Source organism: Lissotriton vulgaris, unplaced genomic scaffold (assembly GCF_964263255.1).
Source record: "Lissotriton vulgaris unplaced genomic scaffold, aLisVul1.2 SCAFFOLD_510, whole genome shotgun sequence".
Lineage (NCBI taxonomy): Eukaryota > Metazoa > Chordata > Amphibia > Caudata > Salamandridae > Lissotriton > Lissotriton vulgaris.
Genome location: NW_028246922.1, coordinates 902,250 through 974,338, shown reverse-complemented (window position 1 = coordinate 974,338; position 72,089 = coordinate 902,250).

Sequence of the window (72,089 nt, the reverse complement as noted above, 5' to 3'; positions counted from 1 at the left end):
ATATGCTGGTACACTGCTTGTATGCGCAGGGCCACTAATGGAAGATAGATGTCTATGCTGGTACACTGCTAGTATGCACAGGGCCACTAATGGAAGATAGATGTCTATGCTGGAACACTGCTTGTATGCACAGGACCACTAATGGAAGATAGATGTCTATGCTGGTACACTGCTTGTATGCACAGGGCCACCAATGGAAGATAGATGTCTATGCTGGTACACTGCTTGTATGCACAGGGCCGCCAATGCTAGATAGATGTCTATGCTGGTACACTGCTTGTATGCACAGGGCCACCAATGCTAGATAGATGTCTATGCTGGTACACTGCTTGTATGCACAGGGCCACTAATGGAAGATAGATGTCTATGCTGGAACACTGCTTGTATGCACAGGGCCACCAATGCTAGATAGATGTCTATGATGGTACACTGCTTGTATGCACAGGGCCACTAATGGAAGATAGATGTCTATGCTGGAACACTGCTTGTATGCACAGGGCCACCAATGCTAGATAGATGTCTATGCTGGTACACTGCTTGTATGCACAGGGCCACTAATGGAAGATACATGTCTATGCTGGTACACTGCTTGTATGCACAGGGCCACCAATGCTAGATAGATGTCTATGCTGGTACACTGCTTGTATGCACAGGGCCACTAATGGAAGATAGATGTCTATGCTGGTACACTGCTTGTATGCACAGGGCCACCAATGCTATATAGATGTCAATGCCGGTACACTGCTTGTATGCACAGGGCCACTAATGGAAGGTAGATGTCTATGCTGGTACACTGCTTGTATGCACAGGGCCACTAATGGAAGATAGATGTCTATGCTGGAACACTGCTTGTATGCACAGGGCCACCAATGCTAGATAAATGTCTATGCTGGTACACTGCTTGTATGCACAGGGCCACTAATTGAAGATAGATGTCTATGCTGGAACACTGCTTGTATGCAAAGGGCCACCAATGCTAGATAGATGTCTATGCTGGTACACTGCTTGTATGCACAGGGCCACTAATGGAAGATAGATGTCTATGCTGGAACACTGCTTGTATGCACAGGGCCACCAATGCTAGATAGATGTCTATGCTGGTACACTGCTTGTATGCACAGGGCCACTAATGGAAGATAGATGTCTATGCTGGTACACTGCTTGTATGCACAGGGCCACCAATGCTAGATAGATGTCTATGCTGGTACACTGCTTGTATGCACAGGGCCACTAATGGAAGATAGATGTCTATGCTGGTACACTGCTTTTATGCACAGGGCCACCAATGCTAGATAGATTTCTATGCTGGTACACTGCTTGTATGCACTGGGCCACTAATGGAAGATAGATGTCTATGCTGGTACACTGCTTGTATGCACAGGGCCACTAATGGAAGATAGATGTCTGTGCTGGAACACTGCTTGTATGCACATGGCCACCAATGCTAGATAGATGTCTATGCTGGTACACTGCTTGTATGCACAGGGCCACTAATGGAAGATAGATGTCTATGCTGGAACACTGCTTGTATGCACAGGGCCACCAATGCTAGATAGATGTCTATGCTGGTACACTGCTTGTATGCACAGGGCCACTAATGGAAGATAGATGTCTAGGCTGGTACACTGCTTGTATGCACAGGGCCACCAATACTAGATAGATGTCTATGCTGGTACACTGCTTGTATGCACAGGGCCACTAATGGACAATATATGTCTATGCTGGTACACTGCTTGTATGCACAGGGCCACCAATGCTAGATAGATGTCTGTGCTGGTACACTTCTTGTATGCACAGGGCCACCAATGCTAGATAGATGTCTATGCTGGTACACTGCTTGTATGCACAGGGCCACTAGTGGAAGATAGATGTCTATGCTGGTACACTGCTTGTATGCACAGGGCCACCAATGGAAGATAGATGTCTATGCTGGTACACTGCTTGTATGCACAGGGCCACCAATGCTAGATAGATGTCTATGCTGGTACACTGCTTGTATTCACAGGGCCACCAATGCTAGATAGATGTCCATGCTGGTACACTGCTTGTATGCACAGGGCTACTAATGGAAGATAGATGTCTATGCTGGTACACTGCTTGTATGCACAGGGCCACCAATGCTAGATAGATGTCTATGCTGGTACACTGCTTGTATGCAAAGGGCCACCAATGCTAGATAGATGTCTATGCTGGTACACTGCTTGTATGCACAGGGCCACCAATGGAAGATAGATGTCTATGCTGGAACACTGCTTGTATGCACAGGGCCACCAATGCTAGATAGATGCCTATGCTGGTACACTGCTTGCTTGTATGCAAAGGGCCACTAATGGAAGATAGATGTCTATGCTGGTACACTGCTTGTATGCACAGGGCCACTAATGGAAGATAGATGTCTATGCTGGTACACTGCTTGTATGCACAGGGCCACCAATGCTAGATAGATGTCTATGCTGGTACACTTCTTGTATGCACAGGGCCACCAATGCTAGATAGATGTCTACGCTGGTACACTTCTTGTATGCACAGGGCCACCAATGCTAGATAGTTGTCTATGCTGGTACACTGCTTGTATGCACAGGGCCACTAATGGAAGATAGATGTCTATGCTGGTACACTGCTTGTATGCACAGGGCCACTAATGGGAGATGGATGTCTATGCTGGAACACTGCTTGTATGCACAGGGCCACCAATGGAAGATAGATGTCTATGCTGGTACACTGCTTGTATGCACAGGGCCACCAATGCTAGATAGATGACTATGCTGGTACACTTCTTGTATGCACAGGGCCACCAATGCTAGATAGATGTATATGCTGGTACACTGCTTGTATGCGCAGGGCCACTAATGGAAGATAGATGTCTATGCTGGTACACTGCTAGTATGCACAGGGCCACTAATGGAAGATAGATGTCTATGCTGGAACACTGCTTGTATGCACAGGACCACTAATGGAAGATAGATGTCTATGCTGGTACACTGCTTGTATGCACAGGGCCACCAATGGAAGATAGATGTCTATGCTGGTACACTGCTTGTATGCACAGGGCCGCAAATGCTAGATAGATGTCTATGCTGGTACACTGCTTGTATGCACAGGGCCACCAATGCTAGATAGATGTCTATGCTGGTACACTGCTTGTATGCACAGGGCCACTAATGGAAGATAGATGTCTATGCTGGAACACTGCTTGTATGCACAGGGCCACCAATGCTAGATAGATGTCTATGATGGTACACTGCTTGTATGCACAGGGCCACTAATGGAAGATAGATGTCTATGCTGGAACACTGCTTGTATGCACAGGGCCACCAATGCTAGATAGATGTCTATGCTGGTACACTGCTTGTATGCACAGGGCCACTAACGGAAGATAGATGTCTATGCTGGTACACTGCTTGTATGCACAGGGCCACCAATGCTAGATAGATGTCTATGCTGGTACACTGCTTGTATGCACAGGGCCACTAATGGAAGATAGATGTCTATGCTGGTACACTGCTTGTATGCACAGGGCCACCAATGCTATATAGATGTCAATGCCGGTACACTGCTTGTATGCACAGGGCCACTAATGGAAGGTAGATGTCTATGCTGGTACACTGCTTGTATGCACAGGGCCACTAATGGAAGATAGATGTCTATGCTGGAACACTGCTTGTATGCACAGGGCCACCAATGCTAGATAAATGTCTATGCTGGTACACTGCTTGTATGCACAGGGCCACTAATTGAAGATAGATGTCTATGCTGGAACACTGCTTGTATGCAAAGGGCCACCAATGCTAGATAGATGTCTATGCTGGTACACTGCTTGTATGCATAGGGCCACTAATGGAAGATAGATGTCTATGCTGGAACTCTGCTTGTATGCACAGGGCCACCAATGCTAGATAGATGTCTATGCTGGTACACTGCTTGTATGCACAGGGCCACTAATGGAAGATAGATGTCTATGCTGGTACACTGCTTGTATGCACAGGGCCACCAATGCTAGATAGATGTCTATGCTGGTACACTGCTTGTATGCACAGGGCCACTAATGGAAGATAGATGTCTATGCTGGAACACTGCTTGTATGCACAGGGCCACCAATGCTAGATAGATGTCTATGCTGGTACACTGCTTGTATGCACAGGGCCACTAATGGAAGATAGATGTCTATGCTGGTACACTGCTTGTATGCACAGGGCCACCAATGCTAGATAGATGTCTATGCTGGTACACTGCTTGTATGCACAGGGCCACTAATGGAAGATAGATGTCTATGCTGGTACACTGCTTTTATGCACAGGGCCACCAATGCTAGATAGATTTCTATGCTGGTACACTGCTTGTATGCACTGGGCCACTAATGGAAGATAGATGTCTATGCTGGTACACTGCTTGTATGCACAGGGCCACTAATGGAAGATAGATGTCTGTGCTGGAACACTGCTTGTATGCACATGGCCACCAATGCTAGATAGATGTCTATGCTGGTACACTGCTTGTATGCACAGGGCCACCAATGCTAGATAGATGTCTATGCTGGTACACTGCTTGTATGCACAGGGCCACTAATGGAAGATAGATGTCTATGCTGGTACACTGCTTGTATGCACAGGGCCACCAATGCTAGATAGATGTCTATGCTGGTACACTGCTTGTATGCACAGGGCCACTAATGGAAGATAGATGTCTATGCTGGTACACTGCTTTTATGCACAGGGCCACCAATGCTAGATAGATTTCTATGCTGGTACACTGCTTGTATGCACTGGGCCACTAATGGAAGATAGATGTCTATGCTGGTACACTGCTTGTATGCACAGGGCCACTAATGGAAGATAGATGTCTGTGCTGGAACACTGCTTGTATGCACATGGCCACCAATGCTAGATAGATGTCTATGCTGGTACACTGCTTGTATGCACAGGGCCACTAATGGAAGATAGATGTCTATGCTGGAACACTGCTTGTATGCACAGGGCCACCAATGCTAGATAGATGTCTATGCTGGTACACTGCTTGTATGCACAGGGCCACTAATGGAAGATAGATGTCTAGGCTGGTACACTGCTTGTATGCACAGGGCCACCAATACTAGATAGATGTCTATGCTGGTACACTGCTTGTATGCACAGGGCCACTAATGGACAATATATGTCTATGCTGGTACACTGCTTGTATGCACAGGGCCACCAATGCTAGATAGATGTCTGTGCTGGTACACTTCTTGTATGCACAGGGCCACCAATGCTAGATAGATGTCTATGCTGGTACACTGCTTGTATGCACAGGGCCACTAGTGGAAGATAGATGTCTATGCTGGTACACTGCTTGTATGCACAGGGCCACCAATGGAAGATAGATGTCTATGCTGGTACACTGCTTGTATGCACAGGGCCACCAATGCTAGATAGATGTCTATGCTGGTACACTGCTTGTATGCACAGGGCCACCAATGCTAGATAGATGTCTATGCTGGTACACTGCTTGTATGCACAGGGCTACTAATGGAAGATAGATGTCTATGCTGGTACACTGCTTGTATGCACAGGGCCACCAATGCTAGATAGATGTCTATGCTGGTACACTGCTTGTATGCAAAGGGCCACCAATGCTAGATAGATGTCTATGCTGGTACACTGCTTGTATGCACAGGGCCACCAATGGAAGATAGATGTCTATGCTGGAACACTGCTTGTATGCACAGGGCCACCAATGCTAGATAGATGTCTATGCTGGTACACTGCTTGCTTGTATGCAAAGGGCCACTAATGGAAGATAGATGTCTATGCTGGTATACTGCTTGTATGCACAGGGCCACCAATGCTAGATAGATGTCTATGCTGGTACACTGCTTGTATGCACAGGGCTACTAATGGAAGATAGATGTCTATGCTGGTACACTGCTTGTATGCACAGGGCCACTAATGGAAGATGGATGTCTATGCTGGAACACTGCTTGTATGCACAGGGCCACCAATGCTAGATAGATGTCTATGCTGGTACATTGCTTGTATGCACAGGGCCACTAATGGAAGATAGATGTCTATGCTGGTACACTGCTTGTATGCACAGGGCCACCAATGCTAGATAGATGTCTATGCTGGTACACTGCTTGTATGCACAGGGCCACCAATGCTAGATAGATGTCTATGCTGGTACACTGCTTGTATGCACAGGGCCACTAATGGAAGATAGATGTCTATGCTGGAACACTGCTTGTATGCACAGGGCCACTAATGCTAGATAGATGTCTATGCTGGTACACTGCTTGTATGCACAGGGCCACTAATGGAAGATAGATGTCTATGCTGGTACACTGCTTGTATGCACAGGGCCACCAATGCTAGACAGATGTCTATGCTGGTACACTGCTTGTATGCACAGGGCCACTAATGGAAGATAGATGTCTATGCTGGTACACTGCTTGTATGCACAGGGCCACCAATGCTAGATAGATGTCTATGCTGGTACACTTCTTGTATGCACAGGGCCACCAATGCTAGATAGATGTCTACACTGGTACACTTCTTGTATGCACAGGGCCACCAATGCTAGATAGTTGTCTATGCTGGTACACTGCTTGTATGCACAGGGCCACTAATGGAAGATAAATGTCTATGCTGGTACACTGCTTGTATGCACAGGGCCACTAATGGGAGATGGATGTCTATGCTGGAACACTGCTTGTATGCACAGGGCCACCAATGGAAGATAGATGTCTATGCTGGTACACTGCTTGTATGCACAGGGCCACCAATGCTAGATAGATGACTATGCTGGTACACTTCTTGTATGCACAGGGCCACCAATGCTAGATAGATGTATATGCTGGTACACTGCTTGTATGCGCAGGGCCACTAATGGAAGATAGATGTCTATGCTGGTACACTGCTAGTATGCACAGGGCCACTAATGGAAGATAGATGTCTATGCTGGAACACTGCTTGTATGCACAGGACCACTAATGGAAGATAGATGTCTATGCTGGTACACTGCTTGTATGCACAGGGCCACCAATGGAAGATAGATGTCTATGCTGGTACACTGCTTGTATGCACAGGGCCGCCAATGCTAGATAGATGTCTATGCTGGTACACTGCTTGTATGCACAGGGCCACCAATGCTAGATAGATGTCTATGCTGGTACACTGCTTGTATGCACAGGGCCACTAATGGAAGATAGATGTCTATGCTGGAACACTGCTTGTATGCACAGGGCCACCAATGCTAGATAGATGTCTATGATGGTACACTGCTTGTATGCACAGGGCCACTAATGGAAGATAGATGTCTATGCTGGAACACTGCTTGTATGCACAGGGCCACCAATGCTAGATAGATGTCTATGCTGGTACACTGCTTGTATGCACAGGGCTACTAATGGAAGATAGATGTCTATGCTGGTACACTGCTTGTATGCACAGGGCCACTAATGGAAGATGGATGTCTATGCTGGAACACTGCTTGTATGCACAGGGCCACCAATGCTAGATAGATGTCTATGCTGGTACATTGCTTGTATGCACAGGGCCACTAATGGAAGATAGATGTCTATGCTGGTACACTGCTTGTATGCACAGGGCCACCAATGCTAGATAGATGTCTATGCTGGTACACTGCTTGTATGCACAGGGCCACCAATGCTAGATAGATGTCTATGCTGGTACACTGCTTGTATGCACAGGGCCACTAATGGAAGATAGATGTCTATGCTGGAACACTGCTTGTATGCACAGGGCCACTAATGCTAGATAGATGTCTATGCTGGTACACTGCTTGTATGCACAGGGCCACTAATGGAAGATAGATGTCTATGCTGGTACACTGCTTGTATGCACAGGGCCACCAATGCTAGACAGATGTCTATGCTGGTACACTGCTTGTATGCACAGGGCCACTAATGGAAGATAGATGTCTATGCTGGTACACTGCTTGTATGCACAGGGCCACCAATGCTAGATAGATGTCTATGCTGGTACACTTCTTGTATGCACAGGGCCACCAATGCTAGATAGATGTCTACACTGGTACACTTCTTGTATGCACAGGGCCACCAATGCTAGATAGTTGTCTATGCTGGTACACTGCTTGTATGCACAGGGCCACTAATGGAAGATAAATGTCTATGCTGGTACACTGCTTGTATGCACAGGGCCACTAATGGGAGATGGATGTCTATGCTGGAACACTGCTTGTATGCACAGGGCCACCAATGGAAGATAGATGTCTATGCTGGTACACTGCTTGTATGCACAGGGCCACCAATGCTAGATAGATGACTATGCTGGTACACTTCTTGTATGCACAGGGCCACCAATGCTAGATAGATGTATATGCTGGTACACTGCTTGTATGCGCAGGGCCACTAATGGAAGATAGATGTCTATGCTGGTACACTGCTAGTATGCACAGGGCCACTAATGGAAGATAGATGTCTATGCTGGAACACTGCTTGTATGCACAGGACCACTAATGGAAGATAGATGTCTATGCTGGTACACTGCTTGTATGCACAGGGCCACCAATGGAAGATAGATGTCTATGCTGGTACACTGCTTGTATGCACAGGGCCGCCAATGCTAGATAGATGTCTATGCTGGTACACTGCTTGTATGCACAGGGCCACCAATGCTAGATAGATGTCTATGCTGGTACACTGCTTGTATGCACAGGGCCACTAATGGAAGATAGATGTCTATGCTGGAACACTGCTTGTATGCACAGGGCCACCAATGCTAGATAGATGTCTATGATGGTACACTGCTTGTATGCACAGGGCCACTAATGGAAGATAGATGTCTATGCTGGAACACTGCTTGTATGCACAGGGCCACCAATGCTAGATAGATGTCTATGCTGGTACACTGCTTGTATGCACAGGGCCACTAATGGAAGATAGATGTCTATGCTGGTACACTGCTTGTATGCACAGGGCCACTAATGAAAGATAGATGTCTATGCTGGTACACTGCTTGTATGCACAGGGCCACCAATGCTATATAGATGTCAATGCCGGTACACTGCTTGTATGCACAGGGCCACTAATGGAAGGTAGATGTCTATGCTGATACACTGCTTGTATGCACAGGGCCACTAATGGAAGATAGATGTCTATGCTGGAACACTGCTTGTATGCACAGGGCCACCAATGCTAGATAAATGTCTATGCTGGTACACTGCTTGTATGCACAGGGCCACTAATTGAAGATAGATGTCTATGCTGGAACACTGCTTGTATGCAAAGGGCCACCAATGCTAGATAGATGTCTATGCTGGTACACTGCTTGTATGCATAGGGCCACTAATGGAAGATAGATGTCTATGCTGGAACTCTGCTTGTATGCACAGGGCCACCAATGCTAGATAGATGTCTATGCTGGTACACTGCTTGTATGCACAGGGCCACTAATGGAAGATAGATGTCTATGCTGGTACACTGCTTGTATGCACAGGGCCACCAATGCTAGATAGATGTCTATGCTGGTACACTGCTTGTATGCACAGGGCCACTAATGGAAGATAGATGTCTATGCTGGAACACTGCTTGTATGCACAGGGCCACCAATGCTAGATAGATGTCTATGCTGGTACACTGCTTGTATGCACAGGGCCACTAATGGAAGATAGATGTCTATGCTGGTACACTGCTTGTATGCACAGGGCCACCAATGCTAGATAGATGTCTATGCTGGTACACTGCTTGTATGCACAGGGCCACTAATGGAAGATAGATGTCTATGCTGGTACACTGCTTTTATGCACAGGGCCACCAATGCTAGATAGATTTCTATGCTGGTACACTGCTTGTATGCACTGGGCCACTAATGGAAGATAGATGTCTATGCTGGTACACTGCTTGTATGCACAGGGCCTCTAATGGAAGATAGATGTCTGTGCTGGAACACTGCTTGTATGCACATGGCCACCAATGCTAGATAGATGTCTATGCTGGTACACTGCTTGTATGCACAGGGCCACTAATGGAAGATAGATGTCTATGCTGGAACACTGCTTGTATGCACAGGGCCACCAATGCTAGATAGATGTCTATGCTGGTACACTGCTTGTATGCACAGGGCCACTAATGGAAGATAGATGTCTATGCTGGAACTCTGCTTGTATGCACAGGGCCACCAATGCTAGATAGATGTCTATGCTGGTACACTGCTTGTATGCACAGGGCCACTAATGGAAGATATATGTCTATGCTGGTACACTGCTTGTATGCACAGGGCCACCAATGCTAGATAGATGTCTATGCTGGTACACTGCTTGTATGCACAGGGCCACTAATGGAAGATAGATGTCTATGCTGGTACACTGCTGGTATGCACAGGGCCACCAATGCTATATAGATGTCAATGCTGGTACACTGCTTGTATGCACAGGGCCACTAATGGAAGATAGATGTCTATGCTGGTACACTGCTTGTATGCACAGGGCCACTAATGGAAGATAGATGTCTATGCTGGAACACTGCTTGTATGCACAGGGCCACCAATGCTAGATAAATGTCTATGCTGGTACACTGCTTGTATGCACAGGGCCACTAATTGAAGATAGATGTCTATGCTGGAACACTGCTTGTATGCAAAGGGCCACCAATGCTAGATAGATGTCTATGCTGGTACACTGCTTGTATGCATAGGGCCACTAATGGAAGATAGATGTCTATGCTGGAACTCTGCTTGTATGCACAGGGCCACCAATGCTAGATAGATGTCTATGCTGGTACACTGCTTGTATGCACAGGGCCACTAATGGAAGATAGATGTCTATGCTGGTACACTGCTTGTATGCACAGGGCCACCAATGCTAGATAGATGTCTATGCTGGTACACTGCTTGTATGCACAGGGCCACTAATGGAAGATAGATGTCTATGCTGGAACACTGCTTGTATGCACAGGGCCACCAATGCTAGATAGATGTCTATGCTGGTACACTGCTTGTATGCACAGGGCCACCAATGGAAGATAGATGTCTATGCTGGTACACTGCTTGTATGCACAGGGCCACCAATGCTAGATAGATGTCTATGCTGGTACACTGCTTGTATGCACAGGGCCACTAATGGAAGATAGATGTCTATGCTGGTACACTGCTTTTATGCACAGGGCCACCAATGCTAGATAGATTTCTATGCTGGTACACTGCTTGTATGCACTGGGCCACTAATGGAAGATAGATGTCTATGCTGGTACACTGCTTGTATGCACAGGGCCACTAATGGAAGATAGATGTCTATGCTGGAACACTGCTTGTATGCACATGGCCACCAATGCTAGATAGATGTCTATGCTGGTACACTGCTTGTATGCACAGGGCCACTAATGGAAGATAGATGTCTATGCTGGAACACTGCTTGTATGCACAGGGCCACCAATGCTAGATAGATGTCTATGCTGGTACACTGCTTGTATGCACAGGGCCACTAATGGAAGATAGATGTCTATGCTGGAACTCTGCTTGTATGCACAGGGCCACCAATGCTAGATAGATGTCTATGCTGGTACACTGCTTTTATGCACAGGGCCACCAATGCTAGATGGATTTCAATGCTGGTACACTGCTTGTATGCACTGGGCCACTAATGGAAGATAGATGTCTATGCTGGTACACTGCTTGTATGCACACGGTCACTAATGGAAGATGGATGTCTATGCTGGAACACTGCTTGTATGCACAGGGCCACCAATGCTAGATAGATGTCTATGCTGGTACACTGCTTGTATGCACAGGGCCACTAATGGAGGATAGATGTCTATGCTGGTACACTGCTTGTATGAGCAGGGCCACCAATGCTAGATAGATGTCTATGCTGGTACACTGCTTGTATGCACAGGGCCACTAATGGAAGATAGATGTCTATGCTGGTACACTGCTTGTATGCACAGGGCCACCAATGCTAGATAGATGTCTATGCTGGTACACTTCTTGTATGCACAGGGCCACCAATGCTAGATAGATGTCTACGCTGGTACACTTCTTGTATGCACAGGGCCACCAATGCTAGATAGTTGTCTATGCTGGTACACTTCTTGTATGCACAGGGCCACTAATGGAAGATAGATGTCTATGCTGGTACACTGCTTGTATGCACAGGGCCACTAATGGGAGATGGATGTCTATGCTGGAACACTGCTTGTATGCACAGGGCCACCAATGGAAGATAGATGTCTATGCTGGTACACTGCTTGTATGCACAGGGCCACTAATGGAAGATAGATGTCTATGCTGGTACACTGCTTGTATGCACAGGGCCACTAATGTAAGATAGATTTCTATGCTGGTACACTGCTTTTATGCACAGGGCCACCAATGCTAGATAGATTTCTATGCTGGTACACTGCTTGTATGCACTGGGCCACTAATGGAAGATAGATGTCTATGCTGGTACACTGCTTGTATGCACAGGGCCACTAATGGAAGATAGATGTCTATGCTGGAACACTGCTTGTATGCACAGGGCCACCAATGCTAGATAGATGTCTATGCTGGAACACTGCTTGTATGCACAGGGCCACCAATGCTAGATAGATGTCTATGCTGGTACACTGCTTGTATGCACAGGGCCACTAATGGAAGATAGATGTCTATGCTGGTACACTGCTTGTATGCACAGGGCCACCAATGCAAGATAGATGTCTATGCTGGTACACTGCTTGTATGCACAGGGCCACTAATGGAAGATAGATGTCTATGCTGGTACACTGCTTTTATGCACAGGGCCACCAATGCTAGATAGATTTCTATGCTGGTACACTGCTTTTATGCACAGGGCCACCAATGCTAGATAGCTTTCTATGCTGGTACACTGCTTGTATGCACTGGGCCACTAATGGAAGATAGATGTCTATGCTGGTACACTGCTTGTATGCACAGGGCCACCAATGGAAGATAGATGTCTATGCTGGAACACTGCTTGTATGCACAGGGCCACCAATGCTAGATAGATGTCTATGCTGGTACACTGCTTGTATGCACAGGGCCACTAATGGAAGATAGATGTCTATGCTGGTACACTGCTTGTATGCACAGGGCCACCAATGCTAGATAGATGTCTATGCTGGTACACTGCTTGTATGCACAGGGCCACTAATGGAAGATAGATGTCTATGCTGGTAAACTGCTTGTATGCACAGGGCCACCAATGCTAGATAGATGTCTATGCTAGTACACTTCTTGTATGCACAGGGCCACCAATGCTAGATAGATGTCTATGCTGGTACACTTCTTGTATGCACAGGGCCACCAATGCTAGATAGATGTCTATGCTGGTACACTGCTTGTATGCACAGGGCCACTAATGGAAGATAGATGTCTATGCTGGTACACTGCTTGTATGCACAGGGCCACTAATGGAAGATAGATGTCTATGCTGGTACACTGCTTGTATGCACAGGGTCACTAATGGAAGATAGATGTCTATGCTGGAACACTGCTTGTATGCACAGGGCCACCAATGCTAGATAGATGTCTATGCTGGTACACTGCTTGTATGCACAGGGCCACTAATGGAGGATAGATGTCTATGCTGGTACACTGCTTGTATGAGCAGGGCCACCAATGCTAGATAGATGTCTATGCTGGTACACTGCTTGTATGCACAGGGCCACTAATGGAAGATAGATGTCTATGCTGGTACACTGCTTGTATGCACAGGGCCACCAATGCTAGATAGATGTCTATGCTGGTACACTTCTTGTATGCACAGGGCCACCAATGCTAGATAGATGTCTACGCTGGTACACTTCTTGTATGCACAGGGCCACCAATGCTAGATAGTTGTCTATGCTGGTACACTTCTTGTATGCACAGGGCCACTAATGGAAGATAGATGTCTATGCTGGTACACTGCTTGTATGCACAGGGCCACTAATGGGAGATGGATGTCTATGCTGGAACACTGCTTGTATGCACAGGGCCACCAATGGAAGATAGATGTCTATGCTGGTACACTGCTTGTATGCACAGGGCCACTAATGGAAGATAGATGTATATGCTGGAACACTGCTTGTATGCACATGGCCACCAATGCTAGATAGATGTCTATGCTGGTACACTGCTTGTATGCACAGGGCCACTAATGGAAGATAGATGTCTATGCTGGAACACTGCTTGTATGCACAGGGCCACCAATGCTAGATAGATGTCTATGCTGGTACACTGCTTGTATGCACAGGGCCACTAATGGAAGATAGATGTCTATGCTGGAACTCTGCTTGTATGCACAGGGCCACCAATGCTAGATAGATGTCTATGCTGGTACACTGCTTTTATGCACAGGGCCACCAATGCTAGATGGATTTCAATGCTGGTACACTGCTTGTATGCACTGGGCCACTAATGGAAGATTGATGTCTATGCTGGTACACTGCTTGTATGCACAGGGTCACTAATGGAAGATAGATGTCTATGCTGGAACACTGCTTGTATGCACAGGGCCACCAATGCTAGATAGATGTCTATGCTGGTACACTGCTTGTATGCACAGGGCCACTAATGGAGGATAGATGTCTATGCTGGTACACTGCTTGTATGAGCAGGGCCACCAATGCTAGATAGATGTCTATGCTGGTACACTGCTTGTATGCACAGGGCCACTAATGGAAGATAGATGTCTATGCTGGTACACTGCTTGTATGCACAGGGCCACCAATGCTAGATAGATGTCTATGCTGGTACACTTCTTGTATGCACAGGGCCACCAATGCTAGATAGATGTCTACGCTGGTACACTTCTTGTATGCACAGGGCCACCAATGCTAGATAGTTGTGTATGCTGGTACACTTCTTGTATGCACAGGGCCACTAATGGAAGATAGATGTCTATGCTGGTTCACTGTTTGTATGCACAGGGCCACTAATGGGAGATGGATGTCTATGCTGGAACACTGCTTGTATGCACAGGGCCACCAATGGAAGATAGATGTCTATGCTGGTACACTGCTTGTATGCACAGGGCCACTAATGGAAGATAGATGTCTATGCTGGTACACTGCTTGTATGCACAGGGCCACTAATGTAAGATAGATTTCTATGCTGGTACACTGCTTTTATGCACAGGGCCACCAATGCTAGATAGATTTCTATGCTGGTATACTGCTTGTATACACTGGGCCACTAATGGAAGATAGATGTCTATGCTGGTACACTGCTTGTATGCACAGGGCCACTAATGGAAGATAGATGTCTATGCTGGAACACTGCTTGTATGCACAGGGCCACCAATGCTAGATAGATGTCTATGCTGGAACACTGCTTGTATGCACAGGGCCACCAATGCTAGATAGATGTCTATGCTGGTACTGCTTGTATGCACAGGGCTACTAATGGAAGATAGATGTCTATGCTGGTACACTGCTTGTATGCACAGGGCCACCAATGCTAGATAGATGTCTATGCTGGTACACTGCTTGTATGCACAGGGCCACTAATGGAAGATAGATGTCTATGCTGGTACACTGCTTTTATGCACAGGGCCACCAATGCTAGATAGATTTCTATGCTGGTACACTGCTTTTATGCACAGGGCCACCAATGCTAGATAGATTTCTATGCTGGTACACTGCTTGTATGCACTGGGCCACTAATGGAAGATAGATGTCTATGCTGGTACACTGCTTGTATGCACAGGGCCACCAATGGAAGATAGATGTCTATGCTGGAACACTGCTTGTATGCACAGGGCCACCAATGCTAGATAGATGTCTATGCTGGTACACTGCTTGTATGCACAGGGCCACTAATGGAAGATAGATGTCTATGCTGGTACACTGCTTGTATGCACAGGGCCACCAATGCTAGATAGATGTCTATGCTGGTACACTGCTTGTATGCACAGGGCCACTAATGGAAGATAGATGTCTATGCTGGTAAACTGCTTGTATGCACAGGGCCACCAATGCTAGATAGATGTCTATGCTGGTACACTTCTTGTATGCACAGGGCCACCAATGCTAGATAGATGTCTATGCTGGTACACTTCTTGTATGCACAGGGCCACCAATGCTAGATAGATGTCTATGCTGGTACACTGCTTGTATGCACAGGGCCACTAATGGAAGATAGATGTCTATGCTGGTACACTGCTTGTATGCACAGGGCCACTAATGGAAGATAGATGTCTATGCTGGAACACTGCTTGTATGCACAGGGCCACCAATGCTAGATAAATGTCTATGCTGGTAAACTGCTTGTATGCACAGGGCCACTAATTGAAGATAGATGTCTATGCTGGAACACTGCTTGTATGCAAAGGGCCACCAATGCTAGATAGATGTCTATGCTGGTACACTGCTTGTATGCATGGGGCCACTAATGTAAGATAGATGTCTATGCTGGAACTCTGCTTGTATGCACAGGGCCACCAATGCTAGATAGATGTCTATGCTGGTACACTGCTTGTATGCACAGGGCCACTAATGGAAGATAGATGTCTATGCTGGTACACTGCTTGTATGCACAGGGCCACCAATGCTAGATAGATGTCTATGCTGGTACACTGCTTGTATGCACAGGGCCACTAATGGAAGATAGATGTCTATGCTGGAACACTGCTTGTATGCACAGGGCCACCAATGCTAGATAGATGTCTATGCTGGTACACTGCTTGTATGCACAGGGCCACTAATGGAAGATAGATGTCTATGCTGGTACACTGCTTGTATGCACAGGGCCACCAATGCTAGATAGATGTCTATGCTGGTACACTGCTTGTATGCACAGGGCCACTAATGGAAGATAGATGTATATGCTGGTACACTGCTTTTATGCACAGGGCCACCAATGCTAGATAGATTTCTATGCTGGTACACTGCTTGTATGCACTGGGCCACTAATGGAAGATAGATGTCTATGCTGGTACACTGCTTGTATGCACAGGGCCACTAATGGAAGATAGATGTCTGTGCTGGAACACTGCTTGTATGCACATGGCCACCAATGCTAGATAGATGTCTATGCTGGTACACTGCTTGTATGCACAGGGCCACTAATGGAAGATAGATGTCTATGCTGGAACACTGCTTGTATGCACAGGGCCACCAATGCTAGATAGATGTCTATGCTGGTACACTGCTTGTATGCACAGGGCCACTAATGGAAGATAGATGTCTATGCTGGAACTCTGCTTGTATGCACAGGGCCACCAATGCTAGATAGATGTCTATGCTGGTACACTGCTTGTATGCACAGGGCCACCAATGGAAGATAGATGTCTATGCTGGTACACTGCTTGTATGCACAGGGCCACCAATGCTAGATAGATGTCTATGCTGGTACACTGCTTTTATGCACAGGGCCACTAATGGAAGATAGATGTCTATGCTGGTACACTGCTTGTATGCACAGGGCCACCAATGCTATATAGATGTCAATGCTGGTACACTGCTTGTATGCACAGGGCCACTAATGGAAGGTAGATGTCTATGCTGGTACACTGCTTGTATGCACAGGGCCACCAATGGAAGATAGATGTCTATGCTGGAACACTGCTTGTATGCACAGGGCCACCAATGCTAGATAAATGTCTATGCTGGTACACTGCTTGTATGCACAGGGCCACTAATTGAAGATAGATGTCTATGCTGGAACACTGCTTGTATGCAAAGGGCCACCAATGCTAGATAGATGTCTATGCTGGTACACTGCTTGTATGCATAGGGCCACTAATGGAAGATAGATGTCTATGCTGGAACTCTGCTTGTATGCACAGGGCCACCAATGCTAGATAGATGTCTATGCTGGTACACTGCTTGTATGCACAGGGCCACTAATGGAAGATAGATGTCTATGCTGGTACACTGCTTGTATGCACAGGGCCACCAATGCTAGATAGATGTCTATGCTGGTACACTGCTTGTATGCACAGGGCCACTAATGGAAGATAGATGTCTATGCTGGAACACTGCTTGTATGCACAGGGCCACCAATGCTAGATAGATGTCTATGCTGGTACACTGCTTGTATGCACAGGGCCACTAATGGAAGATAGATGTCTATGCTGGTACACTGCTTGTATGCACAGGGCCACCAATGCTAGATAGATGTCTATGCTGGTACACTGCTTGTATGCACAGGGCCACTAATGGAAGATAGATGTCTATGCTGGTACACTGCTTTTATGCACAGGGCCACCAATGCTAGATAGATTTCTATGCTGGTACACTGCTTGTATGCACTGGGCCACTAATGGAAGATAGATGTCTATGCTGGTACACTGCTTGTATGCACAGGGCCACTAATGGAAGATAGATGTCTATGCTGGAACACTGCTTGTATGCACATGGCCACCAATGCTAGATAGATGTCTATGCTGGTACACTGCTTGTATGCACAGGGCGACTAATGGAAGATAGATGTCTATGCTGGAACACTGCTTGTATGCACAGGGCCACCAATGCTAGATAGATGTCTATGCTGGTACACTGCTTGTATGCACAGGGCCACTAATGGAAGATAGATGTCTATGCTGGAACTCTGCTTGTATGCACAGGGCCACCAATGCTAGATAGATGTCTATGCTGGTACACTGCTTTTATGCACAGGGCCACCAATGCTAGATGGATTTCAATGCTGGTACACTGCTTGTATGCACTGGGCCACTAATGGAAGATAGATGTCTATGCTGGTACACTGCTTGTATGCACAGGGTCACTAATGGAAGATAGATGTCTATGCTGGAACACTGCTTGTATGCACAGGGCCACTAATGGAGGATAGATGTCTATGCTGGTACACTGCTTGTATGAGCAGGGCCACCAATGCTAGATAGATGTCTATGCTGGTACACTGCTTGTATGCACAGGGCCACTAATGGAAGATAGATGTCTATGCTGGTACACTGCTTGTATGCACAGGGCCACCAATGCTAGATAGATGTCTATGCTGGTACACTTCTTGTATGCACAGGGCCACCAATGCTAGATAGATGTCTACGCTGGTACACTTCTTGTATGCACAGGGCCACCAATGCTAGATAGTTGTCTATGCTGGTACACTTCTTGTATGCACAGGGCCACTAATGGAAGATAGATGTCTATGCTGGTACACTGCTTGTATGCACAGGGCCACTAATGGGAGATGGATGTCTATGCTGGAACACTGCTTGTATGCACAGGGCCACCAATGGAAGATAGATGTCTATGCTGGTACACTGCTTGTATGCACAGGGCCACTAATGGAAGATAGATGTCTATGCTGGTACACTGCTTGTATGCACAGGGCCACTAATGGAAGATAGATGTCTATGCTGGTACACTGCTTGTATGCACAGGGCCACTAATGGAAGATAGATGTCTATACTGGTACACTTCTTGTATGCACAGGGCCACCAATGCTAGATAGATGTCTATGCTGGTACACTGCTTGTATGCACAGGGCCACCAATGCTAGATAGATGTCTATGCTGGTACACTGCTTGTATGCACAGGGCCACTAATGGAAGATAGATGTCTATGCTGGTACACTGCTTGTATGCACAGGGCCACCAATGCTAGATAGATATCTATGCTGGTACACTGCTTGTATGCACAGGGCCACTAATGGAAGATAGATGTCTATGCTGGTACACTGCTTGTATGCACAGGGCCACCAATGCTAGATAGATGTCTATGCTGGTACCCTGCTTGTATGCACAGGGCCACTAATGTAAGATAGATTTCTATGCAGGTACACTGCTTTTATGCACAGGGCCACCAATGCTAGATAGATTTCTATGCTGGTACACTGCTTGTATGCCTTGGGCCACTAATGGAAGATAGATGTCTATGCTGGTACACTGCTTGTATGCACAGGGCCACTAATGGAAGATAGATGTCTATGCTGGAACACTGCTTGTATGCACAGGGCCACCAATGCTAGATAGATGTCTATGCTGGAACACTGCTTGTATGCACAGGGCCACCAATGCTAGATAGATGTCTATGCTGGTACACTGCTTGTATGCACAGGGCCACTAATGGAAGATAGATGTCTATGCTGGTACACTTCTTGTATGCACAGGGCCACCAATGCTAGATAGATGTCTATGCTGGTACACTGCTTGTATGCACAGTGCCACTAATGGAAGATAGATGTCTATGCTGGTACACTGCTTTTATGCACAGGGCCACCAATGCTAGATAGATTTCTATGCTGGTACACTGCTTTTATGCACAGGGCCATCAATGCTAGATAGATGTCTATGCTGGTACACTTCTTGTATGCACAGGGCCACCAATGCTAGATAGATGTCTATGCTGGTACACTTCTTGTATGCACAGGGCCACCAATGCTAGATAGATGTCTATGCTGGTACACTGCTTGTATGCACAGGGCCACTAATGGAAGATAGATGTCTATGCTGGTACACTGCTTGTATGCACAGGGCCACTAATGGAAGATAGATGTCTATGCTGGTACACTGCTTGTATGCACAGGGTCACTAATGGAAGATAGATGTCTATGCTGGAACACTGCTTGTATGCACAGGGCTACCAATGCTAGATAGATGTCTATGCTGGTACACTGCTTGTATGCACAGGGCCACTAATGGAGGATAGATGTCTATGCTGGTACACTGCTTGTATGAGCAGGGCCACCAATGCTAGATAGATGTCTATGCTGGTACACTGCTTGTATGCACAGGGCCACTAATGGAAGATAGATGTCTATGCTGGTACACTGCTTGTATGCACAGGGCCACCAATGCTAGATAGATGTCTATGCTGGTACACTTCTTGTATGCACAGGGCCACCAATGCTAGATAGATGTCTACGCTGGTACACTTCTTGTATGCACAGGGCCACCAATGCTAGATAGTTGTCTATGCTGGTACACTTCTTGTATGCACAGGGCCACTAATGGAAGATAGATGTCTATGCTGGTACACTGCTTGTATGCACAGGGCCACTAATGGGAGATGGATGTCTATGCTGGAACACTGCTTGTATGCACAGGGCCACCAATGGAAGATAGATGTCTATGCTGGTACACTGCTTGTATGCACAGGGCCACTAATGGAAGATAGATGTCTATGCTGGAACACTGCTTGTATGCACATGGCCACCAATGCTAGATAGATGTCTATGCTGGTACACTGCTTGTATGCACAGGGCCACTAATGGAAGATAGATGTCTATGCTGGAACACTGCTTGTATGCACAGGGCCACCAATGCTAGATAGATGTCTATGCTGGTACACTGCTTGTATGCACAGGGCCACTAATGGAAGATAGATGTCTATGCTGGAACTCTGCTTGTATGCACAGGGCCACCAATGCTAGATAGATGTCTATGCTGGTACACTGCTTGTATGCACTGGGCCAATAATGGAAGATAGATGTCTATGCTGGTACACTGCTTGTATGCACAGGGTCACTAATGGAAGATAGATGTCTATGCTGGAACACTGCTTGTATGCACAGGGCCACCAATGCTAGATAGATGTCTATGCTGGTACGCTGCTTGTATGCACAGGGCCACTAATGGAGGATAGATGTCTATGCTGGTACACTGCTTGTATGAGCAGGGCCACCAATGCTAGATAGATGTCTATGCTGGTACACTGCTTGTATGCACAGGGCCACTAATGGAAGATAGATGTCTATGCTGGTACACTGCTTGTATGCACAGGGCCACCAATGCTAGATAGATGTCTATGCTGGTACACTTCTTGTATGCACAGGGCCACCAATGCTAGATAGATGTCTACGCTGGTACACTTCTTGTATGCACAGGGCCACCAATGCTAGATAGTTGTCTATGCTGGTACACTTCTTGTATGCACAGGGCCACTAATGGAAGATAGATGTCTATGCTGGTACACTGCTTGTATGCACAGGGCCACTAATGGGAGATGGATGTCTATGCTGGAACACTGCTTGTATGCACAGGGCCACCAATGGAAGATAGATGTCTATGCTGGTACACTGCTTGTATGCACAGGGCCACTAATGGAAGATAGATGTCTATGCTGGTACACTGCTTGTATGCACAGGGCCACTAATGTAAGATAGATTTCTATGCTGGTACACTGCTTTTATGCACAGGGCCACCAATGCTAGATAGATTTCTATGCTGGTACACTGCTTGTATGCACTGGGCCACTAATGGAAGATAGATGTCTATGCTGGTACACTGCTTGTATGCACAGGGCCACTAATGGAAGATAGATGTCTATGCTGGAACACTGCTTGTATGCACAGGGCCACCAATGCTAGATAGATGTCTATGCTGGAACACTGCTTGTATGCACAGGGCCACCAATGCTAGATAGATGTCTATGCTGGTACACTGCCTGTATGCACAGGGCCACTAATGGAAGATAGATGTCTATGCTGGTACACTGCTTGTATGCACAGGGCCACCAATGCTAGATAGATGTCTATGCTGGTACACTGCTTGTATGCACAGGGCCACTAATGGAAGATAGATGTATATGCTGGTACACTTCTTGTATGCACAGGGCCACCAATGCTAGATAGATGTCTATGCTGGTACACTTCTTGTATGCACAGGGCCACCAATGCTAGATAGATGTCTATGCTGGTACACTGCTTGTATGCACAGGGCCACTAATGGAAGATAGATGTCTATGCTGGTACACTGCTAGTATGCACAGGGCCACTAATGGAAGATAGATGTCTATGCTGGAACACTGCTTGTATGCACAGGGCCACCAATGCTAGATAGATGTCTATGCTGGTACACTGCTTGTATGCACAGGGCCTCTAATGGAAGATAGATGTCTATGCTGGAACCTTGCTTGTATGCACAGGGCCACCAATGCTAGATAGATGACTATGCTGGTACACTGCTTGTATGCACAGGGCCACTAATGGAAGATAGATGTCTATGCTGGTACACTGCTTGTATGCACAGGGCCACCAATGGAAGATAGATGTATATGCTGGTACACTGCTTGTATGCACAGGGCCACCAATGCTAGATAGATGTCTATGCTGGTACACTGCTTGTATGCACACGGCCACTAATGGAAGATAGATGTCTATGCTGGTACACTGCTTGTATGCACAGGGCCACCAATGCTAGATAGATGTCTATGCTGGTACACTGCTTGTATGCACAGGGCCACTAATGGAAGATAGATGTCTATGCTGGTACACTGCTTGTATGCACACGGCCACCAATGCTGGATAGATGTCTATGCTGGTAAACTTCTTGTATGCACAGTGCCACCAATGCTAGATAGATGTCTATGCTGGTACACTTCTTGTATGCACAGGGCCACCAATGCTAGATAGATGTCTATGCTGGTACACTGCTTTTATGCACAGGGCCACCAATGCTAGATGGATTTCAATGCTGGTACACTGCTTGTATGCACTGGGCCACTAATGGAAGATAGATGTCTATGCTGGGACACACCTTGTATGCACAGGGTCACTAATGGAAGATAGATGTCTATGCTGGAACACTGCTTGTATGCACAGGGCCACCAATGCTAGATAGATGTCTATGCTGGTACACTGCTTGTATGCACACGGCCACTAATGGAAGATAGATGTCTATGCTGGTACACTGCTTGTATGCACAGGGCCACCAATGCTAGATAGATGTCTATGCTGGTACACTGCTTGTATGCACAGGGCCACTAATGGAAGATAGATGTCTATGCTGGTACACTGCTTGTATGCACACGGCCACCAATGCTGGATAGATGTCTATGCTGGTAAACTTCTTGTATGCACAGTGCCACCAATGCTAGATAGATGTCTATGCTGGTACACTTCTTGTATGCACAGGGCCACCAATGCTAGATAGATGTGCATGCTGGTACACTGCTTGTATGCACAGGGCCACTAATGGAAGATAGATGTCTATGCTGGTACACTGCTTGTATGCACAGGGCCACTAATGGAAGACGGATGTCTATGCTGGAACAAGGCTTGTATGTACAGGGCCACCAATGGAAGATAGATGTCTATGCTGGTACACTGCTTGTATGCACAGTGCCACCAATGCTAGATAGATGTCTATGCTGGAACACTGCTTGTATGCACAGGGCTACGAATGCTAGATAGATGTCTATGCTGGTACACTGCTTGTATGCACAGGGCCACTAATGGAAGATAGATATCTATGCTGGTACTCTGCTTGTATGCACAGGGCCACCAATGCTAGATAGATGTCTATGCTGGTACACTGCTTGTATGCACAGGGCCACTAATGTAAGATAGATTTCTATGCTGGTACACTGCTTTTATGCACAGGGCCACCAATGCTAGATAGATTTCTATGCTGGTGCACTGCTTGTATGCACTGGGCCACTAATGGAAGATAGATGTCTATGCTGGTACACTGCGTGTATGCACAGGGCCACTAATGGAAGATAGATGTCTATGCTGGAACACTGCTTGTATGCACAGGGCCACCAATGCTAGATAGATGTCTATGCTGGAACACTGCTTGTATGCACAGGGCCACTAATGCTAGATAGATGTCTATGCTGGTACACTGCTTGTATGCACAGGGCCACTAATGGAAGATAGATGTCTATGCTGGTACACTGCTTGTATGCACAGGCCACCAATGCTAGATAGATGTCTATGCTGGTACACTGCTTGTATGCACAGGGCCACTAATGTAAGATAGATTACTATGCTGGTACACTGCTTTTATGCACAGGGCCACCAATGCTAGATAGATTTCTATGCTGGTACACTGCTTGTATGCACTGGGCCACTAATGGAAGATAGATGTCTATGCTGGTACACTGCTTGTATGCACAGGGCCACCAATGGAAGATCGATGTGTATGCTGGAACACTGCTTCTATGCACAGGGCCACCAATGCTAGATAGATGTCTATGCTGGTACACTGCTTGTATGCACAGGGCCACTAATGGAAGATAGATGTCTATGCTGGTACACTGCTTGTCTGCACAGGGCCACCAATGCTAGATAGATGTCTATGCTGGTACACTGCTTGTATGCACAGGGCCGCTAATGGAAGATAGATGTCTATGCTGGTACACTGCTTGTATGCAGAGGGCCACCAATGCTAGATAGATGTCTATGCTGGTACACTTCTTGTATGCACAGTGCCACCAATGCTAGATAGATGTCTATGCTGGTACACTTCTTGTATGCACAGGGCCACCAATGCTAGATAGATGTCTATGCTGGTACACTGCTTGTATGCACAGGGCCACTAATGGAAGATAGATGTCTATGCTGGTACACTGCTAGTATGCACAGGGCCACTAATGGAAGATAGATGTCTATGCTGGAACACTGCTTGTATGCACAGGGCCACCAATGCTAGATAGATGTCTATGCTGGTACACTGCTAGTATGCACAGGGCCACTAATGGAAGATAGATGTCTATGCTGGAACACTGCTTGTATGCACAGGGCCACCAATGCTGGATAGATGTCTATGCTGGTACACTGCTTGTATGCACAGGGCCACTAATGGAAGATAGATGTCTATGCTGGTACACTGCTTGTATGCACAGGGCCACCAATGCTAGATAGATGTCTATGCTGCTAGACTGCTTGTATGCACAGGATCACCAATGCTAGATAGATGTCTATGCTGGTACACTGCTTGTATGCACAGGGCCACCAATGGAAGATAGATGTCTATGCTGGAATACTGCTTGTATGCACAGGGCCACCAATGCTAGATAGATGTCTATGCTGGTACACTGCTTGTACGCATAGGGCCACTAATGGAAGATAGATGTCTATGCTGGTATACTGCTTGTATGCACAGGGCCACCAATGCTAGATAGATGTCTATTCTGGTACACTGCTTGTATGCACAGGGCTACTAATGGAAGATAGATGTCTATGCTGGTACACTGCTTGTATGCACAGGGCCACTAATGGAAGATAGATGTCAATGCTGGAACACTTCTTGTATGCACAGGGCCACCAATGCTAGATAGATGTCTATGCTGGTACACTGCTTGTATGCACAGGGCCACTAATGGAAGATAGATGTCTATGCTGGTACACTGCTTGTATGCACAGGGCCACCAATGCTAGATAGATGTCTATGCTGGTACACTGCTTGTATGCACAGGGCCACTAATGGAAGATAGATGTCTATGCTGGAACACTGCTTGTATGCACAGGGCCACCAATGCTAGATAGATGTCTATGCTGGTACACTGCTTGTATGCACAGGGCCACTAATGGAAGATAGATGTCTATGCTGGTACACTGCTTGTATGCACAGGGCCACCAATGCTAGATAGATGTCTATGCTGGTACACTGCTTGTATGCACAGGGCCACTAATGGAAGATAGATGTCTAGGCTGGTACACTGCTTGTATGCACAGGGCCACCAATGCTAGATAGATGTCTATGCTGGTACACTGCTTGTATGCACAGGGCCACTAATGGACGATATATGTCTATGCTGGTATACTGCTTGTATGCACAGGGCCACCAATGCTAGATAGATGTCTATGCTGGTACACTTCTTGTATGCACAGGGCCACCAATGCTAGATAGATGTCTATGCTGGTACACTGCTTGTATGCACGGGGCCACTAATGGAAGATAGATGTCTATGCTGGTACACTGCTTGTATGCACAGGGCCACCAATGCTAGATAGATGTCTATGCTGCTACACTGCTTGTATGCACAGGACCACCAATGCTAGATAGATGTCTATGCTGGTACACTGCTTGTATGCACAGGGCCACCAATGGAAGATAGATGTCTATGCTGGAATACTGCTTGTATGCACAGGGCCGCCAATGCTAGATAGATGTCTATGCTGGTACACTGCTTGTACGCATAGGGCCACTAATGGAAGATAGATGTCTATGCTGGTATACTGCTTGTATGCACAGGGCCACCAATGCTAGATAGATGTCTATTCTGGTACACTGCTTGTATGCACAGGGCTACTAATGGAAGATAGATGTCTATGCTGGTACACTGCTTGTATGCACAGGGCCACTAATGGAAGATAGATGTCAATGCTGGAACACTTCTTGTATGCACAGGGCCACCAATGCTAGATAGATGTCTATGCTGGTACACTGCTTGTATGCACAGGGCCACTAATGGAAGATAGATGTCTATGCTGGTACACTGCTTGTATGCACAGGGCCACCAATGCTAGATAGATGTCTATGCTGGTACACTGCTTGTATGCACAGGGCCACCAATGCTAGATAGATGTCTATGCTGGTACACTGCTTGTATGCACAGGGCCACTAATGGAAGATAGATGTCTATGCTGGAACACTGCTTGTATGCACAGGGCCACCAATGCTAGATAGATGTCTATGCTGGTACACTGCTTGTATGCACAGGGCCACTAATGGAAGATAGATGTCTATGCTGGTACACTGCTTGTATGCACAGGGCCACCAATGCTAGATAGATGTCTATGCTGGTACACTGCTTGTATGCACAGGGCCACTAATGGAAGATAGATGTCTAGGCTGGTACACTGCTTGTATGCACAGGGCCACCAATGCTAGATAGATGTCTATGCTGGTACACTGCTTGTATGCACAGGGCCACTAATGGACGATATATGTCTATGCTGGTACACTGCTTGTATGCACAGGGCCACCAATGCTAGATAGATGTCTATGCTGGTACACTTCTTGTATGCACAGGGCCACCAATGCTAGATAGATGTCTATGCTGGTACACTGCTTGTATGCACGGGGCCACTAATGGAAGATAGATGTCTATGCTGGTACACTGCTTGTATGCACAGGGCCACCAATGCTAGATAGATGTCTATGCTGCTACACTGCTTGTATGCACAGGACCACCAATGCTAGATAGATGTCTATGCTGGTACACTGCTTGTATGCACAGGGCCACCAATGGAAGATAGATGTCTATGCTGGAATACTGCTTGTATGCACAGGGCCACCAATGCTAGATAGATGTCTATGCTGGTACACTGCTTGTACGCATAGGGCCACTAATGGAAGATAGATGTCTATGCTGGTATACTGCTTGTATGCACAGGGCCACCAATGCTAGATAGATGTCTATTCTGGTACACTGCTTGTATGCACAGGGCTACTAATGGAAGATAGATGTCTATGCTGGTACACTGCTTGTATGCACAGGGCCACTAATGGAAGATAGATGTCAATGCTGGAACACTTCTTGTATGCACAGGGCCACCAATGCTAGATAGATGTCTATGCTGGTACACTGCTTGTATGCACAGGGCCACTAATGGAAGATAGATGTCTATGCTGGTACACTGCTTGTATGCACAGGGCCACCAATGCTAGATAGATGTCTATGCTGGTACACTGCTTGTATGCACAGGGCCACCAATGCTAGATATATGTCTATGCTGGTACACTGCTTGTATGCACAGGGCCACTAATGGAAGATAGATGTCTATGCTGGAACACAGCTTGTATGCACAGGGCCACCAATGCTAGATAGATGTCTATGCTGGTACACTGCTTGTATGCACAGGGCCACTAATGGAAGATAGATGTCTATGCTGGTACACTGCTTGTATGCACAGGGCCACCAATGCTAGATAGATGTCTATGCTGGTACACTGCTTGTATGCACAGGGCCACTAATGGAAGATAGATGTCTAGGCTGGCACACTGCTTGTATGCACAGGGCCACCAATGCTAGATAGATGTCTATGCTGGTACACTGCTTGTATGCACAGGGCCACTAATGGACGATATATGTCTATGCTGGTACACTGCTTGTATGCACAGGGCCACCAATGCTAGATAGATGTCTATGCTGGTACACTTCTTGTATGCACAGGGCCACCAATGCTAGATAGATGTCTATGCTGGTACACTGCTTGTATGCACGGGGCCACTAATGGAAGATAGATGTCTATGCTGGTACACTGCTAGTATGCACAGGGCCACTAATGGAAGATAGATGTCTATGCTGGAACACTGCTTGTATGCACAGGGCCACCAATGCTAGATAGATGTTTATGCTGGTACACTGCTTGTATGCACAGGGCCTCTAATGGAAGATAGATGTCTATCCTGGAACACTGCTTGTATGCACAGGGCCACCAATGCTAGATAGATGTCTATGCTGTTACACTGCTTGTATGCACAGGGCCACTAGTGGAAGATAGATGTCTATGCTGGTACACTGCTTGTATGCACAGGGCCACCAATGGAAGATAGATGTCTATGCTGGTACACTGCTTGTATGCACAGGGCCACCAATGCTAGATAGATGTCTATGCTGGTACACTGCTTGTATGCACAGGGCCACCAATGCTAGATAGATGTCTATGCTGGTACACTGCTTGTATGCACAGGGCTACTAATGGAAGATAGATGTCTATGCTGGTACACTGCTTGTATGCACAGGGCCACCAATGCTAGATAGATGTCTATGCTGGTACACTGCTTGTATGCAAAGGGCCACCAATGCTAGATAGATGTCTATGCTGGTACACTGCTTGTATGCACAGGGCCACCAATGGAAGATAGATGTCTATGCTGGAACACTGCTTGTATGCACAGGGCCACCAATGCTAGATAGATGTCTATGCTGGTACACTGCTTGCTTGTATGCAAAGGGCCACTAATGGAAGATAGATGTCTATGCTGGTATACTGCTTGTATGCACAGGGCCACCAATGCTAGATAGATGTATAGATGTCTATGCTGGTACACTGCTTGTATGCACAGGGCTACTAATGGAAGATAGATGTCTATGCTGGTACACTGCTTGTATGCACAGGGCCACTAATGGAAGATGGATGTCTATGCTGGAACACTGCTTGTATGCACAGGGCCACCAATGCTAGATAGATGTCTATGCTGGTACATTGCTTGTATGCACAGGGCCACTAATGGAAGATAGATGTCTATGCTGGTACACTGCTTGTATGCACAGGGCCACCAATGCTAGATAGATGTCTATGCTGGAACACTGCTTGTATGCACAGGGCCACCAATGCTAGATAGATGTCTATGCTGGTACACTGCTTGTATGCACAGGGCCACTAATGGAAGATAGATGTCTATGCTGGAACACTGCTTGTATGCACAGGGCCACGAATGCTAGATAGATGTCTATGCTGGTACACTGCTTGTATGCACAGGGCCACTAATGGAAGATAGATGTCTATGCTGGTACACTGCTTGTATGCACAGGGCCACCAATGCTAGACAGATGTCTATGCTGGTACACTGCTTGTATGCACAGGGCCACTAATGGAAGATAGATGTCTATGCTGGAACACTGCTTGTATGCACAGGGCCACCAATGCTAGATAGATGTCTATGCTGGTACACTGCTTGTATGCACAGGGCCACTAATGGAAGATAGATGTCTATGCTGGCACACTGCTTGTATGCACAGGGCCACCAATGCTAGATAGATGTCTATGCTGGTACACTGCTTGTATGCACAGGGCCACTAATGGAAGATATATGTCTATGCTGGTACACTGCTTGTATGCACAGGCCCACCAATGCTAGATAGATGTCTATGCTGGTACACTTCTTGTATGCACAGGGACACCAATGCTAGATAGATGTCTATGCTGGTACACTTCTTGTATGCACAGGGCCACAAATGCTAGATAGATGTCTATGCTGGTACACTGCTTGTATGCACAGGGCCACTACTGGAAGATAGATGTCTATGCTGGAACACTGCTTGTATGCACAGGGCCACCAATGCTAGATAGATGTCTATGCTGGTACACTGCTTGTATGCACAGGGCCTCTAATGGAAGATAGATGTCTATGCTGGAACACTGCTTGTATGCACAGGGCCACCAATGCTAGATAGATGTCTATGCTGGTACACTGCTTGTATGCAGAGGGCCACTAATGGAAGATAGATGTCTATGCTGGTACACTGCTTGTATGCACAGGGCCACCAATGCTAGATAGATGTCTATGCTGGTACACTTCTTGTATGCACAGGGCCACCAATGCTAGATAGATGTCTATGCTGGTACACTGCTTGTATGCACGGGGCCACTAATGGAAGATAGATGTCTATGCTGGTACACTGCTAGAATGCACAGGGCCACTAATGGAAGATAGATGTCTATGCTGGAACACTGCTTGTATGCACAGGGCCACCAATGCTAGATAGATGTTTATGCTGGTACACTGCTTGTATGCACAGGGCCTCTAATGGAAGATAGATGTCTATGCTGGAACACTGCTTGTATGCACAGGGCCACCAATGCTAGATAGATGTCTATGCTGTTACACTGCTTGTATGCACAGGGCCACTAGTGGAAGATAGATGTCTATGCTGGTACACTGCTTGTATGCACAGGGCCACCAATGGAAGATAGATGTCTATGCTGGTACACTGCTTGTATGCACAGGGCCACCAATGCTAGATAGATGTCTATGCTGGTACACTGCTTGTATGCACAGGGCCACCAATGCTAGATAGATGTCTATGCTGGTACACTGCTTGTATGCACAGGGCTACTAATGGAAGATAGATGTCTATGCTGGTACACTGCTTGTATGCACAGGGCCACCAATGCTAGATAGATGTCTATGCTGGTACACTGCTTGTATGCAAAGGGCCACCAATGCTAGATAGATGTCTATGCTGGTACACTGCTTGTATGCACAGGGCCACCAATGGAAGATAGATGTCTATGCTGGAACACTGCTTGTATGCACAGGGCCACCAATGCTAGATAGATGTCTATGCTGGTACACTGCTTGCTTGTATGCAAAGGGCCACTAATGGAAGATAGATGTCTATGCTGGTATACTGCTTGTATGCACAGGGCCACCAATGCTAGATAGATGTCTATGCTGGTACACTGCTTGTATGCACAGGGCTACTAATGGAAGATAGATGTCTATGCTGGTACACTGCTTGTATGCACAGGGCCACTAATGGAAGATGGATGTCTATGCTGGAACACTGCTTGTATGCACAGGGCCACCAATGCTAGATAGATGTCTATGCTGGTACATTGCTTGTATGCACAGGGCCACTAATGGAAGATAGATGTCTATGCTGGTACACTGCTTGTATGCACAGGGCCACCAATGCTAGATAGATGTCTATGCTGGTACACTGCTTGTATGCACAGGGCCACCAATGCTAGATAGATGTCTATGCTGGTACACTGCTTGTATGCACAGGGCCACTAATGGAAGATAGATGTCTATGCTGGAACACTGCTTGTATGCACAGGGCCACGAATGCTAGATAGATGTCTATGCTGGTACACTGCTTGTATGCACAGGGCCACTAATGGAAGATAGATGTCTATGCTGGTACACTGCTTGTATGCACAGGGCCACCAATGCTAGACAGATGTCTATGCTGGTACACTGCTTGTATGCACAGGGCCACTAATGGAAGATAGATGTCTATGCTGGAACACTGCTTGTATGCACAGGGCCACCAATGCTAGATAGATGTCTATGCTGGTACACTGCTTGTATGCACAGGGCCACTAATGGAAGATAGATGTCTATGCTGGCACACTGCTTGTATGCACAGGGCCACCAATGCTAGATAGATGTCTATGCTGGTACACTGCTTGTATGCACAGGGCCACTAATGGAAGATATATGTCTATGCTGGTACACTGCTTGTATGCACAGGCCCACCAATGCTAGATAGATGTCTATGCTGGTACACTTCTTGTATGCACAGGGCCACCAATGCTAGATAGATGTCTATGCTGGTACACTTCTTGTATGCACAGGGCCACAAATGCTAGATAGATGTCTATGCTGGTACACTGCTTGTATGCACAGGGCCACTACTGGAAGATAGATGTCTATGCTGGAACACTGCTTGTATGCACAGGGCCACCAATGCTAGATAGATGTCTATGCTGGTACACTGCTTGTATGCACAGGGCCTCTAATGGAAGATAGATGTCTATGCTGGAACACTGCTTGTATGCACAGGGCCACCAATGCTAGATAGATGTCTATGCTGGTACACTGCTTGTATGCACAGGGCCACTAATGGAAGATAGATGTCTATGCTGGTACACTGCTTGTATGCACAGGGCGACCAATGGAAGATAGATGTATATGCTGGTACACTGCTTGTATGCACAGGGCCACCAATGCTAGATAGATGTCTATGCTGGTACACTGCTTGTATGCACAGGGCCACCAATGCTAGATAGATGTCTATGCTGGTACACTGCTTGTATGCACAGGGCCACCAATGGAAGATAGATGTCTATGCTGGAACACTGCTTGTATGCACAGGGCACCAATGCTAGATAGATGCCTATGCTGGTACTCTGCTTGTATGCACAGGGCCACTAATGGACGATAGATGTCTATGCTGGTATACTGCTTTTATGCACAGGGCCACCAATGCTAGATGGATTTCAATGCTGGTACACTGCTTGTATGCACTGGGCCACTAATGGAAGATAGATGTCTATGCTGGGACACACCGTGTATGCACAGGGTCACTAATGGAAGATAGATGTCTATGCTGGAACACTGCTTGTATGCACAGGGCCACCAATGCTAGATAGATGTCTATGCTGGTACACTGCTTGTATGCACACGGCCACTAATGGAAGATAGATGTCTATGCTGGTACACTGCTTGTATGCACAGGGCCACCAATGCTAGATAGATGTCTATGCTGGTACACTGCTTGTATGCACAGGGCCACTAATAGAAGATAGATGTCTATGCTGGTACACTGCTTGTATGCACAGGGCCACCAATGCTGGATAGATGTCTATGCTGGTACACTTCTTGTATGCACAGGGCCACCAATGCTAGATAGATGTCTACGCTGGTACACTTCTTGTATGCACAGGGCCACCAATGCTAGATAGATGTCTATGCTGGTACACTGCTTGTATGCACAGGGCCACTAATGGAAGATAGATGTCTATGCTGGTACACTGCTTGTATGCACAGGGCCACTAATGGAAGATGGATGTCTATGCTGGAACACGGCTTGTATGGACAGGGCCACCAATGGAAGATAGATGTCTATGCTGGTACACTGCTTGTATGCACAGGGCCACCAATGCTAGATAGATGTCTATGCTGGAACACTGCTTGTATGCACAGGGCTACCAATGCTAGATAGATGTCTATGCTGGTACACTGCTTGTATGCACAGGGCCACTAATGGAAGATAGATATCTATGCTTGTACACTGCTTGTATGCACAGGGCCACCAATGCTAGATAGATGTCTATGCTGGTACACTGCTTGTATGCACAGGGCCACTAATGTAAGATAGATTTCTATGCTGGTACACTGCTTTTATGCACAGGGCCACCAATGCTAGATAGATTTCTATGCTGGTGCACTGCTTGTATGCACTGGGCCACTAATGGGAGATAGATGTCCATGCTGGTACACTGCTTGTATGCACAGGGCCACTAATGGAAGATAGATGTCTATGCTGGAACACTGCTTGTATGCACAGGGCCACCAATGCTAGATAGATGTCTATGCTGGTACACTGCTTGTATGCACAGGGCCACCAATGCTAGATAGATGTCTATGCTGGTACACTGCTTGTATGCACAGGGCCACTAATGGAAGATAGATGTCTATGCTGGTACACTGCTTGTATGCACAGGCCACCAATGCTAGATAGATGTCTATGCTAGTACACTGCTTGTATGCACAGGGCCACTAATGTAAGATAGATTTCTATGCTGGTACACTGCTTTTATGCACAGGGCCATCAATGCTAGATAGATTTCTATGCTGGTACACTGCTTGTATGCACTGGGCCACTAATGGAAGATAGATGTCTATGCTGGTACACTGCTTGTATGCACAGGGCCACCAATGGAAGATAGATGTGTATGCTGGAACACTGCTTGTATGCACAGGGCCACCAATGCTAGATAGATGTCTATGCTGGTACACTGCTTGTATGCACAGGGCCACCAATGCTAGATAGATGTCTATGCTGGTACACTGCTTGTATGCACAGGGCCACTAATGGAAGACAGATGTCTATGCTGGTACACTGCTTGTATGCAGAGGGCCACCAATGCTAGATAGATGTCTATGCTGGTACACTTCTTGTATGCACAGTGCCACCAATGCTAGATAGATGTCTATGCTGGTACACTTCTTGTATGCACAGGGCCACCAATGCTAGATAGATGTCTATGCTGGTACACTGCTTGTATGCACAGGGCCACTAATGGAAGATAGATGTCTATGCTGGTACACTGCTAGTATGCACAGGGCCACTAATGGAAGATAGATGTCTATGCTGGAACACTGCTTGTATGCACAGGGCCACCAATGCTAGATAGATGTCTATGCTGGTACACTGCTAGTATGCACGGGCCACTAATGGAAGATAGATGTCTATGCTGGAACACTGCTTGTATGCACAGGGCCACCAATGCTGGACAGATGTCTATGCTGGTACACTGCTTGTATGCACAGGGCCACTAATGGAAGATAGATGTCTATGCTGGTACACTGCTTGTATGCACAGGGCCACCAATGCTAGATAGATGTCTATGCTGCTACACTGCTTGTATGCACAGGACCACCAATGCTAGATAGATGTCTATGCTGGTACACTGCTTGTATGCACAGGGCCACCAATGGAAGATAGATGTCTATGCTGGAATACTGCTTGTATGCACAGGGCCACCAATGCTAGATAGTTGTCTATGCTGGTACACTTCTTGTATGCACAGGGCCACTAATGGAAGATAGATGTCTATGCTGGTACACTGCTTGTATGCACAGGGCCACTAATGGGAGATGGATGTCTATGCTGGAACACTGCTTGTATGCACAGGGCCACCAATGGAAGATAGATGTCTATGCTGGTACACTGCTTGTATGCAAAGGGCCACTAATGGAAGATAGATGTCTATGCTGGTACACTGCTTGTATGCACAGGGCCACTAATGTAAGATAGATTTCTATGCTGGTACACTGCTTTTATGCACAGGGCCACCAATGCTAGATAGATTTCTATGCTGGTACACTGCTTGTATGCACTGGGCCACTAATGGAAGATAGATGTCTATGCTGGTACACTGCTTGTATGCACAGGGCCACTAATGGAAGATAGATGTCTATGCTGGAACACTGCTTGTATGCACAGGGCCACCAATGCTAGATAGATGTCTATGCTGGAACACTGCTTGTATGCACAGGGCCACCAATGCTAGATAGATGTCTATGCTGGTACACTGCTTGTATGCACAGGGCCACTAATGGAAGATAGATGTCTATGCTGGTACACTGCTTGTATGCACAGGGCCACCAATGCTAGATAGATGTCTATGCTGGTACACTGCTTGTATGCACAGGGCCACTAATGGAAGATAGATGTCTATGCTGGTACACTGCTTTTATGCACAGGGCCACCAATGCTAGATAGATTTCTATGCTGGTACACTGCTTTTATGCACAGGGCCACCAATGCTAGATAGATTTCTATGCTGGTACACTGCTTGTATGCACTGGGCCACTAATGGAAGATAGATGTCTATGCTGGTACACTGCTTGTATGCACAGGGCCACCAATGGAAGATAGATGTCTATGCTGGAACACTGCTTCTATGCACAGGGCCACCAATGCTAGATAGATGTCTATGCTGGTACACTGCTTGTATGCACAGGGCCACTAATGGAAGATAGATGTCTATGCTGGTACACTGCTTGTATGCACAGGGCCACCAATGCTAGAGAGATGTCTATGCTGGTACACTGCTTGTATGCACAGGGCCACTAATGGAAGATAGATGTCTATGCTGGTAAACTGCTTGTATGCACAGGGCCACCAATGCTAGATAGATGTCTATGCTGGTACACTTCTTGTATGCACAGGGCCACCAATGCTAGATAGATGTCTATGCTGGTACACTTCTTGTATGCACAGGGCCACCAATGCTAGATAGATGTCTATGCTGGTACACTGCTTGTATGCACAGGGCCACTAATGGAAGATAGATGTCTATGCTGGTACACTGCTTGTATGCACAGGGCCACCAATGCTAGATAGATATCTATGCTGGTACACTGCTTGTATGCACAGGGCCACTAATGGAAGATAGATGTCTATGCTGGTACACTGCTTGTATGCACAGGGCCACCAATGCTAGATAGATGTCTATGCTGGTACCCTGCTTGTATGCACAGGGCCACTAATGTAAGATAGATTTCTATGCAGGTACACTGCTTTTATGCACAGGGCCACCAATGCTAGATAGATTTCTATGCTGGTACACTGCTTGTATGCCTTGGGCCACTAATGGAAGATAGATGTCTATGCTGGTACACTGCTTGTATGCACAGGGCCACTAATGGAAGATAGATGTCTATGCTGGAACACTGCTTGTATGCACAGGGCCACCAATGCTAGATAGATGTCTATGCTGGAACACTGCTTGTATGCACAGGGCCACCAATGCTAGATAGATGTCTATGCTGGTACACTGCTTGTATGCACAGGGCCACTAATGGAAGATAGATGTCTATGCTGGTACACTTCTTGTATGCACAGGGCCACCAATGCTAGATAGATGTCTATGCTGGTACACTGCTTGTATGCACAGGGCCACTAATGGAAGATAGATGTCTATGCTGGTACACTGCTTTTATGCACAGGGCCACCAATGCTAGATAGATTTCTATGCTGGTACACTGCTTTTATGCACAGGGCCACCAATGCTAGATAGATGTCTATGCTGGTACACTTCTTGTATGCACAGGGCCACCAATGCTAGATAGATGTCTATGCTGGTACACTTCTTGTATGCACAGGGCCACCAATGCTAGATAGATGTCTATGCTGGTACACTGCTTGTATGCACAGGGCCACTAATGGAAGATAGATGTCTATGCTGGTACACTGCTTGTATGCACAGGGCCACTAATGGAAGATAGATGTCTATGCTGGTACACTGCTTGTATGCACAGGGTCACTAATGGAAGATAGATGTCTATGCTGGAACACTGCTTGTATGCACAGGGCTACCAATGCTAGATAGATGTCTATGCTGGTACACTGCTTGTATGCACAGGGCCACTAATGGAGGATAGATGTCTATGCTGGTACACTGCTTGTATGAGCAGGGCCACCAATGCTAGATAGATGTCTATGCTGGTACACTGCTTGTATGCACAGGGCCACTAATGGAAGATAGATGTCTATGCTGGTACACTGCTTGTATGCACAGGGCCACCAATGCTAGATAGATGTCTATGCTGGTACACTTCTTGTATGCACAGGGCCACCAATGCTAGATAGATGTCTACGCTGGTACACTTCTTGTATGCACAGGGCCACCAATGCTAGATAGTTGTCTATGCTGGTACACTTCTTGTATGCACAGGGCCACTAATGGAAGATAGATGTCTATGCTGGTACACTGCTTGTATGCACAGGGCCACTAATGGGAGATGGATGTCTATGCTGGAACACTGCTTGTATGCACAGGGCCACCAATGGAAGATAGATGTCTATGCTGGTACACTGCTTGTATGCACAGGGCCACTAATGGAAGATAGATGTCTATGCTGGAACACTGCTTGTATGCACATGGCCACCAATGCTAGATAGATGTCTATGCTGGTACACTGCTTGTATGCACAGGGCCACTAATGGAAGATAGATGTCTATGCTGGAACACTGCTTGTATGCACAGGGCCACCAATGCTAGATAGATGTCTATGCTGGTACACTGCTTGTATGCACAGGGCCACTAATGGAAGATAGATGTCTATGCTGGAACTCTGCTTGTATGCACAGGGCCACCAATGCTAGATAGATGTCTATGCTGGTACACTGCTTTTATGCACAGGGCCACCAATGCTAGATGGATTTCAATGCTGGTACACTGCTTGTATGCACTGGGCCACTAATGGAAGATAGATGTCTATGCTGGTACACTGCTTGTATGCACAGGGTCACTAATGGAAGATAGATGTCTATGCTGGAACACTGCTTGTATGCACAGGGCCACCAATGCTAGATAGATGTCTATGCTGGTACGCTGCTTGTATGCACAGGGCCACTAATGGAGGATAGATGTCTATGCTGGTACACTGCTTGTATGAGCAGGGCCACCAATGCTAGATAGATGTCTATGCTGGTACACTGCTTGTATGCACAGGGCCACTAATGGAAGATAGATGTCTATGCTGGTACACTGCTTGTATGCACAGGGCCACCAATGCTAGATAGATGTCTATGCTGGTACACTTCTTGTATGCACAGGGCCACCAATGCTAGATAGATGTCTACGCTGGTACACTTCTTGTATGCACAGGGCCACCAATGCTAGATAGTTGTCTATGCTGGTACACTTCTTGTATGCACAGGGCCACTAATGGAAGATAGATGTCTATGCTGGTACACTGCTTGTATGCACAGGGCCACTAATGGGAGAGGGCTGTCTATGCTGGAACACTGCTTGTATGCACAGGGCCACCAATGGAAGATAGATGTCTATGCTGGTACACTGCTTGTATGCACAGGGCCACTAATGGAAGATAGATGTCTATGCTGGTACACTGCTTGTATGCACAGGGCCACTAATGTAAGATAGATTTCTATGCTGGTACACTGCTTTTATGCACAGGGCCACCAATGCTAGATAGATTTCTATGCTGGTACACTGCTTGTATGCACTGGGCCACTAATGGAAGATAGATGTCTATCCTGGTACACTGCTTGTATGCACAGGGCCACTAATGGAAGATAGATGTCTATGCTGGAACACTGCTTGTATGCACAGGGCCACCAATGCTAGATAGATGTCTATGCTGGAACACTGCTTGTATGCACAGGGCCACCAATGCTAGATAGATGTCTATGCTGGTACACTGCCTGTATGCACAGGGCCACTAATGGAAGATAGATGTCTATGCTGGTACACTGCTTGTATGCACAGGGCCACCAATGCTAGATAGATGTCTATGCTGGTACACTGCTTGTATGCACAGGGCCACTAATGGAAGATAGATGTCTATGCTGGTACACTGCTTTTATGCACAGGGCCACCAATGCTAGATAGATTTCTATGCTGGTACACTGCTTTTATGCACAGGGCCACCAATGCTAGATAGATTTCTATGCTGGTACACTGCTTGTATGCACTGGGCCACTAATGGAAGATAGATGTCTATGCTGGTACACTGCTTGTATGCACAGGGCCACCAATGGAAGATAGATGTCTATGCTGGAACACTGCTTGTATGCACAGGGCCACCAATGCTAGATAGATGTCTATGCTGGTACACTGCTTGTATGCACAGGGCCACTAATGGAAGATAGATGTCTATGCTGGTACACTGATTGTATGCACAGGGCCACCAATGCTAGATAGATGTCTATGCTGGTACACTGCTTGTATGCACAGGGCCACTAATGGAAGATAGATGTCTATGCTGGTAAACTGCTTGTATGCACAGGGCCACCAATGCTAGATAGATGTCTATGCTGGTACACTTCTTGCATGCACAGGGCCACCAATGCTAGATAGATGTCTATGCTGGTACACTTCTTGTATGCACAGGGCCACCAATGCTAGATAGATGTCTATGCTGGTACACTGCTTGTATGCACAGGGCCACTAATGGAAGATAGATGTCTATGCTGGTACACTGCTTGTATGCACAGGGCCACCAATGCTAGATAGATATCTATGCTGGTACACTGCTTGTATGCACAGGGCCACTAATGGAAGATAGATGTCTATGCTGGTACACTGCTTGTATGCACAGGGCCACCAATGCTAGATAGATGTCTATGCTGGTACCCTGCTTGTATGCACAGGGCCACTAATGTAAGATAGATTTCTATGCTGGTACACTGCTTTTATGCACAGGGCCACCAATGCTAGATAGATTTCTATGCTGGTACACTGCTTGTATGCCTTGGGCCACTAATGGAAGATAGATGTCTATGCTGGTACACTGCTTGTATGCACAGGGCCACTAATGGAAGATAGATGTCTATGCGGGAACACTGCTTGTATGCACAGGGCCACCAATGCTAGATAGATGTCTATGCTGGTACACTGCTTGTATGCACAGGGCCACTAATGGAAGATAGATGTCTATGCTGGTACACTTCTTGTATGCACAGGGCCACCAATGCTAGATAGATGTCTATGCTGGTACACTGCTTGTATGCACAGGGCCACTAATGGAAGATAGATGTCTATGCTGGTACACTGCTTTTATGCACAGGGCCACCAATGCTAGATAGATTTCTATGCTGGTACACTGCTTTTATGCACAGGGCCACTAATGGAAGATAGATGTCTATGCTGGTACACTGCTAGTATGCACAGGGCCACTAATGGAAGATAGATGTCTATGCTGGAACACTGCTTGTATGCACAGGGCCACCAATGCTGGATAGATGTCTATGCTGGTACACTTCTTGTATGCACAGGGCCACCAATGCTAGATAGATGACTATGCTGGTACACTTCTTGTATGCACAGGGCCACCAATGCTAGATAGATGTCTATGTTGGTACACTGCTTGTATGCACAGGGCCACTAATGGAAGATAGATGTCTATGCTGGCACACTGCTAGTATGCACAGGGCCACTAATGGAAGATAGATGTCTATGCTGGAACACTGCTTGTATGCACAGGGCCACCAATGCTAGATAGATGTCTATGCTGGTACACTGCTAGTATGCACAGGGCCACTAATGGAAGATAGATGTCTATGCTGGAACACTGCTTGTATGCACAGGGCCACCAATGCTAGATAGATGTCTATGCTGGTACACTGCTTGTATGCACAGGGCCACTAATGGAAGATAGATGTCTATGCTGGTACACTGCTTGTATGCACAGGGCCACCAATGCTAGATAGATGTCTATGCTGGTACACTGCTTGTATGCACAGGGCCACTAATGTAAGATAGATTTCTATGCTGGTACACTGCTTTTATGCACAGGGCCACCAATGCTAGATAGATTTCTACACTGGTACACTGCTTGTATGCACTGGGCCACTAATGGAAGATAGATGTCTATGCTGGTACACTGCTTGTATGCACAGGGCCACTAATGGAAGATAGATGTCTATGCTGGTAAACTGCTTGTATGCACAGGGCCACCAATGCTAGATAGATGTCTATGCTGGTACACTTCTTGTATGCACAGGGCCACCAATGGAAGATAGATGTCTATGCTGGAACACTGCTTGTATGCACAGGGCCACCAATGCTAGATAGATGTCTATGCTGGTACACTGCTTGCTTGTATGCAAAGGGCCACTAATGGAAGATAGATGTCTATGCTGGTATACTGCTTGTATGCACAGGGCCACCAATGCTAGATAGATGTATAGATGTCTATGCTGGTACACTGCTTGTATGCACAGGGCTACTAATGGAAGATAGATGTCTATGCTGGTACACTGCTTGTATGCACAGGGCCACTAATGGAAGATGGATGTCTATGCTGGAACACTGCTTGTATGCACAGGGCCACCAATGCTAGATAGATGTCTATGCTGGTACATTGCTTGTATGCACAGGGCCACTAATGGAAGATAGATGTCTATGCTGGTACACTGCTTGTATGCACAGGGCCACCAATGCTAGATAGATGTCTATGCTGGAACACTGCTTGTATGCACAGGGCCACCAATGCTAGATAGATGTCTATGCTGGTACACTGCTTGTATGCACAGGGCCACTAATGGAAGATAGATGTCTATGCTGGAACACTGCTTGTATGCACAGGGCCACGAATGCTAGATAGATGTCTATGCTGGTACACTGCTTATATGCACAGGGCCACTAATGGAAGATAGATGTCTATGCTGGTACACTGCTTGTATGCACAGGGCCACCAATGCTAGACAGATGTCTATGCTGGTACACTGCTTGTATGCACAGGGCCACTAATGGAAGATAGATGTCTATGCTGGAACACTGCTTGTATGCACAGGGCCACCAATGCTAGATAGATGTCTATGCTGGTACACTGCTTGTATGCACAGGGCCACTAATGGAAGATAGATGTCTATGCTGGCACACTGCTTGTATGCACAGGGCCACCAATGCTAGATAGATGTCTATGCTGGTACACTGCTTGTATGCACAGGGCCACTAATGGAAGATATATGTCTATGCTGGTACACTGCTTGTATGCACAGGCCCACCAATGCTAGATAGATGTCTATGCTGGTACACTTCTTGTATGCACAGGGACACCAATGCTAGATAGATGTCTATGCTGGTACACTTCTTGTATGCACAGGGCCACAAATGCTAGATAGATGTCTATGCTGGTACACTGCTTGTATGCACAGGGCCACTACTGGAAGATAGATGTCTATGCTGGAACACTGCTTGTATGCACAGGGCCACCAATGCTAGATAGATGTCTATGCTGGTACACTGCTTGTATGCACAGGGCCTCTAATGGAAGATAGATGTCTATGCTGGAACACTGCTTGTATGCACAGGGCCACCAATGCTAGATAGATGTCTATGCTGGTACACTGCTTGTATGCAGAGGGCCACTAATGGAAGATAGATGTCTATGCTGGTACACTGCTTGTATGCACAGGGCCACCAATGCTAGATAGATGTCTATGCTGGTACACTTCTTGTATGCACAGGGCCACCAATGCTAGATAGATGTCTATGCTGGTACACTGCTTGTATGCACGGGGCCACTAATGGAAGATAGATGTCTATGCTGGTACACTGCTAGAATGCACAGGGCCACTAATGGAAGATAGATGTCTATGCTGGAACACTGCTTGTATGCACAGGGCCACCAATGCTAGATAGATGTTTATGCTGGTACACTGCTTGTATGCACAGGGCCTCTAATGGAAGATAGATGTCTATGCTGGAACACTGCTTGTATGCACAGGGCCACCAATGCTAGATAGATGTCTATGCTGTTACACTGCTTGTATGCACAGGGCCACTAGTGGAAGATAGATGTCTATGCTGGTACACTGCTTGTATGCACAGGGCCACCAATGGAAGATAGATGTCTATGCTGGTACACTGCTTGTATGCACAGGGCCACCAATGCTAGATAGATGTCTATGCTGGTACACTGCTTGTATGCACAGGGCCACCAATGCTAGATAGATGTCTATGCTGGTACACTGCTTGTATGCACAGGGCTACTAATGGAAGATAGATGTCTATGCTGGTACACTGCTTGTATGCACAGGGCCACCAATGCTAGATAGATGTCTATGCTGGTACACTGCTTGTATGCAAAGGGCCACCAATGCTAGATAGATGTCTATGCTGGTACACTGCTTGTATGCACAGGGCCACCAATGGAAGATAGATGTCTATGCTGGAACACTGCTTGTATGCACAGGGCCACCAATGCTAGATAGATGTCTATGCTGGTACACTGCTTGCTTGTATGCAAAGGGCCACTAATGGAAGATAGATGTCTATGCTGGTATACTGCTTGTATGCACAGGGCCACCAATGCTAGATAGATGTCTATGCTGGTACACTGCTTGTATGCACAGGGCTACTAATGGAAGATAGATGTCTATGCTGGTACACTGCTTGTATGCACAGGGCCACTAATGGAAGATGGATGTCTATGCTGGAACACTGCTTGTATGCACAGGGCCACCAATGCTAGATAGATGTCTATGCTGGTACATTGCTTGTATGCACAGGGCCACTAATGGAAGATAGATGTCTATGCTGGTACACTGCTTGTATGCACAGGGCCACCAATGCTAGATAGATGTCTATGCTGGTACACTGCTTGTATGCACAGGGCCACCAATGCTAGATAGATGTCTATGCTGGTACACTGCTTGTATGCACAGGGCCACTAATGGAAGATAGATGACTATGCTGGAACACTGCTTGTATGCACAGGGCCACGAATGCTAGATAGATGTCTATGCTGGTACACTGCTTGTATGCACAGGGCCACTAATGGAAGATAGATGTCTATGCTGGTACACTGCTTGTATGCACAGGGCCACCAATGCTAGACAGATGTCTATGCTGGTACACTGCTTGTATGCACAGGGCCACTAATGGAAGATAGATGTCTATGCTGGAACACTGCTTGTATGCACAGGGCCACCAATGCTAGATAGATGTCTATGCTGGTACACTGCTTGTATGCACAGGGCCACTAATGGAAGATAGATGTCTATGCTGGCACACTGCTTGTATGCACAGGGCCACCAATGCTAGATAGATGTCTATGCTGGTACACTGCTTGTATGCACAGGGCCACTAATGGAAGATATATGTCTATGCTGGTACACTGCTTGTATGCACAGGCCCACCAATGCTAGATAGATGTCTATGCTGGTACACTTCTTGTATGCACAGGGCCACCAATGCTAGATAGATGTCTATGCTGGTACACTTCTTGTATGCACAGGGCCACAAATGCTAGATAGATGTCTATGCTGGTACACTGCTTGTATGCACAGGGCCACTACTGGAAGATAGATGTCTATGCTGGAACACTGCTTGTATGCACAGGGCCACCAATGCTAGATAGATGTCTATGCTGGTACACTGCTTGTATGCACAGGGCCTCTAATGGAAGATAGATGTCTATGCTGGAACACTGCTTGTATGCACAGGGCCACCAATGCTAGATAGATGTCTATGCTGGTACACTGCTTGTATGCACAGGGCCACTAATGGAAGATAGATGTCTATGCTGGTACACTGCTTGTATGCACAGGGCGACCAATGGAAGATAGATGTATATGCTGGTACACTGCTTGTATGCACAGGGCCACCAATGCTAGATAGATGTCTATGCTGGTACACTGCTTGTATGCACAGGGCCACCAATGCTAGATAGATGTCTATGCTGGTACACTGCTTGTATGCACAGGGCCACCAATGGAAGATAGATGTCTATGCTGGAACACTGCTTGTATGCACAGGGCACCAATGCTAGATAGATGCCTATGCTGGTACTCTGCTTGTATGCACAGGGCCACTAATGGACGATAGATGTCTATGCTGGTATACTGCTTTTATGCACAGGGCCACCAATGCTAGATGGATTTCAATGCTGGTACACTGCTTGTATGCACTGGGCCACTAATGGAAGATAGATGTCTATGCTGGGACACACCGTGTATGCACAGGGTCACTAATGGAAGATAGATGTCTATGCTGGAACACTGCTTGTATGCACAGGGCCACCAATGCTAGATAGATGTCTATGCTGGTACACTGCTTGTATGCACACGGCCACTAATGGAAGATAGATGTCTATGCTGGTACACTGCTTGTATGCACAGGGCCACCAATGCTAGATAGATGTCTATGCTGGTACACTGCTTGTATGCACAGGGCCACTAATAGAAGATAGATGTCTATGCTGGTACACTGCTTGTATGCACAGGGCCACCAATGCTGGATAGATGTCTATGCTGGTACACTTCTTGTATGCACAGGGCCACCAATGCTAGATAGATGTCTACGCTGGTACACTTCTTGTATGCACAGGGCCACCAATGCTAGATAGATGTCTATGCTGGTACACTGCTTGTATGCACAGGGCCACTAATGGAAGATAGATGTCTATGCTGGTACACTGCTTGTATGCACAGGGCCACTAATGGAAGATGGATGTCTATGCTGGAACACGGCTTGTATGCACAGGGCCACCAATGGAAGATAGATGTCTATGCTGGTACACTGCTTGTATGCACAGGGCCACCAATGCTAGATAGATGTCTATGCTGGAACACTGCTTGTATGCACAGGGCTACCAATGCTAGATAGATGTCTATGCTGGTACACTGCTTGTATGCACAGGGCCACTAATGGAAGATAGATATCTATGCTTGTACACTGCTTGTATGCACAGGGCCACCAATGCTAGATAGATGTCTATGCTGGTACACTGCTTGTATGCACAGGGCCACTAATGTAAGATAGATTTCTATGCTGGTACACTGCTTTTATGCACAGGGCCACCAATGCTAGATAGATTTCTATGCTGGTGCACTGCTTGTATGCACTGGGCCACTAATGGGAGATAGATGTCCATGCTGGTACACTGCTTGTATGCACAGGGCCACTAATGGAAGATAGATGTCTATGCTGGAACACTGCTTGTATGCACAGGGCCACCAATGCTAGATAGATGTCTATGCTGGTACACTGCTTGTATGCACAGGGCCACCAATGCTAGATAGATGTCTATGCTGGTACACTGCTTGTATGCACAGGGCCACTAATGGAAGATAGATGTCTATGCTGGTACACTGCTTGTATGCACAGGCCACCAATGCTAGATAGATGTCTATGCTAGTACACTGCTTGTATGCACAGGGCCACTAATGTAAGATAGATTTCTATGCTGGTACACTGCTTTTATGCACAGGGCCATCAATGCTAGATAGATTTCTATGCTGGTACACTGCTTGTATGCACTGGGCCACTAATGGAAGATAGATGTCTATGCTGGTACACTGCTTGTATGCACAGGGCCACCAATGGAAGATAGATGTGTATGCTGGAACACTGCTTGTATGCACAGGGCCACCAATGCTAGATAGATGTCTATGCTGGTACACTGCTTGTATGCACAGGGCCACCAATGCTAGATAGATGTCTATGCTGGTACACTGCTTGTATGCACAGGGCCACTAATGGAAGACAGATGTCTATGCTGGTACACTGCTTGTATGCAGAGGGCCACCAATGCTAGATAGATGTCTATGCTGGTACACTTCTTGTATGCACAGTGCCACCAATGCTAGATAGATGTCTATGCTGGTACACTTCTTGTATGCACAGGGCCACCAATGCTAGATAGATGTCTATGCTGGTACACTGCTTGTATGCACAGGGCCACTAATGGAAGATAGATGTCTATGCTGGTACACTGCTAGTATGCACAGGGCCACTAATGGAAGATAGATGTCTATGCTGGAACACTGCTTGTATGCACAGGGCCACCAATGCTAGATAGATGTCTATGCTGGTACACTGCTAGTATGCACGGGCCACTAATGGAAGATAGATGTCTATGCTGGAACACTGCTTGTATGCACAGGGCCACCAATGCTGGACAGATGTCTATGCTGGTACACTGCTTGTATGCACAGGGCCACTAATGGAAGATAGATGTCTATGCTGGTACACTGCTTGTATGCACAGGGCCACCAATGCTAGATAGATGTCTATGCTGCTACACTGCTTGTATGCACAGGACCACCAATGCTAGATAGATGTCTATGCTGGTACACTGCTTGTATGCACAGGGCCACCAATGGAAGATAGATGTCTATGCTGGAATACTGCTTGTATGCACAGGGCCACCAATGCTAGATAGTTGTCTATGCTGGTACACTTCTTGTATGCACAGGGCCACTAATGGAAGATAGATGTCTATGCTGGTACACTGCTTGTATGCACAGGGCCACTAATGGGAGATGGATGTCTATGCTGGAACACTGCTTGTATGCACAGGGCCACCAATGGAAGATAGATGTCTATGCTGGTACACTGCTTGTATGCAAAGGGCCACTAATGGAAGATAGATGTCTATGCTGGTACACTGCTTGTATGCACAGGGCCACTAATGTAAGATAGATTTCTATGCTGGTACACTGCTTTTATGCACAGGGCCACCAATGCTAGATAGATTTCTATGCTGGTACACTGCTTGTATGCACTGGGCCACTAATGGAAGATAGATGTCTATGCTGGTACACTGCTTGTATGCACAGGGCCACTAATGGAAGATAGATGTCTATGCTGGAACACTGCTTGTATGCACAGGGCCACCAATGCTAGATAGATGTCTATGCTGGAACACTGCTTGTATGCACAGGGCCACCAATGCTAGATAGATGTCTATGCTGGTACACTGCTTGTATGCACAGGGCCACTAATGGAAGATAGATGTCTATGCTGGTACACTGCTTGTATGCACAGGGCCACCAATGCTAGATAGATGTCTATGCTGGTACACTGCTTGTATGCACAGGGCCACTAATGGAAGATAGATGTCTATGCTGGTACACTGCTTTTATGCACAGGGCCACCAATGCTAGATAGATTTCTATGCTGGTACACTGCTTTTATGCACAGGGCCACCAATGCTAGATAGATTTCTATGCTGGTACACTGCTTGTATGCACTGGGCCACTAATGGAAGATAGATGTCTATGCTGGTACACTGCTTGTATGCACAGGGCCACCAATGGAAGATAGATGTCTATGCTGGAACACTGCTTCTATGCACAGGGCCACCAATGCTAGATAGATGTCTATGCTGGTACACTGCTTGTATGCACAGGGCCACTAATGGAAGATAGATGTCTATGCTGGTACACTGCTTGTATGCACAGGGCCACCAATGCTAGAGAGATGTCTATGCTGGTACACTGCTTGTATGCACAGGGCCACTAATGGAAGATAGATGTCTATGCTGGTAAACTGCTTGTATGCACAGGGCCACCAATGCTAGATAGATGTCTATGCTGGTACACTTCTTGTATGCACAGGGCCACCAATGCTAGATAGATGTCTATGCTGGTACACTTCTTGTATGCACAGGGCCACCAATGCTAGATAGATGTCTATGCTGGTACACTGCTTGTATGCACAGGGCCACTAATGGAAGATAGATGTCTATGCTGGTACACTGCTTGTATGCACAGGGCCACCAATGCTAGATAGATATCTATGCTGGTACACTGCTTGTATGCACAGGGCCACTAATGGAAGATAGATGTCTATGCTGGTACACTGCTTGTATGCACAGGGCCACCAATGCTAGATAGATGTCTATGCTGGTACCCTGCTTGTATGCACAGGGCCACTAATGTAAGATAGATTTCTATGCAGGTACACTGCTTTTATGCACAGGGCCACCAATGCTAGATAGATTTCTATGCTGGTACACTGCTTGTATGCCTTGGGCCACTAATGGAAGATAGATGTCTATGCTGGTACACTGCTTGTATGCACAGGGCCACTAATGGAAGATAGATGTCTATGCTGGAACACTGCTTGTATGCACAGGGCCACCAATGCTAGATAGATGTCTATGCTGGAACACTGCTTGTATGCACAGGGCCACCAATGCTAGATAGATGTCTATGCTGGTACACTGCTTGTATGCACAGGGCCACTAATGGAAGATAGATGTCTATGCTGGTACACTTCTTGTATGCACAGGGCCACCAATGCTAGATAGATGTCTATGCTGGTACACTGCTTGTATGCACAGGGCCACTAATGGAAGATAGATGTCTATGCTGGTACACTGCTTTTATGCACAGGGCCACCAATGCTAGATAGATTTCTATGCTGGTACACTGCTTTTATGCACAGGGCCACCAATGCTAGATAGATGTCTATGCTGGTACACTTCTTGTATGCACAGGGCCACCAATGCTAGATAGATGTCTATGCTGGTACACTTCTTGTATGCACAGGGCCACCAATGCTAGATAGATGTCTATGCTGGTACACTGCTTGTATGCACAGGGCCACTAATGGAAGATAGATGTCTATGCTGGTACACTGCTTGTATGCACAGGGCCACTAATGGAAGATAGATGTCTATGCTGGTACACTGCTTGTATGCACAGGGTCACTAATGGAAGATAGATGTCTATGCTGGAACACTGCTTGTATGCACAGGGCTACCAATGCTAGATAGATGTCTATGCTGGTACACTGCTTGTATGCACAGGGCCACTAATGGAGGATAGATGTCTATGCTGGTACACTGCTTGTATGAGCAGGGCCACCAATGCTAGATAGATGTCTATGCTGGTACACTGCTTGTATGCACAGGGCCACTAATGGAAGATAGATGTCTATGCTGGTACACTGCTTGTATGCACAGGGCCACCAATGCTAGATAGATGTCTATGCTGGTACACTTCTTGTATGCACAGGGCCACCAATGCTAGATAGATGTCTACGCTGGTACACTTCTTGTATGCACAGGGCCACCAATGCTAGATAGTTGTCTATGCTGGTACACTTCTTGTATGCACAGGGCCACTAATGGAAGATAGATGTCTATGCTGGTACACTGCTTGTATGCACAGGGCCACTAATGGGAGATGGATGTCTATGCTGGAACACTGCTTGTATGCACAGGGCCACCAATGGAAGATAGATGTCTATGCTGGTACACTGCTTGTATGCACAGGGCCACTAATGGAAGATAGATGTCTATGCTGGAACACTGCTTGTATGCACATGGCCACCAATGCTAGATAGATGTCTATGCTGGTACACTGCTTGTATGCACAGGGCCACTAATGGAAGATAGATGTCTATGCTGGAACACTGCTTGTATGCACAGGGCCACCAATGCTAGATAGATGTCTATGCTGGTACACTGCTTGTATGCACAGGGCCACTAATGGAAGATAGATGTCTATGCTGGAACTCTGCTTGTATGCACAGGGCCACCAATGCTAGATAGATGTCTATGCTGGTACACTGCTTTTATGCACAGGGCCACCAATGCTAGATGGATTTCAATGCTGGTACACTGCTTGTATGCACTGGGCCACTAATGGAAGATAGATGTCTATGCTGGTACACTGCTTGTATGCACAGGGTCACTAATGGAAGATAGATGTCTATGCTGGAACACTGCTTGTATGCACAGGGCCACCAATGCTAGATAGATGTCTATGCTGGTACGCTGCTTGTATGCACAGGGCCACTAATGGAGGATAGATGTCTATGCTGGTACACTGCTTGTATGAGCAGGGCCACCAATGCTAGATAGATGTCTATGCTGGTACACTGCTTGTATGCACAGGGCCACTAATGGAAGATAGATGTCTATGCTGGTACACTGCTTGTATGCACAGGGCCACCAATGCTAGATAGATGTCTATGCTGGTACACTTCTTGTATGCACAGGGCCACCAATGCTAGATAGATGTCTACGCTGGTACACTTCTTGTATGCACAGGGCCACCAATGCTAGATAGTTGTCTATGCTGGTACACTTCTTGTATGCACAGGGCCACTAATGGAAGATAGATGTCTATGCTGGTACACTGCTTGTATGCACAGGGCCACCAATGGGAGAGGGCTGTCTATGCTGGAACACTGCTTGTATGCACATGGCCACCAATGGAAGATAGATGTCTATGCTGGTACACTGCTTGTATGCACAGGGCCACTAATGGAAGATAGATGTCTATGCTGGTACACTGCTTGTATGCACAGGGCCACTAATGTAAGATAGATTTCTATGCTGGTACACTGCTTTTATGCACAGGGCCACCAATGCTAGATAGATTTCTATGCTGGTACACTGCTTGTATGCACTGGGCCACTAATGGAAGATAGATGTCTATCCTGGTACACTGCTTGTATGCACAGGGCCACTAATGGAAGATAGATGTCTATGCTGGAACACTGCTTGTATGCACAGGGCCACCAATGCTAGATAGATGTCTATGCTGGAACACTGCTTGTATGCACAGGGCCACCAATGCTAGATAGATGTCTATGCTGGTACACTGCCTGTATGCACAGGGCCACTAATGGAAGATAGATGTCTATGCTGGTACACTGCTTGTATGCACAGGGCCACCAATGCTAGATAGATGTCTATGCTGGTACACTGCTTGTATGCACAGGGCCACTAATGGAAGATAGATGTCTATGCTGGTACACTGCTTTTATGCACAGGGCCACCAATGCTAGATAGATTTCTATGCTGGTACACTGCTTTTATGCACAGGGCCACCAATGCTAGATAGATTTCTATGCTGGTACACTGCTTGTATGCACTGGGCCACTAATGGAAGATAGATGTCTATGCTGGTACACTGCTTGTATGCACAGGGCCACCAATGGAAGATAGATGTCTATGCTGGAACACTGCTTGTATGCACAGGGCCACCAATGCTAGATAGATGTCTATGCTGGTACACTGCTTGTATGCACAGGGCCACTAATGGAAGATAGATGTCTATGCTGGTACACTGATTGTATGCACAGGGCCACCAATGCTAGATAGATGTCTATGCTGGTACACTGCTTGTATGCACAGGGCCACTATTGGAAGATAGATGTCTATGCTGGTAAACTGCTTGTATGCACAGGGCCACCAATGCTAGATAGATGTCTATGCTGGTACACTTCTTGCATGCACAGGGCCACCAATGCTAGATAGATGTCTATGCTGGTACACTTCTTGTATGCACAGGGCCACCAATGCTAGATAGATGTCTATGCTGGTACACTGCTTGTATGCACAGGGCCACTAATGGAAGATAGATGTCTATGCTGGTACACTGCTTGTATGCACAGGGCCACCAATGCTAGATAGATATCTATGCTGGTACACTGCTTGTATGCACAGGGCCACTAATGGAAGATAGATGTCTATGCTGGTACACTGCTTGTATGCACAGGGCCACCAATGCTAGATAGATGTCTATGCTGGTACCCTGCTTGTATGCACAGGGCCACTAATGTAAGATAGATTTCTATGCTGGTACACTGCTTTTATGCACAGGGCCACCAATGCTAGATAGATTTCTATGCTGGTACACTGCTTGTATGCCTTGGGCCACTAATGGAAGATAGATGTCTATGCTGGTACACTGCTTGTATGCACAGGGCCACTAATGGAAGATAGATGTCTATGCGGGAACACTGCTTGTATGCACAGGGCCACCAATGCTAGATAGATGTCTATGCTGGTACACTGCTTGTATGCACAGGGCCACTAATGGAAGATAGATGTCTATGCTGGTACACTTCTTGTATGCACAGGGCCACCAATGCTAGATAGATGTCTATGCTGGTACACTGCTTGTATGCACAGGGCCACTAATGGAAGATAGATGTCTATGCTGGTACACTGCTTTTATGCACAGGGCCACCAATGCTAGATAGATTTCTATGCTGGTACACTGCTTTTATGCACAGGGCCACTAATGGAAGATAGATGTCTATGCTGGTACACTGCTAGTATGCACAGGGCCACTAATGGAAGATAGATGTCTATGCTGGAACACTGCTTGTATGCACAGGGCCACCAATGCTGGATAGATGTCTATGCTGGTACACTTCTTGTATGCACAGGGCCACCAATGCTAGATAGATGACTATGCTGGTACACTTCTTGTATGCACAGGGCCACCAATGCTAGATAGATGTCTATGTTGGTACACTGCTTGTATGCACAGGGCCACTAATGGAAGATAGATGTCTATGCTGGCACACTGCTAGTATGCACAGGGCCACTAATGGAAGATAGATGTCTATGCTGGAACACTGCTTGTATGCACAGGGCCACCAATGCTAGATAGATGTCTATGCTGGTACACTGCTAGTATGCACAGGGCCACTAATGGAAGATAGATGTCTATGCTGGAACACTGCTTGTATGCACAGGGCCACCAATGCTAGATAGATGTCTATGCTGGTACACTGCTTGTATGCACAGGGCCACTAATGGAAGATAGATGTCTATGCTGGTACACTGCTTGTATGCACAGGGCCACCAATGCTAGATAGATGTCTATGCTGGTACACTGCTTGTATGCACAGGGCCACTAATGGAAGATAGATGTCTATGCTGGTAAACTGCTTGTATGCACAGGGCCACCAATGCTAGATAGATGTCTATGCTGGTACACTTCTTGTATGCACAGGGCCACCAATGCTAGATAGATGTCTATGCTGGTACACTTCTTGTATGCACAGGGCCACCAATGCTAGATAGATGTCTATGCTGGTACACTGCTTGTATGCACAGGGCCACTAATGGAAGATAGATGTCTATGCTGGTACACTGCTTGTATGCACAGGGCCACCAATGCTAGATAGATGTCTATGCTGGTACCCTGCTTGTATGCACAGGGCCACTAATGTAAGATAGATTTCTATGCAGGTACACTGCTTTTATGCACAGGGCCACCAATGCTAGATAGATTTCTATGCTGGTACACTGCTTGTATGCCTTGGGCCACTAATGGAAGATAGATGTCTATGCTGGTACACTGCTTGTATGCACAGGGCCACTAATGGAAGATAGATGTCTATGCTGGAACACTGCTTGTATGCACAGGGCCACCAATGCTAGATAGATGTCTATGCTGGAACACTGCTTGTATGCACAGGGCCACCAATGCTAGATAGATGTCTATGCTGGTACACTGCTTGTATGCACAGGGCCACTAATGGAAGATAGATGTCTATGCTGGTACACTTCTTGTATGCACAGGGCCACCAATGCTAGATAGATGTCTATGCTGGTACACTGCTTGTATGCACAGGGCCACTAATGGAAGATAGATGTCTATGCTGGTACACTGCTTTTATGCACAGGGCCACCAATGCTAGATAGATTTCTATGCTGGTACACTGCTTTTATGCACAGGGCCACCAATGCTAGATAGATGTCTATGCTGGTACACTTCTTGTATGCACAGGGCCACCAATGCTAGATAGATGTCTATGCTGGTACACTTCTTGTATGCACAGGGCCACCAATGCTAGATAGATGTCTATGCTGGTACACTGCTTGTATGCACAGGGCCACTAATGGAAGATAGATGTCTATGCTGGTACACTGCTTGTATGCACAGGGCCACTAATGGAAGATAGATGTCTATGCTGGTACACTGCTTGTATGCACAGGGTCACTAATGGAAGATAGATGTCTATGCTGGAACACTGCTTGTATGCACAGGGCTACCAATGCTAGATAGATGTCTATGCTGGTACACTGCTTGTATGCACAGGGCCACTAATGGAGGATAGATGTCTATGCTGGTACACTGCTTGTATGAGCAGGGCCACCAATGCTAGATAGATGTCTATGCTGGTACACTGCTTGTATGCACAGGGCCACTAATGGAAGATAGATGTCTATGCTGGTACACTGCTTGTATGCACAGGGCCACCAATGCTAGATAGATGTCTATGCTGGTACACTTCTTGTATGCACAGGGCCACCAATGCTAGATAGATGTCTACGCTGGTATACTTCTTGTATGCACAGGGCCACCAATGCTAGATAGTTGTCTATGCTGGTACACTTCTTGTATGCACAGGGACACTAATGGAAGATAGATGTCTATGCTGGTACACTGCTTGTATGCACAGGGCCACTAATGGGAGATGGATGTCTATGCTGGAACACTGCTTGTATGCACAGGGCCACCAATGGAAGATAGATGTCTATGCTGGTACACTGCTTGTATGCACAGGGCCACTAATGGAAGATAGATGTCTATGCTGGAACACTGCTTGTATGCACATGGCCACCAATGCTAGATAGATGTCTATGCTGGTACACTGCTTGTATGCACAGGGCCACTAATGGAAGATAGATGTCTATGCTGGAACACTGCTTGTATGCACAGGGCCACCAATGCTAGATAGATGTCTATGCTGGTACACTGCTTGTATGCACAGGGCCACTAATGGAAGATAGATGTCTATGCTGGAACTCTGCTTGTATGCACAGGGCCACCAATGCTAGATAGATGTCTATGCTGGTACACTGCTTTTATGCACAGGGCCACCAATGCTAGATGGATTTCAATGCTGGTACACTGCTTGTATGCACTGGGCCACTAATGGAAGATAGATGTCTATGCTGGTACACTGCTTGTATGCACAGGGTCACTAATGGAAGATAGATGTCTATGCTGGAACACTGCTTGTATGCACAGGGCCACCAATGCTAGATAGATGTCTATGCTGGTACGCTGCTTGTATGCACAGGGCCACTAATGGAGGATAGATGTCTATGCTGGTACACTGCTTGTATGAGCAGGGCCACCAATGCTAGATAGATGTCTATGCTGGTACACTGCTTGTATGCACAGGGCCACTAATGGAAGATAGATGTCTATGCTGGTACACTGCTTGTATGCACAGGGCCACCAATGCTAGATAGATGTCTATGCTGGTACACTTCTTGTATGCACAGGGCCACCAATGCTAGATAGATGTCTACGCTGGTACACTTCTTGTATGCACAGGGCCACCAATGCTAGATAGTTGTCTATGCTGGTACACTTCTTGTATGCACAGGGCCACTAATGGAAGATAGATGTCTATGCTGGTACACTGCTTGTATGCACAGGGCCACTAATGGGAGATGGCTGTCTATGCTGGAACACTGCTTGTATGCACAGGGCCACCAATGGAAGATAGATGTCTATGCTGGTACACTGCTTGTATGCACAGGGCCACTAATGGAAGATAGATATCTATGCTGGTACACTGCTTGTATGCACAGGGCCACTAATGTAAGATAGATTTCTATGCTGGTACACTGCTTTTATGCACAGGGCCACCAATGCTAGATAGATTTCTATGCTGGTACCCTGCTTGTATGCACTGGGCCACTAATGGAAGATAGATGTCTATGCTGGTACACTGCTTGTATGCACAGGGCCACTAATGGAAGATAGATGTCTATGCTGGAACACTGCTTGTATGCACAGGGCCACCAATGCTAGATAGATGTCTATGCTGGAACACTGCTTGTATGCACAGGGCCACCAATGCTAGATAGATGTCTATGCTGGTACACTGCCTGTATGCACAGGGCCACTAATGGAAGATAGATGTCTATGCTGGTACACTGCTTGTATGCACAGGGCCACCAATGCTAGATAGATGTCTATGCTGGTACACTGCTTGTATGCACAGGGCCACTAATGGAAGATAGATGTCTATGCTGGTACACTGCTTTTATGCACAGGGCCACCAATGCTAGATAGATTTCTATGCTGGTACACTGCTTTTATGCACAGGGCCACCAATGCTAGATAGATTTCTATGCTGGTACACTGCTTGTATGCACTGGGCCACTAATGGAAGATAGATGTCTATGCTGGTACACTGCTTGTATGCACAGGGCCACCAATGGAAGATAGATGTCTATGCTGGAACACTGCTTGTATGCACAGGGCCACCAATGCTAGATAGATGTCTATGCTGGTACACTGCTTGTATGCACAGGGCCACTAATGGAAGATAGATGTCTATGCTGGTACACTGATTGTATGCACAGGGCCACCAATGCTAGATAGATGTCTATGCTGGTACACTGCTTGTATGCACAGGGCCACTAATGGAAGATAGATGTCTATGCTGGTAAACTGCTTGTATGCACAGGGCCACCAATGCTAGATAGATGTCTATGCTGGTACACTTCTTGCATGCACAGGGCCACCAATGCTAGATAGATGTCTATGCTGGTACACTTCTTGTATGCACAGGGCCACCAATGCTAGATAGATGTCTATGCTGGTACACTGCTTGTATGCACAGGGCCACTAATGGAAGATAGATGTCTATGCTGGTACACTGCTTGTATGCACAGGGCCACCAATGCTAGATAGATATCTATGCTGGTACACTGCTTGTATGCACAGGGCCACTAATGGAAGATAGATGTCTATGCTGGTACACTGCTTGTATGCACAGGGCCACCAATGCTAGATAGATGTCTATGCTGGTACCCTGCTTGTATGCACAGGGCCACTAATGTAAGATAGATTTCTATGCTGGTACACTGCTTTTATGCACAGGGCCACCAATGCTAGATAGATTTCTATGCTGGTACACTGCTTGTATGCCTTGGGCCACTAATGGAAGATAGATGTCTATGCTGGTACACTGCTTGTATGCACAGGGCCACTAATGGAAGATAGATGTCTATGCGGGAACACTGCTTGTATGCACAGGGCCACCAATGCTAGATAGATGTCTATGCTGGTACACTGCTTGTATGCACAGGGCCACTAATGGAAGATAGATGTCTATGCTGGTACACTTCTTGTATGCACAGGGCCACCAATGCTAGATAGATGTCTATGCTGGTACACTGCTTGTATGCACAGGGCCACTAATGGAAGATAGATGTCTATGCTGGTACACTGCTTTTATGCACAGGGCCACCAATGCTAGATAGATTTCTATGCTGGTACACTGCTTTTATGCACAGGGCCACTAATGGAAGATAGATGTCTATGCTGGTACACTGCTAGTATGCACAGGGCCACTAATGGAAGATAGATGTCTATGCTGGAACACTGCTTGTATGCACAGGGCCACCAATGCTGGATAGATGTCTATGCTGGTACACTTCTTGTATGCACAGGGCCACCAATGCTAGATAGATGTCTATGTTGGTACACTGTTTGTATGCACAGGGCCACTAATGGAAGATAGATGTCTATGCTGGCACACTGCTAGTATGCACAGGGCCACTAATGGAAGATAGATGTCTATGCTGGAACACTGCTTGTATGCACAGGGCCACCAATGCTAGATAGATGTCTATGCTGGTACACTGCTAGTATGCACAGGGCCACTAATGGAAGATAGATGTCTATGCTGGAACACTGCTTGTATGCACAGGGCCACCAATGCTAGATAGATGTCTATGCTGGTACACTGCTTGTATGCACAGGGCCACTAATGGAAGATAGATGTCTATGCTGGTACACTGCTTGTATGCACAGGGCCACCAATGCTAGATAGATGTCTATGCTGGTACACTGCTTGTATGCACAGGGCCACTAATGTAAGATAAATTTCTATGCTGGTACACTGCTATTATGCACAGGGCCACCAATGCTAGATAGATTTCTACACTGGTACACTGCTTGTATGCACTGGGCCACTAATGGAAGATAGATGTCTATGCTGGTACACTGCTTGTATGGACAGGGCCACTAATGGAAGATATATGTCTATGCTGGAACGCTGCTTGTATGCACAGGGCCACCAATGCTAGATAGATGTCTATGCTAGTACACTGCTTGTATGCACAGGGCCACTAATGGAAGATAGATGTCTATGCTGGTACACTGCTTGTATGCACAGGGCCACCAATGCTAGATAGATGTCTATGCTGGTACACTGCGTGTATGCACAGGGCCACTAATGGAAGATATATGTCTATGCTGGTACACTGCTTGTATGCACAGGCCCACCAATGCTAGATAGATGTCTATGCTGGTACACTTCTTGTATGCACAGGGCCACCAATGCTAGATAGATGTCTATGCTGGTACACTTCTTGTATGCACAGGGCCACCAATGCTAGATAGATGTCTATGCTGGTACACTGCTTGTATGCACAGGGCCACTAATGGAAGATAGATGTCTATGCTGGTACACTGCTAGTATGCACAGGGCCACTAATGGAAGATAGATGTCTATGCTGGAACACTGCTTGTATGCACAGGGCCACCAATGCTAGATAGATGTCTATGCTGGTACACTGCTTGTATGCACAGGGCCTCTAATGGAAGATAGATGTCTATGCTGGAACCTTGCTTGTATGCACAGGGCCACCAATGCTAGATAGATGACTATGCTGGTACACTGCTTGTATGCACAGGGCCACTAATGGAAGATAGATGTCTATGCTGGTACACTGCTTGTATGCACAGGGCCACCAATGGAAGATAGATGTATATGCTGGTACACTGCTTGTATGCACAGGGCCACCAATGCTAGATAGATGCCTATGCTGGTACTCTGCTTGTATGCACAGGGCCACTAATGGAAGATAGATGTCTATGCTGGTACACTGCTTTTATGCACAGGGCCACCAATGCTAGATGGATTTCAATGCTGGTACACTGCTTGTATGCACTGGGCCACTAATGGAAGATAGATGTCTATGCTGGGACACACCGTGTATGCACAGGGTCACTAATGTAAGATAGATGTCTATGCTGGAACACTGCTTGTATGCACCGGGCCACCAATGCTAGATAGATGTCTATGCTGGTACACTGCTTGTATGCACACGGCCACTAATGGAAGATAGATGTCTATGCTGGTACACTGCTTGTATGCACAGGGCCACCAATGCTAGATAGATGTCTATGCTGGTACACTGCTTGTATGCACAGGGCCACTAATGGAAGATAGATGTCTATGCTGGTACACTGCTTGTATGCACAGGGCCACCAATGCTGGATAGATGTCTATGCTGGTACACTTCTTGTATGCACAGGGCCACCAATGCTAGATAGATGTCTACGCTGGTACACTTCTTGTATGCACAGGGCCACCAATGCTAGATAGATGTGCATGCTGGTACACTGCTTGTATGCACAGGGCCACTAATGGAAGATAGATGTCTATGCTGGTACACTGCTTGTATGCACAGGGCCACTAATGGAAGACGGATGTCTATGCTGGAACACGGCTTGTATGCACAGGGCCACCAATGGAAGATAGATGTCTATGCTGGTACACTGCTTGTATGCACAGTGCCACCAATGCTAGATAGATGTCTATGCTGGTACACTGCTTTTATGCACAGGGCCACCAATGCTAGATAGATTTCTATGCTGGTGCACTGCTTGTATGCACTGGGCCACTAATGGAAGATAGATGTCTATGCTGGTACACTCCTTGTATGCACAGGGCCACTAATGGAAGATAGATGTCTATGCTGGAACACTGCTTGTATGCACAGGGCCACCAATGCTAGATAGATGTCTATGCTGGAACACTGCTTGTATGCACAGGGCCACCAATGCTAGATAGATGTCTATGCTGGTACACTGCTTGTATGCACAGGGCCACTAATGGAAGATAGATGTCTATGCTGGTACACTGCTTGTATGCACAGGCCACCAATGCTAGATAGATGTCTATGCTGGTACACTGCTTGTATGCACAGGGCCACTAATGTAAGATAGATTACTATGCTGGTACACTGCTTTTATGCACAGGGCCACCAATGCTAGATAGATTTATATGCTGGTACACTGCTTGTATGCACTGGGCCACTAATGGAAGATAGATGTCTATGCTGGTACACTGCTTGTATGCACAGGGCCACCAATGGAAGATAGATGTGTATGCTGGAACACTGCTTGTATGCACAGGGCCACCAATGCTAGATAGATGTCTATGCTGGTACACTGCTTGTATGCACAGGGCCACTAATGGAAGATAGATGTCTATGCTGGTACACTGCTTGTATGCACAGGGCCACCAATGCTAGATAGATGTCTATGCTGGTACACTGCTTGTATGCACAGGGCCACTAATGGAAGATAGACGTCTATGCTGGTACACTGCTTGTATGCAGAGGGCCACCAATGCTAGATAGATGTCTATGCTGGTACACTTCTTGTATGCACAGTGCCACCAATGCTAGATAGATGTCTATGCTGGTACACTTCTTGTATGCACAGGGCCACCAATGCTAGATAGATGTCTATGCTGGTACGCTGCTTTTATGCACAGGGCCACCAATGCTAGATAGATTTCTATGCTGGTACACTGCTTGTATGCACAGGGCCACTAATGGAAGATAGATGTCTATGCTGGTACACTGCTTGTATGCACAGGGCCACCAATGCTAGATAGATGTCTATGCTGCTAGACTGCTTGTATGCACAGGACCACCAATGCTAGATAGATGTCTATGCTGGTACACTGCTTGTATGCACAGGGCCACCAATGGAAGATAGATGTCTATGCTGGAATACTGCTTGTATGCACAGGGCCACCAATGCTAGATAGATGTCTATGCTGGTACACTGCTTGTACGCATAGGGCCACTAATGGAAGATAGATGTCTATGCTGGTATACTGCTTGTATGCACAGGGCCACCAATGCTAGATAGATGTCTATTCTGGTACACTGCTTGTATGCACAGGGCTACTAATGGAAGATAGATGTCTATGCTGGTACACTGCTTGTATGCACAGGGCCACTAATGGAAGATAGATGTCAATGCTGGAACACTTCTTGTATGCACAGGGCCACCAATGCTAGATAGATGTCTATGCTGGTACACTGCTTGTATGCACAGGGCCACTAATGGAAGATAGATGTCTATGCTGGTACACTGCTTGTATGCACAGGGCCACCAATGCTAGATAGATGTCTATGCTGGTACACTGCTTGTATGCACAGGGCCACCAATGCTAGATAGATGTCTATGCTGGTACACTGCTTGTATGCACAGGGCCACTAATGGAAGATAGATGTCTATGCTGGAACACTGCTTGTATGCACAGGGCCACCAATGCTAGATAGATGTCTATGCTGGTACACTGCTTGTATGCACAGGGCCACTAATGGAAGATAGATGTCTATGCTGGTACACTGCTTGTATGCACAGGGCCACCAATGCTAGATAGATGTCTATGCTGGTACACTGCTTGTATGCACAGGGCCACTAATGGAAGATAGATGTCTAGGCTGGTACACTGCTTGTATGCACAGGGCCACCAATGCTAGATAGATGTCTATGCTGGTACACTGCTTGTATGCACAGGGCCACTAATGGACGATATATGTCTATGCTGGTACACTGCTTGTATGCACAGGGCCACCAATGCTAGATAGATGTCTATGCTGGTACACTTCTTGTATGCACAGGGCCACCAATGCTAGATAGATGTCTATGCTGGTACACTGCTTGTATGCACGGGGCCACTAATGGAAGATAGATGTCTATGCTGGTACACTGCTTGTATGCACAGGGCCACCAATGCTAGATAGATGTCTATGCTGCTACACTGCTTGTATGCACAGGACCACCAATGCTAGATAGATGTCTATGCTGGTACACTGCTTGTATGCACAGGGCCACCAATGCTAGATAGATGTCTATGCTGCTACACTGCTTGTATGCACAGGGCCACCAATGGAAGATAGATGTCTATGCTGGAATACTGCTTGTATGCACAGGGCCACCAATGCTAGATAGATGTCTATGCTGGTACACTGCTTGTACGCATAGGGCCACTAATGGAAGATAGATGTCTATGCTGGTATACTGCTTGTATGCACAGGGCCACCAATGCTAGATAGATGTCTATTCTGGTACACTGCTTGTATGCACAGGGCTACTAATGGAAGATAGATGTCTATGCTGGTACACTGCTTGTATGCACAGGGCCACTAATGGAAGATAGATGTCAATGCTGGAACACTTCTTGTATGCACAGGGCCACCAATGCTAGATAGATGTCTATGCTGGTACACTGCTTGTATGCACAGGGCCCCTAATGGAAGATAGATGTCTATGCTGGTACACTGCTTGTATGCACAGGGCCACCAATGCTAGATAGATGTCTATGCTGGTACACTGCTTGTATGCACAGGGCCACCAATGCTAGATAGATGTCTATGCTGGTACACTGCTTGTATGCACAGGGCCACTAATGGAAGATAGATGTCTATGCTGGAACACTGCTTGTATGCACAGGGCCACCAATGCTAGATAGATGTCTATGCTGGTACACTGCTTGTATGCACATGGCCACTAATAGAAGATAGATGTCTATGCTGGTACACTGCTTGTATGCACAGGGCCACCAATGCTAGATAGATGTCTATGCTGGTACACTGCTTGTATGCACAGGGCCACTAATGGAAGATAGATGTCTAGGCTGGCACACTGCTTGTATGCACAGGGCCACCAATGCTAGATAGATGTCTATGCTGGTACACTGCTTGTATGCACAGGGCCACTAATGGACGATATATGTCTATGCTGGTACACTGCTTGTATGCACAGGGCCACCAATGCTAGATGTCTATGCTGGTACACTTCTTGTATGCACAGGGCCACCAATGCTAGATAGATGTCTATGCTGGTACACTGCTTGTATGCACGGGGCCACTAATGGAAGATAGATGTCTATGCTGGTACACTGCTAGTATGCACAGGGCCACTAATGGAAGATAGATGTCTATGCTGGAACACTGCTTGTATGCACAGGGCCACCAATGCTAGATAGATGTTTATGCTGGTACACTGCTTGTATGCACAGGGCCTCTAATGGAAGATAGATGTCTATGCTGGAACACTGCTTGTATGCACAGGGCCACCAATGCTAGATAGATGTCTATGCTGTTACACTGCTTGTATGCACAGGGCCACTAGTGGAAGATAGATGTCTATGCTGGTACACTGCTTGTATGCACAGGGCCACCAATGGAAGATAGATGTCTATGCTGGTACACTGCTTGTATGCACAGGGCCACCAATGCTAGATAGATGTCTATGCTGGTACACTGCTTGTATGCACAGGGCCACCAATGCTAGATAGATGTCTATGCTGGTACACTGCTTGTATGCACAGGGCTACTAATGGAAGATAGATGTCTATGCTGGTACACTGCTTGTATGCACAGGGCCACCAATGCTAGATAGATGTCTATGCTGGTACACTGCTTGTATACAAAGGGCCACCAATGCTAGATAGATGTCTATGCTGATACACTGCTTGTATGCACAGGGCCACCAATGGAAGATAGATGTCTATGCTGGAACACTGCTTGTATGCACAGGGCCACCAATGCTAGATAGATGTCTATGCTGGTACACTGCTTGCTTGTATGCAAAGGGCCACTAATGGAAGATAGATGTCTATGCTGGTATACTGCTTGTATGCACAGGGCCACCAATGCTAGATAGATGTCTATGCTGGTACACTGCTTGTATGCACAGGGCTACTAATGGAAGATAGATGTCTATGCTGGTACACTGCTTGTATGCACAGGGCCACTAATGGAAGATGGATGTCTATGCTGGAACACTGCTTGTATGCACAGGGCCACCAATGCTAGATAGATGTCTATGCTGGTACATTGCTTGTATGCACAGGGCCACTAATGGAAGATAGATGTCTATGCTGGTACACTGCTTGTATGCACAGGGCCACCAATGCTAGATAGATGTCTATGCTGGTACACTGCTTGTATGCACAGGGCCACCAATGCTAGATAGATGTCTATGCTGGTACACTGCTTGTATGCACAGGGCCACTAATGGAAGATAGATGTCTATGCTGGAACACTGCTTGTATGCACAGGCCACCAATGCTAGATAGATGTCTATGCTGGTACACTGCTTGTATGCACAGGGCCACTAATGTAAGATAGATTACTATGCTGGTACACTGCTTTTATGCACAGGGCCACCAATGCTAGATAGATTTATATGCTGGTACACTGCTTGTATGCACTGGGCCACTAATGGAAGATAGATGTCTATGCTGGTACACTGCTTGTATGCACAGGGCCACCAATGGAAGATAGATGTGTATGCTGGAACACTGCTTGTATGCACAGGGCCACCAATGCTAGATAGATGTCTATGCTGGTACACTGCTTGTATGCACAGGGCCACTAATGGAAGATAGATGTCTATGCTGGTACACTGCTTGTATGCACAGGGCCACCAATGCTAGATAGATGTCTATGCTGGTACACTGCTTGTATGCACAGGGCCACTAATGGAAGATAGACGTCTATGCTGGTACACTGCTTGTATGCAGAGGGCCACCAATGCTAGATAGATGTCTATGCTGGTACACTTCTTGTATGCACAGTGCCACCAATGCTAGATAGATGTCTATGCTGGTACACTTCTTGTATGCACAGGGCCACCAATGCTAGATAGATGTCTATGCTGGTACGCTGCTTTTATGCACAGGGCCACCAATGCTAGATAGATTTCTATGCTGGTACACTGCTTGTATGCACAGGGCCACTAATGGAAGATAGATGTCTATGCTGGTACACTGCTTGTATGCACAGGGCCACCAATGCTAGATAGATGTCTATGCTGCTAGACTGCTTGTATGCACAGGACCACCAATGCTAGATAGATGTCTATGCTGGTACACTGCTTGTATGCACAGGGCCACCAATGGAAGATAGATGTCTATGCTGGAATACTGCTTGTATGCACAGGGCCACCAATGCTAGATAGATGTCTATGCTGGTACACTGCTTGTACGCATAGGGCCACTAATGGAAGATAGATGTCTATGCTGGTATACTGCTTGTATGCACAGGGCCACCAATGCTAGATAGATGTCTATTCTGGTACACTGCTTGTATGCACAGGGCTACTAATGGAAGATAGATGTCTATGCTGGTACACTGCTTGTATGCACAGGGCCACTAATGGAAGATAGATGTCAATGCTGGAACACTTCTTGTATGCACAGGGCCACCAATGCTAGATAGATGTCTATGCTGGTACACTGCTTGTATGCACAGGGCCACTAATGGAAGATAGATGTCTATGCTGGTACACTGCTTGTATGCACAGGGCCACCAATGCTAGATAGATGTCTATGCTGGTACACTGCTTGTATGCACAGGGCCACCAATGCTAGATAGATGTCTATGCTGGTACACTGCTTGTATGCACAGGGCCACTAATGGAAGATAGATGTCTATGCTGGAACACTGCTTGTATGCACAGGGCCACCAATGCTAGATAGATGTCTATGCTGGTACACTGCTTGTATGCACAGGGCCACTAATGGAAGATAGATGTCTATGCTGGTACACTGCTTGTATGCACAGGGCCACCAATGCTAGATAGATGTCTATGCTGGTACACTGCTTGTATGCACAGGGCCACTAATGGAAGATAGATGTCTAGGCTGGTACACTGCTTGTATGCACAGGGCCACCAATGCTAGATAGATGTCTATGCTGGTACACTGCTTGTATGCACAGGGCCACTAATGGACGATATATGTCTATGCTGGTACACTGCTTGTATGCACAGGGCCACCAATGCTAGATAGATGTCTATGCTGGTACACTTCTTGTATGCACAGGGCCACCAATGCTAGATAGATGTCTATGCTGGTACACTGCTTGTATGCACGGGGCCACTAATGGAAGATAGATGTCTATGCTGGTACACTGCTTGTATGCACAGGGCCACCAATGCTAGATAGATGTCTATGCTGCTACACTGCTTGTATGCACAGGACCACCAATGCTAGATAGATGTCTATGCTGGTACACTGCTTGTATGCACAGGGCCACCAATGCTAGATAGATGTCTATGCTGCTACACTGCTTGTATGCACAGGGCCACCAATGGAAGATAGATGTCTATGCTGGAATACTGCTTGTATGCACAGGGCCACCAATGCTAGATAGATGTCTATGCTGGTACACTGCTTGTACGCATAGGGCCACTAATGGAAGATAGATGTCTATGCTGGTATACTGCTTGTATGCACAGGGCCACCAATGCTAGATAGATGTCTATTCTGGTACACTGCTTGTATGCACAGGGCTACTAATGGAAGATAGATGTCTATGCTGGTACACTGCTTGTATGCACAGGGCCACTAATGGAAGATAGATGTCAATGCTGGAACACTTCTTGTATGCACAGGGCCACCAATGCTAGATAGATGTCTATGCTGGTACACTGCTTGTATGCACAGGGCCCCTAATGGAAGATAGATGTCTATGCTGGTACACTGCTTGTATGCACAGGGCCACCAATGCTAGATAGATGTCTATGCTGGTACACTGCTTGTATGCACAGGGCCACCAATGCTAGATAGATGTCTATGCTGGTACACTGCTTGTATGCACAGGGCCACTAATGGAAGATAGATGTCTATGCTGGAACACTGCTTGTATGCACAGGGCCACCAATGCTAGATAGATGTCTATGCTGGTACACTGCTTGTATGCACATGGCCACTAATAGAAGATAGATGTCTATGCTGGTACACTGCTTGTATGCACAGGGCCACCAATGCTAGATAGATGTCTATGCTGGTACACTGCTTGTATGCACAGGGCCACTAATGGAAGATAGATGTCTAGGCTGGCACACTGCTTGTATGCACAGGGCCACCAATGCTAGATAGATGTCTATGCTGGTACACTGCTTGTATGCACAGGGCCACTAATGGACGATATATGTCTATGCTGGTACACTGCTTGTATGCACAGGGCCACCAATGCTAGATGTCTATGCTGGTACACTTCTTGTATGCACAGGGCCACCAATGCTAGATAGATGTCTATGCTGGTACACTGCTTGTATGCACGGGGCCACTAATGGAAGATAGATGTCTATGCTGGTACACTGCTAGTATGCACAGGGCCACTAATGGAAGATAGATGTCTATGCTGGAACACTGCTTGTATGCACAGGGCCACCAATGCTAGATAGATGTTTATGCTGGTACACTGCTTGTATGCACAGGGCCTCTAATGGAAGATAGATGTCTATGCTGGAACACTGCTTGTATGCACAGGGCCACCAATGCTAGATAGATGTCTATGCTGTTACACTGCTTGTATGCACAGGGCCACTAGTGGAAGATAGATGTCTATGCTGGTACACTGCTTGTATGCACAGGGCCACCAATGGAAGATAGATGTCTATGCTGGTACACTGCTTGTATGCACAGGGCCACCAATGCTAGATAGATGTCTATGCTGGTACACTGCTTGTATGCACAGGGCCACCAATGCTAGATAGATGTCTATGCTGGTACACTGCTTGTATGCACAGGGCTACTAATGGAAGATAGATGTCTATGCTGGTACACTGCTTGTATGCACAGGGCCACCAATGCTAGATAGATGTCTATGCTGGTACACTGCTTGTATACAAAGGGCCACCAATGCTAGATAGATGTCTATGCTGGTACACTGCTTGTATGCACAGGGCCACCAATGGAAGATAGATGTCTATGCTGGAACACTGCTTGTATGCACAGGGCCACCAATGCTAGATAGATGTCTATGCTGGTACACTGCTTGCTTGTATGCAAAGGGCCACTAATGGAAGATAGATGTCTATGCTGGTATACTGCTTGTATGCACAGGGCCACCAATGCTAGATAGATGTCTATGCTGGTACACTGCTTGTATGCACAGGGCTACTAATGGAAGATAGATGTCTATGCTGGTACACTGCTTGTATGCACAGGGCCACTAATGGAAGATGGATGTCTATGCTGGAACACTGCTTGTATGCACAGGGCCACCAATGCTAGATAGATGTCTATGCTGGTACATTGCTTGTATGCACAGGGCCACTAATGGAAGATAGATGTCTATGCTGGTACACTGCTTGTATGCACAGGGCCACCAATGCTAGATAGATGTCTATGCTGGTACACTGCTTGTATGCACAGGGCCACCAATGCTAGATAGATGTCTATGCTGGTACACTGCTTGTATGCACAGGGCCACTAATGGAAGATAGATGTCTATGCTGGAACACTGCTTGTATGCACAGGGCCACGAATGCTAGATAGATGTCTATGCTGGTACACTGCTTGTATGCACAGGGCCACTAATGGAAGATAGATGTCTATGCTGGTACACTGCTTGTATGCACAGGGCCACCAATGCTAGACAGATGTCTATGCTGGTACACTGCTTGTATGCACAGGGCCACTAATGGAAGATAGATGTCTATGCTGGAACACTGCTTGTATGCACAGGGCCACCAATGCTAGATAGATGTCTATGCTGGTACACTGCTTGTATGCACAGGGCCACTAATGGAAGATAGATGTCTATGCTGGCACACTGCTTGTATGCACAGGGCCACCAATGCTAGATAGATGTCTATGCTGGTACACTGCTTGTATGCACAGGGCCACTAATGGAAGATATATGTCTATGCTGGTACACTGCTTGTATGCACAGGCCCACCAATGCTAGATAGATGTCTATGCTGGTACACTTCTTGTATGCACAGGGCCACCAATGCTAGATAGATGTCTATGCTGGTACACTTCTTGTATGCACAGGGCCACAAATGCTAGATAGATGTCTATGCTGGTACACTGCTTGTATGCACAGGGCCACTACTGGAAGATAGATGTCTATGCTGGAACACTGCTTGTATGCACAGGGCCACCAATGCTAGATAGATGTCTATGCTGGTACACTGCTTGTATGCACAGGGCCTCTAATGGAAGATAGATGTCTATGCTGGAACACTGCTTGTATGCACAGGGCCACCAATGCTAGATAGATGTCTATGCTGGTACACTGCTTGTATGCACAGGGCCACTAATGGAAGATAGATGTCTATGCTGGTACACTGCTTGTATGCACAGGGCGACCAATGGAAGATAGATGTATATGCTGGTACACTGCTTGTATGCACAGGGCCACCAATGCTAGATAGATGTCTATGCTGGTACACTGCTTGTATGCACAGGGCCACCAATGCTAGATAGATGTCTATGCTGGTACACTGCTTGTATGCACAGGGCCGCCAATGGAAGATAGATGTCTATGCTGGAACACTGCTTGTATGCACAGGGCACCAATGCTAGATAGATGCCTATGCTGGTACTCTGCTTGTATGCACAGGGCCACTAATGGAAGATAGATGTCTATGCTGGTACACTGCTTTTATGCACAGGGCCACCAATGCTAGATGGATTTCAATGCTGGTACACTGCTTGTATGCACTGGGCCACTAATGGAAGATAGATGTCTATGCTGGGACACACCGTGTATGCACAGGGTCACTAATGGAAGATAGATGTCTATGCTGGAACACTGCTTGTATGCACAGGGCCACCAATGCTAGATAGATGTCTATGCTGGTACACTGCTTGTATGCACACGGCCACTAATGGAAGATAGATGTCTATGCTGGTACACTGCTTGTATGCACAGGGCCACCAATGCTAGATAGATGTCTATGCTGGTACACTGCTTGTATGCACAGGGCCACTAATGGAAGATAGATGTCTATGCTGGTACACTGCTTGTATGCACAGGGCCACCAATGCTGGATAGATGTCTATGCTGGTACACTTCTTGTATGCACAGGGCCACCAATGCTAGATAGATGTCTACGCTGGTACACTTCTTGTATGCACAGGGCCACTAATGGAAGATAGATGTCTATGCTGGTACACTGCTTGTATGCACAGGGCCACCAATGCTGGATAGATGTCTATGCTGGTACACTGCTTGTATACACAGGGCCACTAATGGAAGATAGATGTCTATGCTGGTACACTGCTTGTATGCACAGGGCCACTAATGGAAGATGGATGTCTATGCTGGAACACGGCTTGTATGCACAGGGCCACCAATGGAAGATAGATGTCTATGCTGGTACACTGCTTGTATGCACAGGGCCACCAATGCTAGATAGATGTCTATGCTGGAACACTGCTTGTATGCACAGGGCTACCAATGCTAGATAGATGTCTATGCTGGTACACTGCTTGTATGCACAGGGCCACTAATGGAAGATAGATATCTATGCTTGTACACTGCTTGTATGCACAGGGCCACCAATGCTAGATAGATGTCTATGCTGGTACACTGCTTGTATGCACAGGGCCACTAATGTAAGATAGATTTCTATGCTGGTACACTGCTTTTATGCACAGGGCCACCAATGC